Raw genomic sequence first — 72,089 nt, forward strand, 5'->3', positions numbered from 1 at the left:
TGGGTATGTCAATATTTTCTAACATGATAGAACAGAATAGGAATTTATTTTTGCAGCAATGTACTTAATAAGGAACAAAATACTCTTGAATTGAACTTGCTGTTACATATGCGGACTTTAATGACCAATTTGTATACAGCAAGTGCTCACAGACAAAACCGCAATTATGACCGAACAAAATGCTCTTTGGAGTTATTTGAATATTGCCCAGATGATAGAGGGAGAACTCCTTTTCCCTTTGTCTAGATTCTTTCATCTATCTGAGAGAGAAAACAACACTGCTGATGATGTAACATTCATAAGTTCTAAGAGCAGAACGAGGCCATTCGGCTCATCAAATCTACTCCACCATTCAATCATGGCTGATTTATATTTCCTTCTCAACCCCATTCTCCTGCCTTTGCCCCATAGCCCCTGACACCCTTACTAACACAACTCCTAGCAATTAGGAAGGCAAATGATGGCCTTCATTTACACCTATATGAAGCGATTTGAATATAGGTGTAAAGATATCTTGCTGAAATTATATAGGATATTCCCTTCATGTCCCTGAAATGTTGCTTGAACCTGCAGCCTTTTGACTGCTATTGCTGAAAAGGATCAGAATAACCAGGTCTCAACGATCAAGCTGCATCCTTCCAAATCCTAACCCTCTTGGTTTAGCAATTCTTTTTTTTCTGCCCAGCTCTTCCTCCTCCAAATATTTTCTCCTTTTCCTTGTTCCTAATGTCTTTCCCAAACTTTGACATAAATATCAGGGTTACTTCTCTCCGTCCAAGCTAAGTGCTTCCCGTGCTTCCCCCCCCCCCTCCCCACCCCCTTCCCTCCACCACCACACCTTCCCCCACCCATCTCCATCCTGCTGCCTTTCCTTTAAACTGCACGTCAAATGCATAGGCAGGGCCTCAACACAAAACACAAAACGTTGACCATTCCTTTCCTACTAAAGTTGCTATCTGATCTGCTGTCTTCCTCCAGTATCCAGTTTTTTTCTCTACAGATTCCAGTATCTAGAGTCATCTTGTGCCTGCAATTTTCTAATCTTAACATTTTAAATTTCACTTTTTAACAATGCTTCCTGCCATCTCTTCCCTGCAATCTTTTAACTCAGCATGTGTATAATATATGTATGTAAGCAGGGAGAGAGAAAAAATGTTGGCTGGGAAAACCAACAAACAAGTATTCTGACATGTACATTAGAAAGCTTTAGCATAACTTCTGAAGAATTCTTATGCCCTGTATACTATATAATTGCAACAGTCTGCTTTTCCTGCCCCACCATGATTTCAGACTGAAATGAATAAAGCAACAGCCTCAGGCAATTTATTTCCTTTGTTGTTTGCTTATGGTCATGATTTTTTTTCAACAAAGATTCAGAAGAAATATAGGTTTAGGTTTACTATTGCCACATGTTACAAGGTACAGTAAAAAGCTTTGTGCTTGTTACCTCATTGAATCAGATAATACAATACATAGATACAAACAAGCTGAACTCAAGTACAATAGGTAGAGTGAAGAGAAACATTGTATAGAGTATAGATTGCAACATTGTAGCACACCTGTTCCAGAGATAAAGTCTAATATCCGCAATAGGGTAGTGGTGAATTGGACAGCATCATAGCTAATGGAAGGACCATTCAGAAGCATGATAATATAGGGGAAGAACCTGTTCTTGAGTCCAGTGGTATGCATTTTCATGCTTCATCTGTACCTTCTGCCCAACGGGAGCAGGGAGGAGAAGCGATGCCGTGGATGGGACAAGTTTTTGATTACGTAGGCTGCTTTTCCAAAGCAGCATGAAATCTAGAAGGAATCGATGGTGGCGAATCTAATCTGTGTGATCCACAACTCTCTGCAATTAATCGCCGTCTCGGGGAGAGCTGTTTTCAATCCAAGCTCGGATTTACACCACCAAATTATATTCTCCAAATCAATCCATTACTTATTCAGTTTCCTATTCACCTCTCCACCTGAAGTCCTTGCATCATGACATCTGAGCAGGACACAACACCAATGATGATCTGGTGAAAAAAGCCTCATAACTTGACACAGCCAACTTTAGCTGCTTCAGCAGTCTATGTCTCCATCCTTGATGACTTTCATGATGCTCGCTCCCTCATTGCTTCACACCCAACTCATCTCAATTGTTTCTCCATCTTATTTAGATGCTACACCATTGCGACGGTGTTCTTCAATTTCCTTGTGTACAACACCAACACTTGGCCCCATCTTTAAATTGCTTTACTGCCCCTAAGTTGTGCTATTTGCAATACGATGAAAGGGTGACATAATTCCATTATGCTCCAATGACTTTCAGACAACCCAAAGATCCATGGTCATGGCTCCCTGAATATGGCAACGTAAGTAGATAGAGTGGTAATGAAGGCATATGGTATGATATAAAGCTGGCCTTCATCAGTCAGGCACGATGTCAGGAAGAGTCAGGGAGTTTAAGAGTCAGGAAGTCTTTTTGCAACTTTCAAACTTTGCCTAGACTGCATTTGGATTATGTGTGCAGTTCTGGTTGCCCCATTTCGGGAAGGATGTGAAGGATTTGGGAAGGATGCAGAAGAGGTTTATCAAAATGCTGCCTGAATTAGGGGGTATTGCCGATAAGGAGTGGTTGGATAAAACTTGGATTGATTTTTCAGGAGCACTGGAGGTTGAGGGGAGACCTGATAGAAATATATAAAGTTATGAAAAGCATGGATAGGGTAGACAGTCTGAAGCTTTTTCCCAAGGTGGAACTGTGATTTACCTGAGGACATGGCTTTAAGGTAGTGAGGAATTGAGAAGACAGTTCAAAGGAGATGTGTGGGACAATTTATTTTTTACACAGAGTACCAGAGGTCATAGCTTCAGAATTAATGGATGATCTTTTAGGAAGGAGATGAGGACAAATTTATTTAGTCAGAGGGTGGTGAATCTGTGGAATTATTTGCCACTGATGGCTGTGGAAGCCAAGTCAGTGGATATTTTTAAGGCAGAGCTACAGTAGATAGGTTTTTGATTAGTACAGGTGTCAGAGGTTATGGGGAGAATGGGGTTAGGAGGGAGAGATATATGCCATGATTGAATGGCAGAGTAGACTTGATGGGCCATATGGCCTAATTCTACTATTCCTTATGACCTTATTAGCTAACTAATTTGTAAGTGGACAAATGTTCCCTAACTATTTTAGTGTCAATTTATTTCATATGACAACATATTTAGGTTATGTTCTTAATAGCCATGGCTCAATGTCTTTCCATTCATATCAGAATTTAAGAGTGTGATGCTTCTTGTTTTCCTCCACTTATCACGTATACTGATTAAGCATTGATACGTGGCTGTCTACTTTAACCAACAATTGGCATTATTAGTGATGTTATCTAATGCAATGACTAAAAGGACATCCGTTGTAGAGACAGCTGTCAGCAGTCAAGTGGGGAATAAATTCAAAGAGAAAAGGTAGGCAATGAGTTTACAGATGATGTAATTATCTGCCAAAATGTAACTGTGTGACTGCAGACACAGTGACACAGCTTGGCAAAGTGTATTCATGTAGAATAATAGGTAGCTGGGAGTAAGTTTAAAAATAAAGCAGCTGCAATCCATTTGAGGTATGCAGGAGGTCTTCTGATGCTAAAGTAAAGGAATGGAATCAAAAATTGATTTATACCTTTACCATCATGTTAGAATCATGAAATTGCTCTAGGGTATTTGTTTTTATTTTTAAAATATGATTACTCTTTCAAGAAATTGATTTATTGTACAGTCAACAATTCAATAAGATTGTTTTACAAAATATTTCCTTTTTAATATAATTTATATTTTGGAGAACGCTAATCTCTTTGTTTCACTGTTCTGTTTTGAGGAGAAAAAGCATGAGGCAAGCATGTTTTATTTTCTTCAGTCACGAAGGCAGAGTTATGAGTCAGTTCTTATTGCCCCGGTATCTAATTCAATGCATTGGTCTTTTGGAATCTGGTTTTGAACACCAATAGAGTCTATTACAGTCTGGGATTACTAACCAGAAACCTTGGATGCAGCAGGAGGTACACGATCTACTAAGGACCAGATCTCGGTCATTCATGTCTGGCGATACAGAGTTGTATAAAAGAAGTCCAGGTACAATCATAAGAAGCCCATTGACAATACAAAAATATAGTTTTGGTCGAAATTGGATGGACATTTGACAGCCGTGGCAGGACTTGCATGCTATCACTTCCTACAAGTAGCTCAAGTGACAGCGATGCATCATATCCAGACAAGTTTAATGTTTGCTTTGATAGGGAGAGCATTGAAATGCCTTCTCTGGGCCACCACAGCCCCCTCTGTCCCTCTGCAATTGGAACCTTGATGTCCTCATCGGCAGATGTCAATCAGTATGAATTGACAACAACACCTCCTCCTTGATGACCATCAGCACAGGAGCACCTCAAGGCGTTGTGCTCGGTCGCCTGTTCTGCTTCCACTAACCGCATGACTCTAAGGCCAGACACCATGACAATGCTATCTTTATATTCGCTAACAATATCACCATTGTTGGCCCCATGATGAGTAGGAATACAGAAGGGAGATTGATAAGCTGATTGAATGGTGGCAAAACAACAATCATGCTTTCAACATCAGCAAGGTGGGAGCTGATTGTTGACTGCAGCAAGGAAAAGCCAAGGATCCATGAACCTGTTCTCATCGATATGATGGCAGTGGAGAGAGTCAACATTCCTGGGGGTCAAGAATACCCTTGTAAACCTCTGCAGTGGAGACCAAACTGACTGTTTGCATCATGGCCTGGTTTGATCATTCGAACAACCAGGAACGAAGGAGACAGCAGAAAATGATGGACATTGCTTGGACAACTCCTTCCCAACAACCATCAGGCTCTTGATAAACACTGCACAACCCTACCTCAGAAGCAATCTTTCATAAACTGTTTTAGATTGCACTACATACTTCAGTATTGTGCTGTTATGGTGTGTGTACCTAATATTACTGATTAATCAATTGCATTTCATGGTTGGTGTATATTTATTTGTGTTATTCCATTCATGGGCATATAGCAAGTAAGAATTTAACTGCCCTGTTCCCTGTGTATATGATTCTTTGATTCCTCATCCTCATCAACATCTCCGCAACATTTGACATCACAGAAAATAGGTGCAGTAGTAGGCCATTCAGCCCTTTGAACCAGCACTGCCATTCAATATGATCATTGCTGATCATCCAAAATCAGTACCCCGTTCTTGTTTGTTCCCCATATCCCTTGATTCCGTTCGCCTTAACACCTATCTAACTCGCTCTTGAATACATCCAGTGAATTGGCCTCCACTGTGTTCTGTGACAGAGATTTCCACAACTCTCTGGGGGAAAAAACCCATATACTCATCATGCCCACCATCATTCTCCAATGGTGCCCAGTTCAATGGACTTGACCTCATTTCCGTTTATATGAATATATCAAATCATGGTCAGAGTGTATCCAGCAATTGTTTCAGTTCTTGCCCGTGAATGCAGAATCAGCCATGTTTTATTAAACATTCCAACTCCTGACTACCGCCACCGCCATCACAAATGTCTTTCATTTCTGAGCAACTCCAGTGTGTGGAAGCTCAATAGGGGTTTAGGAAATTGTGTTAGCTTGATTGGGAGATGTTGGAGGGAGGGAGGGAGAGAGCAGCTTTGTATGGTTGCAGCGAGCTTACCACGTGCACCGGGTTCTCTCTGCACCCTTAGTGCAGGTAAAACCTTGCCCATGGCTCAGCAGGAAAATGAGAAGGGAAGCAACCTCCCTCTCCCACCCCTCAATCAGGCCAACACTTGAAACAATCTGGCATTCCACCCATTTTCCTTGCATTTACACCCGGACAAATAAGCATTCACTGAGGTAAGGCATGCGAGTTGGACTGGTCCCTACTTCACCTTCCGGCAGTGTAACCATCGCAGACAACCAGGTTAAATATTTCACTGCTGTGAGCAGTTACTGCATACATTAGTCTGCCTCAATGGTCCTACAAAAACACACTGACTACATTTCATTATTTGTGACCTACTTTGGGATATTCTGTAGACGTCAATGGAATAATAGAAGAGCAAGTACTTTCCTTTTGTCTAGTGTTCTTGCTTTTTCTCCACTCTCTAACCTTTCGGCTACATTTTGATGATGGTCATGTTTTCGTAAGTTTTAATGTGGCTCAATACTCTCCCCTGTAAGTTAGTATGTCGTGAGTACTCCTTTCTCTCCAGCCTGTGAACAGATGATATTAAATGTTTATTGTAGTCTTGAGGCAGGTTGTGTTACTGGGATGTTAAAGTAAGATTTGGTGGAGCACACGTTAAAAGTCCCACAGCAATATTTTTTTTTTAAACGCAAGATTAGTTTAGTCTAGCAATATAGTGTGGAAACAGGCCCTTCAGCCCACCAAGTCCACACTGACCAGCGATCCCCGTACACTAACACTACATACACTACATACACTAGGAACAATTTACAATTATACCAAGTGAATTAGCCTATAAAACATGTACATCGTTGCATGTCCTGATCAACATTTATCAACAACACCAAATTTAGATTACCTATTAATTTACCTCACTCATTGCAGATATTGATCATAGAATCTTATTGTGTTTAATCTGCTTCGTCTGCATTTCAAAAGAGAAATGGGTATCCTATTTCCTGGGTATGACGCAGTCATTAACCTTGAAAGGTGAATTTAAATTTCGGCTCACTCTTGGGCAAAATGAAAGTTGTTTTTATTTCAGACCACCTTTGTTAGTTTGGTAGTTGAAACGTGTAGGGGATGTGCAGTTTGCCCACTGAACCTGCACCAGTAATGAGTGTAGCAGCCGTTTTAATTTGCTTCTTGCAGATTGAAACGTGCTCTGGCAAAGTTCCAGCTTTATTCTAGGCACAGCAAGGCTCTGCAAAGCACAACCATCATAAAGGCTGCTTTTTATTTTTGAAATGCAAAAATGTCAATGTTAAATCATTTGATGTTTTCCACTCAACTGTGAACATTCAGAGGGAGGGGTTTGGCAATAGGAAACACTTTTGATGAAGGCCACTCTCTCGGGGGATCCTTCTGCTGCAGGTGAAGAGCTATCCTTTTGCTACAAGCAGCTGGATCAACCAGGACAGATGACAGTCCTTGTGGAGTTGGTTGTACGTAGAAAGATTAGTGGCCATGTCCAGGCTTGCTATTCATGAATCACTTTCTCGGTTAGTGTGCTGACCGTTTTTTTTAAAAAAGTACATTGCCATGACTTCTCAATGATATTGCCAGCGTTGCCACTTTAAGAAAGGGGGTGCAGTAATTCCCTAGTGGGGTGTACTACATAAGTCACGGAGGATAAAACTAAAACTTGAATAGGGACGGGACATTAGCCAGGAATAGATATCAACCGCAAGGCTGGGCAACCAAAGAACATGAATTTAATTGGCAAAGAGCCATGTTTGATGAGGAAAGTTTCTTGCATAAGTTGATATGATCTGGCATGCACAGCCTGAAAATGTTGTGGCAGCTGATTCAATTAGAACTTTCAGAGAAAGTTGGGTATGCATTTGAAATGTAAAGTACTGGAGAGTCACGCAAAGAGTAAAGCTAATGAGGCAAGCACAATGGTACGAATGTCCTACTTCTGTTTTAAACAAGAGTTTGATTCCAACCAGCAATTTGCATATGGGAACAGCTCAACACAAAAAATCTTTCAACCCTCTAACTCTGATCATTCCCAAATTCATTAAAACCTCCAACCTCCCAATTTAGTTTAGTGTCACTATCATCTGATCCCTTCTTGTCCCGAAAGAAATAAGTCATTTGATAATTGAAGACAGTTTCATCTCGGCTACTGCCCTGAGGATCTCTTATAGCAGCATCCTGGGATTGATTAGCCTCCAACAGCTGCAGTCATCTCATGTCCCGAATGTGACTTCATCCAGGGGAATGTTTCTCCAAGATGTTCATTGACTTTGGTCTATACATGGGTTCTTCAATGTGATGCTTGGTCAAATGGCACCCTGGTATCAAGCACAATCACTGGCCCTTATCTGTAGGCTTTGTTTTTATGCATGTTTTTTTAAGGTTGTGACACATTTCCAATCTTCCTTCATGGCTTCTGTCCGAAACATATTCTGTTTCAATTGGCACATTCGTCTAAGATTTGGTCTGGAGAGAACATTAGTGACACTAAGTCACATTTTCATCTCCAGCATTGCGTGACTGCTATCTCTCATCCCTAACCACTCTCCACATCCGGTCTGAGTTAGTATGAGCAAAGCCTCATACATCTCTATGCTTCTCCGCAGATAACTATTCCGACATACTTTAGAGTGTCCTCTCCACCTCTCCTCTATATTCTTAAGGATATCTAAAAACCTTTCTGCCCACATCTCAATGGGCATCTACTCCAGTTTGTCCATCATCTCTTGCTAGTGGTCTACTTCATGTCCTTATTAAACAACATCTCAAATTTATAGTTCCCAATCAGTTTTCAATCCTGCCATGGTCTTCCTTTTAACTCTACTGCCCGCTAGTCTTGCCAACATCTCGATGTTATTCCTTAGATCATGCCTTTTGACACCTTTATTGATGATAGTCAGGACCCTAATCTTTTGAATATGTGCCTTCAACAAGTGCTGGAATAACTTGGTGAGTTAGGCAGTATCTCTGGGGAACATAAATAGGCTGTTTCGTGATGGACGCTTCTTCTGGTCCCTGGTTAGAGACCGACTTCGGGAGCTCCAAGCACGCGGGGGCTTCGATCGCCCCGACGTGGGAGCATCGATCACCGCCTGCGGGAGTATCAATCCCCCTGACTGTGGGAGAAAAGGAGGAAAAGATGATAAGACTTTAGTGCCTTCCATCACAGTGGGGAATGGGGAGGGGCTGCTGTGGTGGATCTTTATACCAAATTTTATGCAGTTGTGTGCTTTGTTGCATTTTTTGGTATGACTGTATGGCAAACCAAATTTCTCGTATGTTGCAAAACATACTTGGCTAATAAATTACGATTATGATTATGATTCATAGTGCAGAATATAGTGTAACAGCATTATAGTATTACAGTTACAGAGAAAATGTAAATTTAAAAAAGTGCAAGGTCCACAATGAGGTAGATTGGGAGGTTGGCACTACACCCTAGCTTGTGGAGGATAGTTTAGCGTTCGACAACAGCAAGGAAGAAACATTTCCTAAATCTTGTGGCAGCTGCTTGGAAGCTTTTGTACCTTCTCTCAGATGGGAAAGGGGAGAGGAGGGAGTGACTGTGCTCTAAATAGTCCTTGATTACAATGGCTTTTTTTGCAATTTAAGTGTAGATGGAGTTGATGGAGTGTGAGGGGGGGAAGATGATGTGAGGGTGGGAAAGGGCTGGATAATGTCAAACTTTGCTGCCAAACAGTACAATACACTTTGGTGTTTTATAAAACAAGATTAAATGTACAATATAAATGCAAGCTAATGATGATGGATGTTTTTATTGGGCCAAGTCTACAATGAGGATAGGAACTACGTAATTTAGCAAAGGCCAAACTTGATATTGTTAAGGATGTTATACCGAATAAGTATCATTTGGTATTGTTAAAGGTATTATACCGAATAAGAATCATTTTATAGCTCTGCTGCCAGGCATCGTGCATCCCTTTGTTAATTTCAGTGAGCATGCAGCCATTATTCGACCAGGTTGAATTTAGCCAGTTCTTTATGTGAATAACATTCCTGGACAATTTGCGACCTTAGTGAGTAGATGTCTATGTTGTACCTGTATTAGAACACCTTGGTTAGGGCTGAGGATAGGTCAGGAGCACGAATATTTGGTAGTATAACTAGGACCTTGTCTGGGCCCTGTGTTGTTTCTATCCAGTTCTGTTCAGCTGATCCTTGAATGAAATTGTCTGTCATGATGCCACTATTGGTTATAAGCATTTTTGGACCAGACTGAAGATTGTTGTATGTACCTCAGTCTTGTTTCCACTAGATTATGTTATCATTTGGAATGCAACTATTTACATATTCTTCTTTCCCAGTTAATGGTTCCACTGTTTTACTCAAGCTTACTCTGGCAGGGATGTCCTCCAAGACATGGTCAGATCCTTAAAGGTTTACTAATCAACCTTTGGTGATTTGCATTGACCCCCTACCAGGGAACAGTCTGCATCCTTCATGTTTTTTGGTGCTGCTTCCAATTGCTGACCAACATGGAGTAGTACTGATTCGCCAGCTGTAGGAAGACTGCAAATGATAATTTGCAGGAAAGAAAAACAGATGAGGCAATACATAAATGCTCCTGCAGTTGTAAACTTGTTAAATCTCCAATCCTTATAGTGGATGCATGTTTTTTTTAATGGGATTTGCCCACAATAAACCTTTGGAGATTAAAAATCATGAAATTTTATAAGCCGCTGGAGGTTTTGAAGCACATCATTAAAAGTTATAAAGCTAAAGCAAATCCAAGTATGTTAAAGGAAGTGAAATATAACAGATGTTTCTGACTGAAACCGATTTGAAAAACAATAAATGAGCCATCTGGTTTAAACTGAAAAACAAAGGGGCACCCTCATTGATGCTAGTGTGCCATAGAATCTTAAATACTCAAGGGGGGAATGTAAAACGGCTAAGAGGTATAAACCAAGGAATTAATAGTAGAGAATTACATAGAATTACAAAGAATGACATAAAATTACAAAGACTTAAGACATTTGCCTTCCATCACAGTGAGGAGGTGCCTGGTGAACTCACTGTGGTGGATGTTAATTTGTGTTTATTGTGTGTTTTTGTCATTTTTACTATATGTAGGACTGCAACGCAACAAAATTACGTTCAGACCGCAAGGTCTGTATGACAATAAAGGCTACTTTGACTTTGACTGAATAGACTGGATATGAATAGAAAGACATGGAGAGTGTCACATTCTTAAAATATGTTTAGGAAAAACATTATCAGTAGATAGCAAGGGTGGTGGGGTCTGCAATGTCTCTTCATAAGGAAGAGTATACAGATGCTCATCTTCACAGTGGGGTAATTTTATTTTTGGGGTAGTGGGAAGGACTCTCTTGTACATTTTGTTTCCTTTGTTATATGTTTTTGTAAAACAGCATCTGCAGTTCTGTGTTTCCATCACTTCTTCCTACTCCTTTGTCCCTGAACCAGGGAACCTGTTGTCATCAAACTCTTATCCAGGTTTTTCTTTTCCATTATTAATTTTCGGCATCAAGAGTTGTGAAATGTGAAGCGGGGATCAGAGTTGACCCGTCCCCAATACCTAAGTAGTAGATTAACTTTCATGTTTCATCAGTTTTTGTGAAACTGCAGAAAACGCTACAGGGGGAAAAAAAATCAAAATTTCAGCTTTAGTTTCAAAACAATCAATCTTAATGTTAGATGAGGATGAAGGAGAAGGAGCTAATACTTGCAACCATCCATGCAAAAAATACCTCATTTTATTAATGGTTTTCTCCAACCTGTACATATGAACCAAATATATTTGACCTTGAGTACATATTTTAAAAGCCAGTCCAGCTCGTGTAGCAGAGATTCTTTTTTTTTCTTTTGAATGGTATTCTTTTTATTTTCATTTATGGGATAAAAGAGTTAATCTTTGATGATTACAGTCAATGATTCCAGCTCATCATGTGGGGTGATGCACATGTATTATGTTGCATGAGACACTGAATGATGGTTTTGCTTGAGATTTAGACTTTGCCATCTGGTGCGTCTTTCGGAAACAATGAAACTATGTTCTGAACTATGTTCTGAAGATAGACACAAAAAAAACTGGCGTAACTCAACGAGTCGGGCAGAATCTCTGGAGAAAAGGAATGGGTGATGTTTTGCATCGAGACCCTTCTTCAGAGTACAGGATACAGTCTTACTCCAGTTTATTGTATCTATTTTTCGGTTAAAACCAGCACCTGCAGTTCCTTCCTATACATATGTTCTGAACTTGTTGAAACTTGTAATGGAAAGTTTCCTAATCTAAGGTAAGACATTCTTGCCATAGAGGGAGTACAGAGAAGGTTCACCAGACTGATTCCTGGGATGGCAGGACTTTCATATGAAGACTGGATAGACTCGGCTTGTACACACTAGAATTTAGAAGATTAAGGGGGATCTTATAGAAACTTACAAAATTCTTAAGGGGTTGGACAGGCTAGATGCAGGAAGATTATTCCCGATGTTGGGGAAGTCCAGAACTAGGGGTCACAATTTAAGGATAAGAGGGAAGGCATTTAGGACCGAGATGAGAAAATCATTTTTTACACAGAGAGTGGTGAATCTGTGCAATTCTCTGCCACAGGAAGTAGTTGAGGCCAGTTCATTGGCTATATTTAAGAGGGAGTTAGATGTGGCCCCTGTGGCTAAAGGGATCAGGGGGTATGGAGAGAAGGCAGGGATGGGATACTGAGTTGGATGATCAGCCATGATCATATTGAATGGCGGTGCAGGCTTGAAGGGCCGAATGGCCTTCTCCTGCACCTAGTTTCTATGTTTCTATGTTTCTATGTTTCTAAATAACTTGTTTGCATTGGTGGTGTGAGTGATGTGTTGGAACATGAGTTTCCATTTTGCAATGGTATACTTTGTGCCCCCAATGTCTCCGAGATGCCCAATTTGGAGTTGCCAGATCTGTTTTGGTGCTATCCCATGCAGCACAAATTTAGAACCACACCACTATATTCTGCCACTACCTTTCATCAGCTAGTTGAATTTGTGCTCACAATGAAGGACTTTTCATTCCACTCCCTTCCATTCAAAGGTGCAATTGACATAAATCTGAAAAATGACTCTCTCTTTATAGGATAAGCCAAATGGCCGGAGCTTCAGCCTCATCAGGTCCTCTTTCTTCATCGTGGCTTTCTCCATTTACGTTGCATCTGATGTGTCACTGAATATTCTATCATACATCAACAGGGGTACGGTAGAGAGCATACTGACTGGTTGCATCAAAGCCTGGTTCAACAACATGAATGTCCAGGAACAAAGAAGGGCACAAAAGGTGGTGGACATTGCACGGTCTATCATGGGTATTGATCTTCCTACCATCCACGGAATCTACAGGAGACTGCCTTAAAAAAGAAAACTGATATCATCAGACCCACACCACCTTGGCCACACTCTCGCAGAATAAGGTACAGGATCCTGAAAACCATGACAACCAGATTCAGGAACAGCTTCTTCCCAGCAACTATCAAGTTTTTGAACCACGCTTTACAACCCTAACCCAACCCTACCTCAGCAACGATCTACCATGGACTTTATTTTCATTGCACCTTTTTCATAATTTTTTACTACTATGGACTAGTTACTGATTATTAGCTTTTTTATTATTGATTTGTGCGCTATTATGTTAATAGACTAGTAAGCCTGCAACAAGTAAAAATTTGTAGGATAGAATGCTGGTTTAATTCGAAGGTAGGCACAAAATGCTGGAGTAACTCAGCGGAATAGGCAGCATCTCTGGAGAGAAGGAGTAGGTGGAGGAGGACATCGAGGAGCTCGCAGTCTCGGGTAGAGACTGATGTTGGGAAGCTCCAAGTCGCAGAAGGTTTGACCAGCTCCGAACCGGGGTCCGATCGCATGACGCGGGTAGCTGAGATCGCCGTGATGCGGAGGGATCGACTGCTGGCTGTGGGAGCAACGATCACCCCAACAACGGTAGGCCCGAGTGCCCCGACTGGGGGAGAACAAAGAAGGGAAGATTTAACTTTTTATGCCTTCCATCACAGTGAGGACTGTGGGGGAGTCACTGTGGTGGATGTTCATTTAAAAAATGTATTTGCTGTCTTTATTGGTATGACTGTATGGCAACTCAAATTCTTCATATGTCGCAAAACATACTTTGCTAATAAAGTACTATTATGATGATGATTATTATTATGATTATGATTATTATCATTCTTCAGACTGATCTGTTTCGGACTGAGACCCTTCTTCAGACTGATGAAAGGTCTTGGCCCGAAACGTCACCTATTCCAGAGTTGCTGCCTGTCCCAGTTTGTGCTGACAAGTAAAGATTTCATTGTTCCGAGTATATTTGAAAATTAAAAGCTCTTGACTCTGGATATGGTTACTTGGGCTTATGAAACGGAATTGTACTATGGAAAGAAATGTGTTTGGACCCACATTTTGAATCTTTTTTTTGAGGAATTGCAAATGTGACTCAATCAGCATTCTAATCTAGAATTGCCGATTTCCCATTTTGAACAATCCAGTTGACTGGATAACCCTGATCCATCATCAGGATGGGCCCAATCACCATCCCCAACACCAAGCAGATTTCGAAAAGATCACCAGCTGTTGGTTGCTGATGTGAATTTCTTGCTTTTTAAGACTGGCAGAAGAAAAGCGTCCAGAGAAGAGAAGGGCAGGTGTTGAAAGAATTTGTTCTGACATGCCTGTGGGGAGCCAGCAAATCTCTCTACAGCATTCACCACAAGTGGTGATCTGTTTTCACATTAAACTTTTCTGAAAACATTTGTTAACCCATACTGGGCCAGGTCTTTGCTCAGCTATGGGGAAAATACATGATAGCCATGACCAGTTTTATATTTCACAACAGAAAGAACAATGACTGAAATAACAACCAGGAGAGTTCTGCAGCATGCTGACATCCCTCTCTCACCCAACGTTATATCAGTGGCACAAGCATAAACTCTACTCGACTCTACTCGTAATCAATGGACCATTGTGGGCTCCACCTTTCCTCGATCTTCGTTACTGTTTAGCATATTTTTAATTCATTTGTTCTATATCTCTGTCTATCTCTCGTTTCCCTTTTCCCTGACTTTCAGTCTCGAAGGGTCTCGATCCAAAGCATCACCTATTCCTTTTCTCCAGAGATGTAACCTGACCAGCTGTGACCCCAGCCTTTTGTGTCCATCATTGGTTTAAACCAACACAGCAGTTCCTTCCTACATATGACCTTCACCTGATCTGGATTATGTAATAAAATTATAGTTTTCTTTCAGCACAGTCCATAGAAAAACACACTTAACAATTAACATATTTAATGAGTCTGACGTCTGAGTCGGAGTCTGAAGAAGGGTTTCGGCCCGAAACGTTGCCTATTTCCTTTGCTCCATAGAAGCTGCTGCACCCGCTGAGTTTCTCCAGCTTTTTTGTGTACCAACATATTTAATGAGTTTGGTGTGTGGGTAAGAGAAGAAGGGGAGTTGCTTTATTGGTTAAGTAGAGCATCTCAGCAGTCGTCAGAGATAACATTACTGAGGAATTACCCTGTAAAACCTTGGGTGGAGCTAAGAAATAAAAAAGAGATGATCACTTTTTTGGGATTGTACTGTTGGCCCCAAATAGTCAATGGAAACAAATATCCCTGAAGATTGCAGACAGTTGAAAGACTAATAGAAACAAAGAAAAAAGTGCAAGAGTAGGCCATTCGGCCCATCGAGCCAGCACCGCTGTCATTGTAGGGGTTTGTCATTGCAGAGGATTTTTAATTTCCTAATATAGACTGGGACTGCACTATTGCCAAGGGTTTAGATGGGGTTGAATTTGTCAAGTGTGTTTGGGAACATTTCCTCCAGTAATATATACACAGTTCTATAAGGGAAGAGGGTTAAGCTTAAATTATTCTCAAGAACTAAGGCAGGGCAAGTGACTAAGGGTATTCAGAAAGTGAGTACTTTGGGACCAGCCATTGCAGTTCTACTAGTTTTTAAATGGTCATAGAATTGCACAGGGCTGGTCCTCAAGTTAAAGATCCAAACTAGGACAAGGCCAACTATGAGAGGAACATGCAAAGGTTGATTGCAATAGCTGGTTGGCGAGCAAAGGAACATCCAGAAAGTGGAAGGTTTTTAAAAGTGAGATGGCGAGAGTTCAAGTTTTGCATGTTTTAGTAAGAGTGAAGGGCCAGGCAGGCAGGAATAAGAACCCTGGATGACGAGAGAAATTGAAGCTCTGGTCGGCAAAAAGGAGGTCTGGTTCAGATATAGACAGCTGGGATCAAGTGTATCTCTGGTGAAGTTTAGGGGATACTTAAGAAGGAAATCTGGAGGGTAGATACGATTATGGAGAATTTAAAGAGATTTTATAGCCACAGTAAAGGAAAAAAGGTAACTGATAAGAGAATTGGGCTCCTCAGAAACCAAAATGATCATCCATGTATGAGGCTGCAGGAGATAGGGAAGTTCTCAATGAATGTTACTCCGATTTTTACAATCGGGAAAGACATAAAGACTAGGGAATTTGGAAAAGTCAATTGTTATGTCTTTAAGGTAGACTGTATTACAGTCAAGGAGGTGCTGGATGTCTGAAAACATGTGAAGTTAGATAAATCTCTGGGCCTGATCAGAAATATCCAAGGACATTGTGAGAGGTAGCTTAGAAATTGCAGGAACCTTGGCTGAGATACACCAATCATTGTTAGGTACAGGTGAGATGCCAGAAGAATGGAGAGCAGCTAACTTTGTGCCACTATTTAAGAAGGGCTGCAAAGAAATACCAGGAAACTATAGGTCAGTGAGTCCAAATTCCGTTTTAGGCCAGTTACTGGAGAGGATTTGGAGGGATAATATTTATGTGCATTTGGAAAGACTGGGGTTGATTTGTGATAATCTGCATGGTTTAGTGCAAGGAAGAATGTGTCTCATGAGTTTGATTAATTTTTTGAAGAAGTAATCAAGGTTGATGAGGGAAAGGTCATAGACATAGTCTACATGGGGTTCAGCAAAACCTTTGATGAGGTTCCTTATTGGAAAGCGGGTGGTGGGTCTACGAAACAATCTGCCAGAAAATGTAGTTGAGGCAGGTACAGTAACAACATTAAAACGTCGTTTGGACAGGTACATAGATAGGAACGGTTAAGAGGGATATGGGTCATATGGGATTAGCTTAGACAGGGGAGCAGACAATTTTGAGTCTGAAGAAGGGTCTCGACCTGAAACGTCACCTCCCTCTCTCCGGAGATGCAGCCTGTCCCGCTGAGTTAAGGGGCTGTCCCACTGCGGCGACCTAATCTGTGAGTTTAGAAGAGTTTGCCCTCGATTCGAACTCGCAGCATGGTCGACACATGGTCCTATGAGGTCACTGGAACTCTCATTCATGCTTGAGGGAAGTTCCCGCGTACTCGCGGCCTCAGCTAGGTCGCGGAAAATGTTCAGCATGTTGAAAATTTTCCTGAGTAAAACTTTGTCGGCATGGTTCATTTTAACTCTTAGTGCAGTGGAGTGGGTCGCTATTTAGTTACAGGCAGTCGAGGGCAGCCGTTGGTAATCTCTATCGCTGACCGGACATTTTAATTGGCTCATTGGAGTTTTCAGGACCAAGGAAAACCGACCGGTAGGTTAAATGCCCGCTAAACTTTATTACACGTTGTCTGACTTCTTAAAAGTGTCTCTACTCTTTCTCCTCCCCCTGCCCTCGCTTCTCTCCCCTTCTCTCCCCTTCTCTCCCCTCTTCTCTCTCTCCCCTCTTCTCTCCCCCCCCCCCCCCCCCCGCACTCTCTAAAGGACTTACCGTACACTGTGCAGCCGTCTTTTACATTCCTCTTCATCACGAGTGTAAATTTCAGACAGCGCTCCCCCGCTTTCCCTGGCCCCTGCCTTTGCGTTGTGTTTGTGTGTGTGGTCGGTCGATCCAGCTCGTGGTTTCATTGCTGATGGCTGATTCAGCTCGAGGTTTACCAGGCGAGTGCTCTCGAGCTTGAAGGTCGAAGACACTCTTCTGAACTCGCAGATTAGGTCGCCGCAGTGGGACAGCCCCTTTACGGCACGGACTAGAAGGGTCGAGATGGCCTGTTTCTGTGCTGTAATTGTTATATGGTTACTCCAGCATTTTGTGTCTAGCTTAGACAGGGGACCTAGGTCAGCATGAACAAGTTGGGCCACAAGGCTGTTTCCGTGCAGTATGACTATGGCTCTTCTACCAAATTTAATATGGGTCATTGATAGTTTCAAAATGACTGTTCAGACACTGTGGGGTTGGTTGTGCTTCACAGACACCAGATAAAGCGAGGTATGGAGATAATGATACTCAACAGGATGACTGTGAAACTAGTACAAAGACTATGGTGGGGGATGGATGGATGGAGAGAGAGGGGATGCAAGGATTACTTGAAGTTAGAGAAATCAATATTCATACCGCTGGGCTTCTGCTGCTGCTGAAGGTGATGGATGTCATGGGATCAACACACTAAAGTTGCAACCCAGCACATGACTCTCATACCTACTGGATATCACTTGCCAATAAGGAACACAACATGTGCATTTACTTGATTTGTTCAGATGAGGTCAGAATGATTACAAAATTGCACTCTCAAATAGATATATGACTGCGCAGATGATGACTAAGTGGATGACTAACTGTTTTCTAAATCACTGAGCTACACAGACTAGAATATCTTGAGTTCTATATCTGGCCTGTGTTTGGTTAACTGATCTTAGCTAGACCAAGAATTGAGTCATTACAGTTATACAGGAGGATAAAATCAATATTCCTGTTCTTGATCATTATTTATAAATACTGCTATAAAGTGCAACTGCGTGGATATGCCTTTACGTCAGGCCTTGTGATAACCTTCACAGGAAGGTAACCTGCAAACATTCCTGGATTAATCTCTCACACAAATAGTTGCTCGGACAATGTACAATTCCTGGCTGTATCTGATGAACAGAACACATCAGAATCCTGTATGGAGTTTGTACGTTCTCCCCATGACCTGTGTGGGTTTTCTCTAGGATCTCCGGTTTCCTCCCACACTCCATAGAAGTACAGGTTTGTTGGTTAACTGGCATTGATAAAATAGCAGAAAAATTGACCCGAGTGTGTGGGATAGTGTTAGTGTGCGGTAATCGCTGATCGGCGCAGACTCGGTGCACCAAACGGTCTGTTTCCACGCCATTCCTCTAAACTAAACTAAACTAAACCCCTATTTGGGCCTCCAAAAGAAGTATGTAAAACAGCAGGAAATCTGGAGAAAACAAATTGCATCATCTCCTTTTTATTTCTTCGCTTCCTCTGCACCCACCAACCCTGCGCTTGTGAAATGAGCCACTCAAGATTACATAATTCTTTTTTTTTTTTTGGGGAAGGTCAGAAGCGAAGTTAGCCCCCAGTGAGCTCCCAAGATGCAAAAAAATATTTGAGCTAATAAAGAACTGTCGTCAGACTCGGCTTAATTTTCCCCATATGGATAATGAGGATGTCCAAATGCTGATTTATTTCCACACCACTCTCCTGCATCACTTTGGAAAATGACATGTAGCTGCATGAGGTTGTGTAATGGCAGTCATTTGCTGACTTAAACTACTTACATTGAATCTAGTGATGAAAAGCACCAGAAGGAATGGATATAAACCTTGAACAAGGTCATTATTTTGGACCTGAATATTCAAAAGCTCAATTTTAATTTCAAAAATTAGAACATTGTGCCTTTTGGACAAAACAACAAATTTTGCACCTTATTTTTTGAATATAATTTTGAACCTTTTGTTTGGAATAGTTGTAAATGTATAAAGACACACCGTTCCAAAAAAAAATATGGATAAAACTAAAAGATAAATCATTTAACCATCACAGGCATACTTAAACATTTTTAAAGCACTTGCTCTGTCTTTTGGTAATACAGTATTTAAACATTTTCTAGTCACTGTGACAGCTGGGGAATTAAATTTCAGATAGTTAAAAGAAGATCTGGAATCAGAAGCTAGTATCGGTAACGACTACAAACAAAACAGATTGGCATTAAAACCCATTTGGTTCATCAATGTCATTTGAGGAAAGAAAACTCTATTTCTCTTTTGCTTATTTAAGATGTTCCTTGAAATCTATCTAAATGACAAAGATCCCATACATCTCCTAAGATGTTAGTCTGATGGTGCTTCTGTGGAGTGATTTGGTACATCGTTGCCGCTTCATCTGGGAGTGTCTTCCGAATATATTCTATTACGTATTACGAGGAGTGTTTAGTCATGATTGAGTACATTCATTTGTCAGCAAATACCGCTAAAAATATTCAGCAATTCAGCAGCACCAATCTGACTCATGAGTTTGATTTGCAGCCCAAAATGTTATTTCTGGATAAGGTGAGCAAGTGAAATCATTTGTTCAATAATACCAGTGGTTTGTTTTCTTATTTGAAGTAAAGTTTGCAGGATGACTTATTTTTCCCACTTGATGTCAAGTTTGCATGATGCACTTGATTGAATCTGTTGACCAATATAAGGGCTCGTTCTTATAGGGTGATATTACGTCATCTCTTGAAGCCAATGACACTTTTAAATGCCGCCCTCCCACCACAGCTATCTAATATAACTTGGGATTCATTTATTAGAATCACATAGCAGAAAGATCAATGAAGCAAAAGTCGATTGTATTGAATGGAAAGTGGTACGTTGGCATCATGATTGGCCTGGTGAAAGAAAGAAAAGGGTAATTGGAGTTATAGTAACCAGAGTTTTAGTAACTGGAGGCCTGTTTGCACTCGAGTTCCAGAGAGCTTTGTGATAGATTCACGATTTTCAGGGTGTATCTGAATGATATGGCTCGTCCTGGGCTTGTTTGGAGAAAAGGAATAGGTAACGTTTCGGGTCGAGACCCTTCTCCAGAGATGTTGCCTGATCCGCTGAGTTACTGCAGCATTTTGTGTGCATCCCTGTTCATGACTGTTGCTCGGCTTTCGCCAGCACCGAGGGGGTTAACTGACAGCCACTGGATAAGGCGAGAGGTGCAGCGGATGGTCCCCGGCCCATCGGGGAACGGGTTCCTCAGGAGTTGGAGCTGGAATTAGCGCTTCTTCTCCACGCTGGATGTAAACCTGGGGCCGCCACTACTCCAGCCTGGTGTCCCGTCTGTCCAGGGCTGTTGGTTAACCCGGTGAGACAGGCAGAGTTGAGCTGGAGTTAGCGCTTCTTCTCCACGCAGGCTGTAAGCCTGGGGCCGCCATTACTCCGGGCCGGTGTCCCGTCTGTCCAGGGTCACCCCGGACATCTCCAGTCGCCCCTGACAGGAATGGGACATTCATGAGGGGACGGGGACGGTCCAGTAGCAATTCAACAGCGCTTGCAGTGCCGGAGACCCGCGTTCGATCCTGACTACGGATGAAACGCAGGTCAGTATACACGCAGCAGCTAAGCTGCCATGAATGTTTATCTTGAGTGACCTATGACCTGGGCATGTGCAGTTGAAATACCAAACTCACTTATTAAGGATGAGACTTACCCTGGTCACTCTTGCTTCTGCCATCAGGCAAGAGGTATAGAGGTTGCAAACTGCATTCCTCCAGAATCAGGGACAGTTTCTTCCCAGGCGTTATCAGGCAACCGAGCCATCCTATCACCAAATAGAGAGTGGTCCAAATTTACCATCTACCTCATTGGAGACCCTTGGACTATCTTTAATCTGATTTTTATCTTACACTGGACGTTATTCCCTTTACCCTGTATCTTTAAAACTATGGATGGCTTGATCATAATCATATATAGTCTTTTCACTGACTGGATAGCATGCAACAAAACAGCTTTTCACTGTGCACGTGACAATAATAAACTAAACTATGTAGATTATAAAGGGGCCTCGTCGTCAAAGATTCCAAAGGTGGCAGACTGATTAATTGTGAGGAAGAGATAGGGTACAGAATGGCAAATCAGATTCAATCTAGACAGGTGTGAGGCAACAATAAGAAAAAGAATACACAAAAAATATTAGGAAATTAAGAAATGGAAGGAAATTGGAATACATATCTACAGTTATCTGAATGCAGCAGGACAGAGAAATAAGGTAGTTATGAAAGCTTTATGAAAACCTGCCTTTATTGGGAGAAGAATAGAACATGAGAAGAGGTAGATTGTACTAGAACTATCCAAAAGATAAGAATCCCTAGTTAACGCAGAGTGCATTTTTCTCAAAAGCATAATCTAGGAAGGATGTGATAGCATTAGAGAAGGTGCAGGGTCAGCGCTGGAGAATTATAGGGGACATTATAGAGGTTAGGGTTGTTTCTTTGAAATAAAAGAGAATGAGGAGAAATTTATTTAATTGAAGTCAAAAAGGAAGGACTAATTTCCCTTAGAATGCAGGTCGACAACGAGAAGGCATGTGTTGACGTTAATTGGAAGGAGGATGAGAGAGAAGTTGGGTAAGAATGATCTCACTTGCTGAGTGATGGGAGAATGGAACTCTGTTCAAAAGGGAGGTAAACTTAGAAATCCTCAGAACATTTAAAAAAGTACCTTGATGAGACTCCCACGGTCACTCCTTCTTCTCCCCCCTTCCATCAGGTAAAAGGTATGATTCAGATCATACGTGAATCATAAAAAATTATCAGATTCATCTTCAGATTCAGGAAATGTTTTTCCCAGCTGTTATCAGGCAACTGAACCGTCCTCTCGCCAGCTAGAGAGCGTGGTCCTGATCTCCCATTTACCTCATTGGAGACCTTCAAACTATCTTCAATCAGACTTTATTGGATTTATCTTGTACTAACCATTAGACCCTTTATCCTGCATCTGTACACTGTGGACGGTTTGATTGTAATAGTGTATAGTCTTTTCACTGACTGGATAGCACACAACGAAAGCTTGTCACTGTACACTGTCAGTATGCGTACCAATAATAAACTAAACTAAACTGAACTATTTGAACGTACACAAAAATGCTGGAGAATCTCAGCGGGTGCAGCAGCATCTATGGAGCGAAGGAAATAGACGATGTTTCTGGCTGAAACCCTTCTTCAGACTGACCTTCAGTCTGAAGAAGGGTTTCGGCCCGAAACGTCGCCTATTTCCTTCGCTCCATAGATGCTGCTGCACCCGCTGAGTTTCTCCAGCATTTTTGTGTACCTTCGATCTTCCAGCATCTGAAGTTCCTTCTTGAACTATTTGAAGACCTGGTACCTGGACCAAGAGCAAGCTGTTGAATTTATCTAAATATTGTCAGTTGACACACACAGGATGAGCTGAAAGACTCCTTTCCCTGCCGTGAAACTATGTTTCACCAACTAACCACGTTAAATTCAGCCTTAGTGTCAGGTCAGCCTTACAGGTCCTAGAAACCTATTTCTGTCACTATAGAAGAGGAGCATGAGCAAAGAGCTTGAGTCAGCTCTCACTACATGCCCTTTAATGTGAAAAAGCACAATGGTACAGCAGGTGGAGTTGCTACCTCACAATGCCGGGTCTGGTCCTGACCTTAAGGGCCTGTCCCACTTGGCGACTTTTTAGGCGACTACCGGCATCATTGAATGACGTATCAGGTCATCGAAAAATACGCGGCAGTGACGCGGCGTGATGACGTACTGACGTGCAATGTTTTTTCAAATGTCACAACATGTTTTTTTGTCGCCGCTGGATTTTGAAATGTTCTAAATCTTTTGGCGACACTGATATGACGCCGGCAGTTGCCGAACAAATAACCAAGTGGGACAGGCCCTTAAGAACTCTCCGTGTAGAGTCTACACATTCTTCCAGTGACCATGTTGGTTTCCTCCCATATCTCAAAAACATGTGGGTTTGTATGTTAACTGGTCTCTGTAAATTGCCCCTAGTGTGCAAGGGGTGAATGCAAAAATGGGATAACATAGAGCTGTTGTGACTGGGTGATCGATGGCCGGCATGGGCTGAAAGGCCAGTTTCCATGCTGTATCTTTCAATCTACCAATGTATAACCCCTCACATGGTATATAAAATGCAATTGCATCTGTGTGAGGACGATTCTGCAGGCAACTTTACTTAACCATCTGCCAGATGCTTATTATATGAATCTCGAGAAGCTTACTCTCTGGAAGAAACACAAATGGAAACGTCGGTCAAGGTTAGGATTGGGCCTGCCAGCTGGCAGCTGAGTGCTTGAGTATGATTATTACTATTGTTCCAACATGTCCTCTCACTGACTCACTGAATTACTGATACCATACCATTTCCCGCAATTGATTGAGAGTGTGTGTCACCGCAGTGATGAATGTTAATGTTATGTGAGAACATTGCGGGTATGTCAAAAGGATGTGTAGGAAGGAACTGCAGATGCTGGTTTAAATCGAAGGTTGACACAAAATGCTGAAGTAACTCAGTGGGACAGGCAGCATCGCTGGAGAGAAGGAATGGGTAACGTTTCGGGTCAAGACCCTTCTTCAGACTATGTCAGGGGTGGGGGCGGGACAAAGATAGAATGTAGTCGGAGACAGTAAGACTAACTATGTTAGCAATCTCTTAATCTTTTTATTTTGTCCCACAATTGGCCCGCTGATTACTTCCTACAGTGGTCACTTGATGGCTGGTTTGGTCCCGCCGTTAACCAGCTGATTGTTTGCTGCTGGCTCGCTATTGATCTGTTGATCGCTCTGTTTAGTTCCATTTATAATAGCCAGGTTATGGCCTTTTTAATAGTTACCACAATCATCAGTGCAACTTATAACTACCTCAATGGAAAAGTATGGTGGTAAATTAGCTGTCTTTTCTAAAATTATGCTGAAGCCAATCTTGGCACCCTGTAATGTGCATTATTCCCCATGCAAAGTAAGATTCACATTATTGTGGCATTTTTCAAGACATCCTGAGACCAACGGTGTACTTTTTCAAGTGAGCATGTAAAGAGTGTGGCACCTTTTTTATGCACAGCAAGCTGTATGATGATGATTCGATAATCTATTTTATTGATGGAAAGATGATAATTGTGCAGATAAACCAGGAATATGTAGGAAAGAACTGCAGCTGCTGGTTTATACCAAAGGTAGACACAAAGTGCTGGAGTAATTCAACGGGTCAAGGTATCATCTGTGGTTGACGTTTCAGGTCGGAACCCATCTTCAGACTGAAAGTAGAGGGGGGGAAGGGGCAATAATCCCCAAAAGGGGGGAACCAGGAATATTCCCTACTCTTCTTGAAGAGGTGCAATGGAATTTTTCAACTGAGTGCGTAAATGAAAGAATAATGTTGCATCGAAAGGGGATCTATGGCTAGCCTGGCATTCCCTCAGCACTGCACTGGAATGCCGGCCTTGGTTTAAGTGCTCAATCCACTGGGCTCTCGCCAATCATGGCTATCATTGCTTCACATCTGACATTGGAAGACTACACACCAAGTTAGATGGTGCGTGGTGCCATTGCAGAAGCTGCACTGCAATAAGTTAAAGGCCTGTCCCACTTACGTGTCCTTGGCATGCAAATTACGCGACTCGTGGTCGTGTTGAGGTGCACGTGCATCATATGGCTGCGCGGGGCCGGTCCCACTGAGAAGCGTGGAGGGGTATGTAGTTGTGCGCGACATCGCGCGGGGATCCAAAATTTTTGTAGCGAACACAATGTCCGCGTGCCAACAGCCTGTTGCATAACTGATGACCAGAGTGGGACAGGCCCAAGACCCTGGCGCGACGCAACGTCTCACCTCCAACCGCAGAAGAAGCAGGCAAACAATCGGCCTGGGACTCACGGCCTTTGCAGTCCAGATCCGCCCCCACTTCTACTCCCAGAGCTGGACCAAGAAAATTGGAGTTATAAACAAAAGGCAGGAGTAACTCAGCGGGACCGGCAGCATCTCTGGAGAGAAGCAATGGGTGACGTTTCAGGTCAAAGACCCTTCTTTTCAGACTGAAGAAGAGTCTCGACCCGAAACATCACCCATTGCTTCTCTCCAGAGATGCTGCCGATCCCGCTGAGTTACTCCAGCTTTGTGTCCATCTTCAAATGACGTCACACGCTCCAGACGGCTGTGCGTACGCATTAAATCGTGCGCAACCTTCGCCGGACCGTCGCTCCTCAACGTGACCACGAGGTTGTGTAATTTGCATGCCGAGGACACGTAAGTGGGACAGGCCCTTTACAGTAGCTCCCGAAAAATGTGTGATTGAATATTTAAGTTGATGATGAAGTTTCTGCCACTTAAAAAGAAAGGAAAGTTTTGTGTCCCTTGTGCTGATATACCATGACCTAATTCCCATTTAAGACCGCTCGCCTGATGCGTATAATGAATCTGGATGTCGCTAAATCAAGTTTACTTTCAGTAGATCCGGGGACCTAAGTTAGGTAGGAAAACTGAAATTCTCTCAGGAAGAGCAGGAAATTCTCCAAGGAAGAGCCTACTATGCCAGAAAGCTGTCAAATGCTGAAGCAAGCTTTCAAATTAATTTCATTGACAGCTACTGCTTTGCCTGTGGCCCTATGTGCGACAGGTGCAATCCATTTCCAGGCACCTTAGGGCGATTATAGAGGCATTGTACAATCAACTATGTCCACCTGAACATCCAAGGTGATTGATGCACTAACCAGGGGGCTGGCAAATGATCCATTTTTTCCTGAACTCCAGTATGTTGCGTTTGTGCAAGTGTTCTGAAACGTTCATCATATCCAATGGTGAGTGTTAATTTTTCTTGGCAATTCAAAACGCAGACGTAATCTTTCAATGGGCACCAGACACAAGTTCACATATGACTATTATTTTTAATTACATTTTTGCACCTGGCTTATCTGAATACATGCTTATTTGAACATATGGGCCAGCACAGTGGTGCAACAGTGGAGTTGTTGCCTCACAGCGCTAGACGCGGGTTTGATCCTGACTGTGGGTACTGTCTGTACGGAGTTTGTACGTTCTCCCTGTAACCACATCGGTTTAACCTGGGTGCTCTGGTTCCACTCCCACATTCCAAAGACATTCAGATTTGTAGGTTCATTTTTAGTTTAGTTTAGAAATACAGCACGGAAACAGGCTCTTCGGCCCAACGAGTTCACACCAACCAGTGAACCTCGCATATTGAGACTACCCTACGCGCACTAGGGACATTTATTTACAATTTTATTAAGCCAATTAACCTACAAACCTACCTACGTCTTTGGAATGTGGGAGGAAACCGAAGGTCTCGGAGAAAACCCATGCAGGACACAGGAAGCACCTACAAACTCCTTACAGACAGCACCCATAGCCAGAATCAAACATAGAAACATAGAAATTAGGTGCAGGAGTAGGCCATTCGGCCCTTCGAGCCTGCACCGCCATTCAATATGATCATGGCTGATCATCCAACTCAGTATCCCGTACCTGCCTTCTCTCCATACCCCCTGATCCCCTTAGCCACAAGGACCACATCTAACTCCCTCTTAAATATAGCCAATGAACTGGCCTCAACTACCCTCTGTGGCAGAGAGTTCCAGAGATTCACCACTCTCTGTGTGAAAAAAGTTCTTCTCATCTCGGTTTTAAAGGATTTCCCCTTTATCCTTAAGCTGTGACCCCTGGTCCTGGACTTCCCCAACATCGGGAACAATCTTCCTGCATCTAGCCTGTCCAACCCCGTAAGAATTTTGTAAGTTTCTATAAGAAGATCCCCTCTCAATCTCCTAAATTCTAGAGAGTATAAACCAAGTCTATCCAGTCTTTCTTCATAAGACAGTCCTGACATCCCAGGAATCAGTCTGGTGAACCGTCTCTGCACTCCCTCTATGGCAATAATGTCCTTCCTCAGATTTGGAGACCAAAACTGTACGCAATACTCCAGGTGTGGTCTCACCAAGACCCTGTACAACTGCAGTAGAACCTCTCTGCTCCTATACTCAAATCCTTTTGCAATGAAAGCTAACATACCATTCGCTTTCTTTACTGCCTGCTGCACCTGCATGCCTACCTTCAATGACTGGTGTACCATGACACCCAGGTCTCGCTGCATCTCCCCCTTTCCCAATCGGCCTCCATTTAGATAATAGTCTGAATCGGCCACCATTTAGATAATAGTCTAAAACATGGGTCTCTGGCGCTGTAAGGCTGTAGCTCTACTGCTGACTTGGTTTCAGTGAAATTGTAACATTTTCCCTGGTGTGTGTAGGTTAGTGTATGGGGTGATTGTTGGTAGGCGCGGACTCAGTGGGCCGACAGGCCTGTATCTCTAAAGTCTAAAGTCAACCTGCAAGGCCAATATTTAGATCAGTTTCAGGTTGAGCTAAAAGATGAAGAAGTTGCCTGTTTTATACCATAATAAAAACAGTTACCCAATCGGTCTTTTATCGTTCTGTTGTCTGAGGTAGTTGGCTAGTTGTGAGAATGTAACCTCATTGACTTAATGTCATTGGTTATTAGTTTATTATTTATCAAATTAATCTAGACACAGTGAAAAACTTTGTGAGAAATCATACCGTACAGAAGTATGTCAAAGTAATGGAAGAGAGAAAGAGAAACTGAGTGCATAATATAATGTTTAGCTGCAGAGAAAGTGAGCTAGAAAATGTGCATGGGCCACGAAGGTGGTGAGAAATCAGGAATTTATTCCAAGCATATGAGAGATTGGCCCAAATTGCCTGGAGGCAGTGGGGCGCTTCTTCTCTTCAACCAGCAGCCTATTAAACACTACACCCTCCAAATATGCTCCAAACTACATAGATGGGGGCATTATATTTTGACTTTGCACTATTATCGTTTGTTTATCTGTTTATTGCTGAACCTTTTTTGTTGCTTAAGGTTTTTACAGAGTACTATGTTTCCATATCTATTCTGCTGCTGAAAGTAAGAATTCTATTGTTCTGTTTCAGGGCATATGAAAATAAAACACTTTTGACTCTTGGCTTGTCTATCTCCTTCCTGGACTCTGTCTTGAGGTCATTTAAGATCTGGCCCTTCATGTTGGTGTCATCTGCAAGCATGTGAAAGGTGTTAGAACAGAATCTGACAGCACAGTCTTAAGTCTGTTGGGAGTATAATAAAGTCATGACGGGCATCATTGTTGAGAATTATAGTGGAGGAGGTGTTGTTGCCTCTCTTTATCAATTGTAGTCTGTGGTTCAGGAAGTCAAGGATCTATGTTAGAGGGGGATGATGAATCCAAGGTCCAGAAGTTTGGAGATGAGTTTGGATTGAAGTCAGAGCTATAGTCAATAAATAGGAGTCTGTTGTAGACGGCCATGTTATCAAAATGCCCCACAGAAAGGTGTAGGGCCAGCGAGATGTTGTTTGCATGTACCTGTTGGGGTGGTGGGTAAATTGCAGTGGATCAAGGCTGGTTGTGAGGTTGAAGCTGATGTGCACCATGACCAGCCACTAGAAGCATTTCTTGATGCTGGATGTTAGAGCCAGCGTAATGGTCATTGAGGCACGACAACTTGCTTTTCTTTTATACCAGGCCGATAATGAACTTCTTAAAGCAGATGGGAACATAGAATGGAGTTGGGAGAGATTAAATATGTTCACAATATTCCTGTCAGCGAGTCCACGCAGGCTCTGAGGACACATCTGCGGAATCCACGCGGGCCCATTTCTTTCCGTGGGTTCACTCTTAGGACTGTAATCTGACATCTGTGACAGTGACCGTCGGTACAGGTGCATACGGGGTCCATGGCAATGTTCCACCAACCTGTTCAAAACTAGCATAGAGTTCATTTGGCCCATTGGGTAGGGTTGCATTGTTGACACCAATTCTGCCTGACTTCGCTTTGTAGCCCTTGCCACAATCTGCTGTGGTTATCCTGATGGGATGGATATTGTCTCTTGGCATCTCTGATGGCTTTATGAAGGCAGTAGCTAGATTTCCTGTACATGTGGGGTCACACTGCGGCACGGTGGTGCAGCGGTAGAGTGCCTTATAGTGCTTGTTACACTGGAGACTCAGGTTTAATCCCGACTATGGTTGCTGTCTGTACAGAGGTTATATGTTCTCCAGTGACCGCATGGGTTTTCTCCGAGATCTTTAGTTCTGATCCCACACTCCAAAGACGCACAGTTTTGTAGGTTAATTAGCTTGGTATCAATGTAAATGGTCCCGAGTATGTGTAGGATAGTGTTAATGTGCAGGGTTTGCTGGTCAGTGCGGACTCAGTGGGCCGAAGGACCTGTTTCCACGCTATATCTCTAAACTAAACTAAACCTGACTTGACCACCACAAATCTGGACTTAATAGGGAACGGATACCACATGTTCATCACTAGTTTCCAGTTGGGTTGATGTCTTTGACATGGAGTCCTCTGCAAATTTACTTTGGCAATGTAATTGTTGGTGCAATTGAGACATCAGTAGGAGAAACTACCCAAAATGCACCAAGATTCCCACTGTGTCATTGGCAATGTATTTACAACCATGGAAATTGCCATCTGTGATGTGAACTATGCAAATGTCTAATTTCAGTCAAAGAAATACTGTTCACCAAGGGCATGGCTTAAATCACAGCACTTGTATGGTTTTGCATATCTGGTGAGCTGAATGAAACTCTACTGGAAATTGAACAATTAGGGCTCATCCAGATTTGCCTAGCCTCTCCATTTAAACTCCCCCCATGACCATTTTAGAATTATTGCTCTAGAATGGAGCAGGAACCTGTGGTACGATAAGCATTCGCCGATGTTTTCAGTCCAATTTCAAAATGATCAAACAATGCTGAAACCAGTAACATGATGCAAAACTTCTCTCTGTGCTCCATTCTGACAGAGGGAGATGGATATGCAGGGAATGGTGGGATGTGGGTCATGCAGAGGTGGATGAGATTCGCTTTTCTTTGGCATCATGTCCAGCACAGACATTGTGGGCTGGAGTGCCTGTTCCTACGCTGTACTGTTCTACGGTCTATGTTCTAGTTCCATAAAGTTCTCTCAGTGTATATGTTTTATTTTAGTTAAACGTTTCTCTTCCTTCTTTGCAAAGAGGCATAAATACACAATTTGAATCGTGATTCCTTCTTGGAACTAGAAAGCATTTGAATTGAAGCAAAAAAAACTGTGCAGTAAGGGAGAAGATATTTGCAATAGTGTGTGTGAATCATTTATTAGTTGCATCTCAATAGACACCAAGCCTATAAATAATACTGTGTGTCAATCTAGCTGTGATGTGAACAAACCTTAGTGCTCACATGGGAACCAAAGCTCCAAAGGCTGGTCCATATGCAAGATCCGACAACCTTTCGTGAAAGGCTTGTGACTATGGTGAATTGAAAGTGCAACTTACAAACGTGGGATAAAAGCAAAATATAATATTCTACATATGGTGCTCATAATATGGTTCATCTACCTACTTGGGAGAAACCATAGAGAAGTTAGGTAATCACATTGTTAAACGCTGCTGTCCAGCCTGCAAACATAGAGGGCCTGTCCCACTTACGTGTCCTTGGCACGCAAACTACCCGACCTCGTGGTCGCGTTGAGCCGCAACGGTCCCGCGAAGGTCCCGCGCGAATTCATGCGTCCGCACAGCCGTCTGGAACATGTGACATCATTTGAAAGAAGGGTCTCGACCCGAAACATCACCCATTGCTTTTCTCCAGAGATGCTGCCGTTCCCGCTGAGTTACTCCAGCATTTTGTGTCTATCTTCAATTTTCTTGGCCCCACTCTGGGAGTAGAAGTGGGGGCGGATCCGGACCACAATGGCCGTGAGCCCCAGGCCGAGTTCGACGATCGCTTGCCTGTTTCTTCTGCTGTTGCAGGTGAGACGTTGCGTCGCGCCAGGGTCTGGGGCTTGTCCCACTTTCACCATCAGTTACGCGACAGTCCGTTGGTGCGCGAAGATTTCGTTCGCTACAAAAATGTTGGTGCCCCGGGCGATGTGGCGCACAACTACATACCCGTCCGCTCTTCTCAGTGGGACCGGCTCTGCGCGGCCATACGATGCCCGTGCGCCTCAACATGACCACGAGGTCATGTAATTTGTGTGCCAAGGACACGTAAGTGGGACAGGCCCTTGTTAAAATTCCCCTTGGCCATCAATGTAGCTCTCCATTCTACTCCCAATCTGATCTTTGATCTCTTACATTGTTCCAATGAAGTTCAATGTGTGCTCGAGCAATGGCACCTTCACTTCTATCCAGCCTATCTTTTGAATCTTAATTTTGAACTCAAAAGTTTCAGGTCATCTGTAGAAACAAAGAACTGCAGATGCTGTTTTATACCAAAGATGGACACAAAGTGCTGGAGAAACTCAGTGACCCAGGCAGCATCTCTGGAAAAATGGATGGGTGACATTGAAGAAGGGTCCTGACCTGAAATGTCACCCAACCCTTTCCTCCAGGGATGCTGCCTCCCCCGTTGAGTTACTCCAGCATTTTGTGTCTGTCTTTAGTTTCAGGTAATCATCCATTCCAGTCTAGTAACTTGCATTTCAACTCATTTTTTGATTTCTTCCACATCTTCTGGTAATTCAGATTAAATTCACTCCTCTACTCCTCCCACAGACAAAATCTCCCTCTTGTATTTGAGCCCAGCACCACTATCTCCATGTGCCATCCTATCTCTCTGCACCCTCTTCCTACTAAAGACCTTCCTTTTTTTTGTTCCCTTCATTCCAATATCTTTGCAACTTAAAACTAGTTTCATTTTGAGCTTTTCCAGTTTTGATGGAAGTCCTGAAGTGTTCATTCTGTTTCTTTCACCAGCTGTGCTGTTAGTTCCTGCTGAGCATTTCCAAAATGTTCTCTTCATTTCAGATTCCCTTCATCAGCAACATTTTTGCCATTGGATGGGGTAAAATGGGTCTGGGAGGCAATTTACGGAGAACAGCTCCTGCCATCCATTGTATCTGGAATCTTATATGGAGAAATGTATCTAACCTGAAAGGAAATAAGTATTATGTTCTTGCTAGGAAAGACTTGCATGTATTTATCTTGAAATCTCAGCAAACCTCAGCCAGTGCATTGCTCCCAATACACTTTCACTGTTGCTGAATAATTTTGGACAAGAAATCTAATAAATGATTTTGGTTGTGTGTTACGTTGGTTTAAAATTTTTTAATGGGGTTTAAATTCTGGTAATGAAAACAAAATCTCCTGCCATTAAAAATAAGCATGAATAGTTTGATGGCCTAATTATTTCATTAATGTTGTTCTCGAAAGCAAACCTGCGTTCCTACCCATTCTGCTAATAAACTTGAGTTCTGACTGCCTTTTGAATCTGTCGAATAGATCACTCATTTTTGTCAGTGTCTCTCTAAATATTCCAGAATTTAGGAAGAACATGCAGCCTTCCCATGAATATACCAAGTATAAATGAAGAAATAGTGTGTGGACAGTGTTAGACGTCGGAAAGACCAATAGGCAACAGTAAGGCAGACAACTATTTCTGATGCTTGATGGATAAGCGTTAACTGAAACATGAGAAGAATGCCCCTCTGCTGAATTTACTTTAGAGGTACAGCACAGAAACAGGCCCTTTGACCAACTGAGTCCGTGCCGACCAGCGATCACCCCGTACACTAACACTATCCTACATACTAGGGACAATTTACAATTTTCCGAAGCCAATTAATCTACAATCCTGTACATCTTTGTCGTGTGGGAGGAAACCAGGAAAGCCATAGGGTCATAGGGAGAACGTACTAATTTTGTACGGACAGCACCCGTAGTCTGGATCGAACCCGGGTCTCTGGCGCTGTAAGGCAGCAACTGTACCACTGTACCACTGTTACATCCACATGAATCCAATGCCTCAGCTTAGAGCTCATTGAAAAGAGAAACTCCTTAAAAGAAATCCCAGCTGAAATTTGGATCTCTTTCAAAATAAGTAGTTTTGTATTGGTATTGATGCAGTTGCTGTAACCAGCAAAGAGTGGCACGGTGGCATAGCACTAGAGTTGCCAAAGGGCCTGTTTCCATGCTGTATCTCTGTCCCTAAACTAAACTAAACTACATAGTGTGGAGACATCCCTTGCTTTCAAATTGCCTGACAACTGCCTTCTGTGAAGGCAAGACCCAGAGGAGGAAGCCAAAGTTAATCATCCGCTTCGGGCTGAAGATGTTTGCTTGGACATTTTATTTTCATGTACTGGTATCCAAGGGATGTTCATAGAGCCTCTTCATCCCATTTGTTGTTTAATTGTCCATTGCTATTGAAACTTGGATGTTGCACAATTGCAGAGTTTGGAGCTGAGAGTGCGTTCACTTTTATTCCGTCTAGAGCAAGCTGCTCAGAGTGCATGTCCTCTTCCTCTGTTGCAGGTCTGCGACTGTTGTTTATGTACTGCCACAGCTGTTCCTGGCAAAATCCCATATCACTGAGGCAGGGTTGAAAAACGTTTTCACCCAGAGAGTTGTGAATCTTTGGAGTTCTCTGCCTCAGATGACAGTGGAGGCCAATTCTATGGATGCTTTCAAGAGAGAGTTAGATAGAGCTCTTAAAGATTGCAGTCAAGAGATGTGGTGAGAAGGCAGGAATGGGGTACTGACTGTGGATGATCAGCCATGATCACATTAAATGGCGGTGCTGGCTCGAGGGGCCGAATGGCCTACTCCTGCACCTATTGTCTATTGTCTATCCTCTGACTTGACAGTCATGCAGTGTGGAACCGACCTTTCCTCCTGCAGTCTACGCCTGCCGTCCAGCAGTCATCAACACCCATCTCATTTCCGTTAGTTTAGAGATACAGCGTGGAAACAGGCCTTTCGGCCCTCCGGATCTGTGCCTACCAGCAGTCACCCCATACACTAACGCCATCCTACACACTAGTGGCAATTTACAATTTTTATGGAGCATTTGGAGAAAGCCCACACGATCCCAGGGAGAGACAGCACTCATGGTCAAGATAGAATCCGGGTCTCTGGTGGCTGTAAGGCAGCAACTCTCCCACTGCGCCACTGAACCACCGTTATCTGTGGGTTTGTCCCACAATGGTATACAAGGAAGTTGAGTTACACGGTGTACAGAGCTCCTGGTGACTTTGACTTGACAGAAGCCAAACCAAAATTGAGGTAGGCAGGCCATGAGGTGACAATTAACAGTGCCATTTCAAGAGTTGTGTTTTTAGTTCATACTAAACCCGTTGGGTCCCAGCATCACACGGGAGGGCTGGTCACCAACGCAATATTCCACCTATCCACCAATTCCAATATTGCTCGCCAGTGGGGTGGCAGTCTGTTGCGCTGGTATGGGTGTTGTGGGCCAAAGGTACTGGTTTCCAGAGGGCGAGTATAGACATTGTGGGCCGAATGGATTTTTGGGGTGGCATCCAACTGTTGCAACGATTTTAAAATCCAAGCCGAGGCAAACAATTGGGCTGCAGCCACCCGACAACCAAAAGTTCATTTTGTGAACACAAACTTGTTAAAAAGTCGAGGCAAACAATTGGGCTGCAGCCACTTTGCTGCTGCGTCGAGGGGACTCACCGTGGAGTAGACGTGCGTTCAGTGTTATTCACAGCTCAGAGAGCCATGACCCTCTCACTTCCTGGGTCCGGCAGAGACTGAGTGAGGCACTACACCTCCGGGTTTTATAGTCCTTCCCCCTGCCGCCAGCAGGGGCAGCAGAGAGAATGGGGATTTTATTTAAACATTAATATCTCTCTGATTTTTCAACGATGGGAAAAATCCTCTGGTCCCGGAAGGTGGAGGGGGGCTATGAGCGAGGTATCCAAAAATGACAGCCGTTGGTGGCGGCGTTCTCTCAGAAATCGCAGCAGCCAAAAGCGGTCAAGATCAGACTTTTAGTAATATAGATTATTTTTGGGTTAGGACAGAGTAAAGTTTAGAGACTAACATCACCATTTGAGATGGGAAAAAGAAAATCAGTCTGATGAAAAGTCTCAACCCAAAACCTCACATATCCATGTTCTTCCGAGATGCTGCCTGACCCATTGATTTGCTCAAGCATTTTGTGTATCAACCAGCATATGCAGTTCTTTGTTTTTACAATATTTTTGTACTGGTCAGGTCCATCTGTGTATGGTAAGGAGTGAATGGCTCATTCACTGCAGCTTGTAGTCATCTCCACATTTCTAAACTTTCTGTAATTTGTTTTATACTCCCAATTTCATTGAGCAGCATTTTTTGGAGCACTTTATGAATTCAGCTGATGGGCATTGTGATTGTGAGGGGCACAGAAAAGAGTTTATGCCGCTTAATTTTATGACTCCGGTTTGATTTGTGTGGAGGGAGGGGGTGAGGGTCGGGGGATATATATTCTTCAGTTTCTTACCTTGCCTGAGATGCAATTATTTTCCGGATCGCATCTCCGGTCACTCTGCGGCCTACCATCGATGGTGCTGGAGGCCTCCTCGGACTGACCTTGAGCCCCACCGCAGGGAGTGGACTAAACATCGGAGCCGATCCCTTGCCTGGGATCGCTCCAACCGCGACCTACGGACTTTACATCGAGATCGCGCAGTCTCGGGAGAAGCTAGTCAGGAGCTCCTACGATGCAGCGGTTCGACCAGCCCCGACCCGCGGTCCGATTGCCGGCGCGGGGTAGCTGACATCCCCCCAACACAGGAGCTGATCGCCCCGATGCAGAGGGCCCAAACGCTACGGGAATCAAGATCATCCCAAGGCCCCCGACAGTGGGAGAACAATGAAGGGAAGAGATTTGAACTTTTTTTTCGCCTTCCTTCACAGTGAGGAATGTGGAGGAGTCAATGTGATGGATGTTTATGTTAAAATGTGTTTTGTGTGTTACGTTGCTTTTTATTTGTATGAGTGACTTGGCAAATGAAATTCCTTGTATGTTGCAAAACATACTTGGCTAATAAAGTATTATTGTGATTGTGATTGTGAAATTCATTCCCATGGTGTTTGGCTAGACGAAACACTGATAGTCCACTGAGCCACTCCTGGTGATGGGCTTTGAAGTTCTTCCAAAGCCCATACCTTTGATACCTTTCATGTTTCTTCCTAGCAGATGAAAGGTGATCCGACGCGACTGACTTAAATACTTAATCTTCTCACAAGGGAAGTGTGCTGCCAATTGAGCCAAACTAACTAAGGAGGGCCAATTACCTCAACATTGCAATTGGTCTCAGGACTGTTAATTACTCCAGACTGCAGGATGTACTGGGTCGGTGCCTGCTCTCCTCCACTGCCAGAGATAATAAACAAGAGGGCTGTCTTCAGTAGGGGGCCCCCTTCAGACACGTCACACCACAGGATGAATTCACTCGGCAGTAGAGTTGCTGCCTTCCAGCGCCAGAGACCCGGGTTCGATCCTGACTACGGGCGCTGTCTGTACGGAGTTTGTACGTTCTCCCTGTGACCATGGGGGTTTTCTATGCCTGCTCCGGTTTCCTCCTACACTCCAAAGATGTACAGGTTTGTGGATTAATTGGCATTGGTAAAAATTGAAAAATGTCCCCAGTGTGTAGGCTGCTGGTGTATGGGGGTGTTCGCTGGTAAGCATGGACTCATTGGCCTGAAGGGCCTGTTTCCTCACTGTATCTCTAAAGTAAATTCTAAAGTCTAAAGATATTATTCGAGAAGTGTGGTTAGGTCCAGGGTGTGACTGTGGAGAGAGTGCCATGTCTCAGAAGCTAGAAATGGGGCAATCGGGGTCTAGAAGGAGATATGGGAGAGAGTGCAATGGTAGAAAATCCAATGATTGCTTGGAAGGATTGATTAGTATGGCAATCATTGGATAGTTCATGGGTGGCATGTTACCCGAGGACCATTAGCTTGACAAGTGCAAGGGTGGAGACAGAGCAGTGTGGAAGCTCCATTGGGAACCAATAAAGAACTGCATTGAAATGGGAATATCTAACTTTGGTTGTAACTTGCTCTGGAAGAACCACTGCAAAATTCACCTGTTGGTTTTGTGAGCACCCAATATAGGCACTGTTTGGAACAACATGACTTAATTTTGCAGCAATGGTCTGAAGTACATTGCACTGGCATATCTGTAATTAAATGCACATCTAATATATAAATCATTACAAATTTGATGTTTTCCAAATAACTTCTTTCCACAAATTCTGCAACCAACGCTGCTTCCAGAGTCACTCAAGGAAAATCCACAAGGCTGCAATATTGTCTGCAACTTCTCGGTTCCCTCCAAAGGTAGTCTACTCTCCCATTATGGGAGAGTATTGAGCACAAAAGATGGAACACCATGATGCTGCCATTGGTAAGACCATCCTTGGATTATTGTATACAGTTCTCGTTGCCCAGCTATAGGATGGATGTCATGATGTTGGAAGGAGTGCAAAAGAGATTCACCAGCATATTGCCTGTAAACATAGAACCATAGAAAATAGGTGCAGGAGTAGGCCATTCAGCCCTTCGAGCCTGCACCACCATTCAATATGATCATGGCTGATCATCCTGTACTTGAGTTACAGGGAGAAGTTGAATAGGCTGGGACTTTTTCTTAGGCACATAAGGCTGAGAGCTGATCTTCGTCAGGTGCAAAAGATCATGAGGAGAATGGATAAAGGGAACACTCTGTCTTTTTTGCAGTTGGAGGATTAAAAACTGAATGGCATAGGCTTAAGGTGAGAGGGAATTAGCCCAATATGCCAACATGGTCAGCATGGACAAGGTAGGCCGATGGGACTGTTTCTGTGCTGTACTGACTACCATGCTTTGGGAAGTTCATGCAAGCCCACAGCATAAGTCACTCAGGAAAGAAACCATGAGGTTGAGTGTGGAATGTGATATGACTTTGATACATTCTTGAATCAGATACTATCATTTGTTGTGAGTTAACCTTCAAAAAAGATGTTTTGTTCACAATTCATCCACCTCATTTTATTTGCTTGTGCAAGCAGCTTCATAAAATAAATCTACAAGTACCAACATGGTGGTGCAGCGTCAGAGACCTGGGTTTGATCCTGACTGCAGGTGCCGTCTGAGTGGCGTTTGTATACTCTCCCTGTGACCACTTAAATCCACAGTTCAGCACATTGTACATTCTGCATGGGTTTTCTCCGGGTGCTCGGATTTCCTCCCACATTCCAAGATGTGCAGATTTGTAGGTTAATTGGCTTCTGTAAATTGTCCCTAGTGTGTAGGATGGAACTACTGTATGGACTTTATGGACCGAAGCCCCTGTTTCCACCCTGGATCTCTGAATCTAAAACTAAAAGTATTATTCATGAACTGGAAGGACTTCTGTTCCATGAACATGCCAATACCATGCAAATCAGAAAGGATTTCCATGCACAAGGTTTCCTACACAATGCGCACAAGGTTTCCTTCCATCATCCTACACAATGCGCACAAGGAGTAATGCAGCAGGTCAGGCACCATCTCTGGAGAACGTGGATAGGTGACAGTTTGGGTTGCAAGTGATTTCCTTGCTCATAATAACGTTGAGCTGCTGACTGCTTAAAAATGGAATACCTTGAGGAACAACCAATGATGCCCGGAAAGGCATAAATATACATTGTGAGTGGACAAGCCATCAAAATCCTGGAGAGTTACTTTAGTTCAATTAAAAGCCACTCATCATACTAATTAATGGTATCTAAAGTGCTGCCCTTCAGTGAATGAGGAAGAGAAGGAGGATGCACGGGATGCAACCATATTGAGCTATTTTAGAAACATAGGTGCTGGTGTAGGCCATTCGGGCCTTTGAGCCAGCATTGTCATTCAATATGAACATGGCTGATCATCTAAAATCAGTACCCTGTTCCTGCTTTTTCCCCATATCCCTTGATTCCTTTAGCCCTAAGAGCTAAATCTAACCCTATTGAAAACATCCAAATAATTGGCTTCCACTGCCTCCACTGAATTCCACAGATTCACAACTCTCTGGGTGAAAAAGATTTTCCACATCTCAGTCCTAAATCATAATCATAACAGTAGTTTATTAGCCAAGTATGTTTTGAAACATATGAGGAATTTGATTTGCCATACAGGCATACCAATAAAGAGCACCAAAACCCCCAAATAAAATTTTAACATCAACATCCACCACAGCAACTGCCCCACATTCCTCACTGTGATGGATGGTTAAAAAAGTTTACTCTTCTTTCATTCTTTGTTCTCCCGCGGTCGGGGCACTCGAACCTTCCGTTGTCAGGGCGATCAAGCGCCCGCATCAGGGGGATCTCAGCTCCTCCGCGCCGGACGATCGATCCCTGGGTCTTAGAGCTTCCCAACATCAATCTCTACCCGAGACTTCGAGCTCCTCGATGTTGGAGTCCGCAGGCCGCGGTTGGAGCTTCGATCCCAGGCAAGGGATCGCAGGCTCCAATGGCAAGTCCACGGCCCTGGGGCTCAGTTTCAAAGTCAGTTTCGAGCAAGGCCGCCAGCTCCATGATGTTAGGCCACAGAGCAACCGGAGATACGATTCAAGGTAAGAGATTGAAAAAAGTTTCCCCGATCCCCTCCGCTAACCCCCATATAAAACAAACCAGAGAACATTAACACATACTTTTAAAACACCCTAAAAATAACAAAAAAGACGAAAAGACAGACAGACTGGTGGCGAGGCTGCCATCGCTGACGGCGCCACCCGTGAAATGGCCTACCCCTTATTTTTATGACCCCCTAATACTTATGACCAGGACCAGATTGATCTCAGATTTATTCAGGCTTTTTCAGTTCAAATATCTGACATCCAGAAGTCAAGCACTCTTCCCCAACCAACTAACCCCATCCATTGACAGAAGCATCAACTACAAACTACAGAGTGATACGTAAATCACACATGGGTAATCCAAGGACCTACTAAGCGTGGGTAGGTACGTGGTTGGCATAAGGCACGTGACAATGACTCTGAGATGTATTCATTATCCTGTTATAAGTCTTGGGTGTCAGGTTAAATGTCCTAAGGGAGATTTGCTCCTAAATTAGAGCTGTCAAGGTAGGCATGTTTTACGCTTAATATTATGCACATAATAATTTCTCGCTTGCTACTGTCTTCAAGTTTACTTGAGTGAATGCACTTTTCTAGTGGCTGGATCATGCGTAATTCTGTCTCAAAGTAGCTGGGAGGTTTCTGTCTTACCGCTGCTGATAGTCTTACTCTGGTTACCTCTTTCATGGCTGACTTTTCTGCAGGTGTAAGTATAGTCATAACTGAAGGATGCCTTCCCTAGCTCTCTGCCTCGACTGCAGTCTGTCTGACTTTTATTTAATTTTTGATTCTAGATTTATTATTTTTTAGCAGTGTCTATGTGGGGGGGGGGGGGGACTTTTTACCGGCTCTTCCCTGTACGGGACCCCGACTTTTTCCCTGTCGGGTCCCCGTTGTCGTTGGGCCTAACATCATGGAACCGGTGGCGGCCTCCAACCGGTGTGGAGCACAGTCTTTGGGTGATTAACCAGTGAAAGTTTTCATGATGTGACCCTCAGTGCACTTGGCAATGTAGCTGGTTACAGTCTCTGCGTACTCCTCGATGTTGATGAGGTCATCATAGGATGCTGGCTCAGGAAGCAATCCTGCAGTGCCGAGGCTGCTCCCTCTGGCCAGACCCTGGTGTGTTTTTCTCTCCGCTCTGACTTGTTTTTGGAGGTCTGTAGGCTGGTGTTAAAAACACTGAAATGTGGTCAGAGTGGCCCAGGTGAGGGCGTGGGGCTGCCTGCTGGGGTGTTGGGGCTCGCCATTGCGGCAGGGCTCCCAGTGCTTCGTTGGCTGGCCGACATTTCGGAGCAGCGGGGAGAGCTATGTAGCGTTGGCGCAGGCCTCCACCTCGGCTCTTACCAGAGCTAGCTGCCTCTCTGTGACCCGAATGACTTCGCAACTTCAGCGGGCTCCGTGGAGCCATGCAGTGCAGGCCCGGTGTCCTGAGAAGACGCAGTTCGTCGACAGGAACATTAGAGAGGAGAAGCTCACAGGTCCCTGGTGCTGTTAGAGCGTGACCTCTTTTCGGAGCCTCCGTAAGCAGCCAGCAACATTGGAGCCGGCGGCGGCCTCCAAACCCACCAGAATTGCTGCGGGGTGGCCGACTTCGGACTCAGAGCTGTGGTGGCGCGGCCTGCGAACATCGTCCGGCTGCGGCGTGGCTTAAACGGCCGTGGGACTTAGCTCCCCAACGCCCGCCGGGGGCTTTAACATCATGAGCCCCAGTCCCCCCAATGCTGCAGTTGGACTGCTGGACCGCGGGAGAAGAACAAAGGGAAGAGATAAGACTTTTGCCTTCCATCACAGTGAGGAGGTGTTGGAGATTCACTGTGATGGATGTTTGTGTAAATTGTGTTAAGTGTGTGTCTTGGGGTTTTTTTTTTTTGTAATGTCAAGATTGTAGGAATGAAATTTTGTTCAAACCTTGTCTGTTTGAATGACAATAAAAGGCATTCTATTCAATCCAGTGTGGTGCTCCCCTTAAAGAGGGAACGGATAGACCTTTGAGTGAGAATAAAAGCACCTGTTGAAGAAACGACTGGAGAATATTGACCAAATGTGTCCTCGATGAAGAGCAATTATATCACCTCAGGCAAAGAACAAATGTCAATGGTGGTTGGCCTCGTGGTAGTGTGAGGAACTAGATGTAGATGTGTCTAGCTGGGAAGACAAGATGGTGAGAAGAATGATGGAGTAAAGCATATTTAAGTAGGTGGATTGGAGGAACGGGAGTAACATACTTGAGGATTTGGACTGGAGTCTCAGTGTACTTATTGTAACTGGTGTGATAAAATCACTGAACCACTTTTCACAGAATCAAAGATAGCAGGAACAAGAAACCACAGTTGCTGGGATCTTGAGCAAGAAAAACTTAAAATGGTGGAGTAACTCATCAGGTCAGGCAGCATCTCTGAATGACATGGATATGAAATATTATGCACCATACATAAACTGCCTAAGGCATCAAAGCAATAGTCTTGACCTGAAATGTCGCCAAAGATGGCAGCCCTGCTCGTAATGGCGCTGGTGGTAGGCTTCTGATGTTCCTGCAGATCAATAAAGCCCCAGCATAACGTGCAGCAAGTTGCCACTGATGCTGGGACCCACCTCTCTTCCTGCAATTCCTTTCAAAAGAGTTCCCAATGTATAGAGTGTGTAGAAAGGAACTGCAGATGCTGGTTTAGAAATGTCCTGATTCGAAACGTTACCCATCCTTTTTCCCCAGATGTGCCGCTTGGCCCGCTGAGTTACTCCAGCACTTTGTGTCTATTTGTGCTTTGAAAAGAGTTTTGTTTGAAAAAGAGGAACAGACATTGTCACTACAGTACCTGTGTTCAATTTAATTGTTTAGAAAACCTGGAGAATGAGAACGATTATGCGTTTAAGGGTTTTTGTCTTGGTTAAAAACCAACTGAATTTCACCTGTTCTGAGCCAGCATAAGAATGACGGGCCAAATGGCCTCCTCTATGATTCTGTGAGATGTGTGGCACCGGAAAGTTTTAAGTTCCAAATGAGTTTCCAAGCACTGATCTTAACATCAGATCTCAACTTCCACCCCCACCACCTCAAATGGTTCATGTAATTGCACGAAAGGTTACCGAAAATTATAATTGTGAATGCACAATCAATTTATGTAATGATTGCCCTAACAATTACTGTGGAAGAGACTTGTAGTTTAGTGAGGGCCAAGAATGTTGCTGTCCTCCACAATTACCCCAAAGTGCCATTTCAGTGTAAGAGTGTTCATCCTGTGTCATCATGTTTTACAGAAAGTCCTTAAATCTCAGAGGCATGATACCATCCTCAGCTTGGCAGGCTGCCTCAGCCAGATTATGTTCAAAGGCATGTGGAACGTTGTTTATGAGTGTGAGAAGCAATAACAGAATGAGTCACTCTTCACGGGTGAGGAGGTAACACAGCTGATGCCTCAGACTGCTGCGATTAACTTTAAGGAGCCAAAGGTTTGAAGATCCTTAAATACCCAGTTGGGGACCTGACTGGGGTGGGGGTGGCTTTCTATGTTTTTGTTGGTATGGGGTAGTAGTTGATGGAGTGGGGATGGTGAAGGCTTATTATTTAGTCGGTGGCTAATAATTGGTTTGGTTCCATTCTTTAGTTTTAGTTTTTTAGTTTAGTTTAGAGATACGGCGCGGAAACAAACCCGTTAGCCCACCGGGTCCGTGCCGACTGCACATTAGCACTATCCTACACACACTCGAGACAATTTTTACATTTACCAAGCCAATTAACCTACAAACCTGTATGTCTTTGGGGCCTGCGAGGAAACCGAAGATCTCGGAGAAAACCCACACAGGTCACGGGGAGAACGTACAAACTCCGTACAGATCGAACCCGGATCTCCAGCGCTGCAAGCGAAGTAAAGCAGCAACTCTACCACTGCACCATTGTGCCGCCCTTCTGGAAGAGGTAAACTTCCCAGGGTAATCTTGTTGGATCTAAACGATGCACTCATGCTCTTTGTCCTTAATTTTACCTTATTTAGAGATACAGCATGGAAAAAGGCCCCTCAACCCAGCAGGTCCACGCCAATCATCAATCACCTGTTGACATTAGTTTTGTGTTATCCCGCTTTCGCATCCACTCCCTACACACTAAAGGCTATTTGCAGAGGCCAATTAACCTACAAACCCCCATGTCTTTGGGATGTGGGAGAACCCCCAGAGATAACCCATGCAGTCACAGAGAGAATGCACAAACTCCACACACTATCACTTTAGACTTTAGAGATACAAAGCAGAAACAGGACCTTCGACCTACCGAGTCTACGCTGACCAGCAATCACCCTGTACACTAGCACTATTCTACACACTAGGGGCAATGTTATAATTGTACCAAAGCCAATTAACCTACAAACCTGTCCACCTTTGGAGTGTGGGAAGAAACTGGAGAGCCCGTAGAAAACCCACGCGGTCACAGGGAGAACATACAAACACCATACAGACGGCACCCATGGTCAGGATCAAACTCGGGTCTCCAGTGCTGTGAGGCAACAGCTCTACCAAGAGTACCACTGTGCTACCCTTTAATTATGAGATCACTATTAGTGCCTTGTTTGTAATCCAGGTTGCCCAGTCATAGGAAGGATGTCATTAAGCTGGAAAGAGTGCAGAATAATTTCACCAGAATGTTACGAGAATTTGAGAACTTCAGTTATAAAGAGACACTGGATCGGCTGGGACTTTTCTCCCGAAAGAATAGGGGGCTGCGGGGTAGGTATATAAAATCATGAGGGTGTAAATAAAATGGACAGCCACATTAAATAAGATGGACGTTTTCCCAGGGTAAGGGAGTCTAAAACTAGAGGACTTAGATTGAAGGTGAAGAGGATAAATATTTAAAAGGGACCTGAGGGGCAACTTTTTCTGCACAGAGGGGGGCGGATACAATTACAATGTTTGAAAGATACTTGGACAGAGCATAGGTAGAAATGTTTAGAGGGCTATTGAACAAATGTAGTCAAATGGGACTGGTTTGGAAAGACCTCTGATCAGCATGGCCAAATATGGCCAAAGGGTCTGTTTCCATGCTGTATGACAAGTTAAATGGGTATCAATAATAATCATTAAATAACATTTAATAGTCTCCCCTTTCACTTTAAAAGTAAATTTAAAATTGCATTGAATACTCTAAATTAAAAACACTTAAATATAAATTGAAATGTGAAAACTAAAAAAAAAACTTAAACTGAACATTTTTAATTAAGGTCAGTAACTGGATTAAAGTGAATGTAGTTATTCTTCTGCATTCATGGAATTCTTTCAAACATGTGCAGGAAAAATCATTTAATTATCCTGAACAATGTGAATCAACATCATAAGAGCAAATTATCACTTTGTAACTTAATTGTTATTTATGGATCTAAGTAGAAATTTGCTGCTGTGTCCTAACACTAACTAACACTAAAACAAACGTAACTGGCTGTAAAGCAAAGAAATGTATCAAGCCTCTCATTTCAGTGTGTTCTGTAGTCATAGAGGTTAGTACACCAGAACCTGAGCTCCAGCATATTTCCCACTTCTTTGCTTCAATGTGCAAACACTGAAGTGAGAAGAGCATTCACAGTCCGAAGAAGGGTCCCAACCCAAATTTTGTTCCCTATCCAGAGAAGCTACCTGACCCGCTGAGTTACTCCAGCACTGTACTGTTATCAGTGTTGGTAGATGGAGGTGGGTGGGTGGATAGCAGTTAACTATGGATTCCCCCATCACAGCTCAGGCTGGCCAGTGGGTATTTGAGCGTAATCTTTGCCTGGTATGTGGCTAGAATGTGGAACTTGGCAGCTGCTCTGCTGAATAACAGAGGTACATGTAAGGGCAGCGGGCAGGAGATGGATGTAGAAGGGGACCCATTCTAGAATTTGGTGAACAGAATGGAGCATAAACTACTGCTCAGAATCGTTGGAATAACTGACCTTTCTCCGCACTGTACTTTCTATGTAATTTTCAATGTGATCTGCAACGTATCGCCAAGTAAAACATTTGGCCTGGCATGCATAATAATAATAATAATGTTTATTTATATAGCACTTTTCAACAAAACCAGTATTTGAACCAAAGTGCTTTACAGAGATTGAATAAATTAATTGAACAGATAAAATGTCAATAAATCCATACAAAACAAAAAAGAGAAAAAAGAAAAAAAGACACAGAACAGTACACTATAGAAATCAACATGAAACGTTCCCCCCACAGCAGAATTCACTGTGAGGGAAGGCACTAAAAATATCCAGTTCTCCCCCTTATAGTCCACCCGAGGTCGGGGTCTATATGTGGCCTCCTCAGCCAACTCGATGTTCTCAGGCCCTCTGCCGCGAAGCTGGATCATCGGCGTCGGGTGAACATTCTTCAGCGGCCTGGACTGAAGCGGCCGCTTCCTCCCTGAAGACTGCAATGTCCAAAGTTCTCAGGCCGCGCTGGCCGGACCTCTGACACTGGCGAACTCGGACACCAGGCCCTGCGGTGTTGAAATCCAGTGCCGCCCGCCCGCGGCTGGACGCTCTGCTCGCAGCTCAGCGATGTTGCAGCAGTCGGCTGTGCCCCGGAGCTTACTGGAAGGCGACACGGTAAGGCGCCCGCTCCATGTTGGTGTCCCAGCACTGCACCCCCCCCCCCCGGAAAGAAATCCCTCCAGCCCCCAGCTCGATGGTAGGCCGCACAGAGAGGACGAAGAAGCGGTTCGGAAGAAAACTGCATCTCCGACCATGTAGGACTGGACTAAAACAGTTTTCCCCCTTCCCCCCCCCCCCCCCCCCCACCACCATAAAGAAGACTTCCAATGAACAATTTTCATGGAGAGCACTAAAAATAAAAATAAAAAAGGGAGAAAGGACGGACTGCAGGAGGAGCAGCCATACACAACGGCGCATCACCCCCGCAGTCCGCCATCTTTTAAAAGTCATGGGAAAAGTCATTAAAGAAGACTGCATTTTTGCAAAGGCCTCTGTATGAATCACTGCTCCGGTGATTCGTCTTGTAACAGTCAGACATATCCAAGCACAGAACCAAGCAGGTGCCATTATTTATTTTTCAGCATCTGCCTTTGAGTAGAAAGCAGATGGGAAAGAGATGGACTATTCCCAGTAAAGGCGCAGAACTGTCTCAATCTGCAAATGAAACCTACCAGGAATTAGTAGGTTAACCTATGATGAGCATTTGTCAGCACTGGGCCTGTACTCGCTGGAGCTTAGAAGAATGAGGGAGGGACCTAATTGAAACATACAAAATAGTGAAAGGCTTGGATAGAGTGGTGGTGGAGAGGATGTTTCCACTAGTGGGAGAATCTAGGACTAGAGGTCACAGCCACAGAATTAAAGGACGTTCTTTTAGGAAGGAATTTTTTTAGTCAGAGGGTGGTGAATCTGTGGAATTCTTTACCACAGAAGGCTCTGGAGGCCGTGTCAGCGGATATTTTTATGGCAGAGATAGATAGATTTTTGATTAGTACGGCTGTCAGAGGTTATGGGGAAAAGGCAGGAGAATGGGGTTCGGAGGGAGAGATAGTTCAGCCATGATTGAATAGCAGAGTATACTTGATGGGCCAAATGGCCTATTCCTTATGACCTCATGACCTTAATTGACAACGTGGGTGTTTTGAAGTCCAAAGATCCAAAGGTGAATATACAGCATAGAGCATATCTTCATATCTACCTTCATAACTTCTTATCTAATCCGTCCAGCAATGACATTGTTGGTGGTGCAGCCACCTCAGCTCCAGCAGCCTGGGTTCAATCCCAACCTCTGATGCTGTTGATTTGCAGATTGCACCATCTACCTGTAATTGCCTTTGCTTCTCCAGAGTACTCCGGCTTCCTCTCACATCCCTAGGACATGATGATGATAACAAGGTTAATTTGCTTCCATAAATCACACTTGGTGTAGGTGGATGGTGGGAGTACCGCTTGAAAATTAAAAAAACAAGAAGATGATGGATAATTGATACTACTCATATCCCCCCCAAAGACAGGAGACATCTAATGCCACATGTGCACCGCTACATTAGCCTTTGCCACAAAATTAGTTATTTTCAATTCAATTATTTAATCTTGGTCCTTTACGATCTTGCTTTGTCTTTGAAATTAGGTAGTTAAAGCAATTTACAACATTCACATAAATTTCTCCACGTTAATTATTTGGTCACCCATAGCCCAATGGCTGCACTCCTATACCCGAGTGAAAATATTGTCCAGAGATTCCATCGCGTGAGAAAGACTGGAACATGACTTCAGCTATATTTAAGAGGGAGTTGCTATATTTAAGAGAGAGTTAGATGTGGCTCTTATGGCTAAGGGGATCAGAGGGTATGGAGAGAAGGCAGGTACGGGATACTGAGTTGGATGATCAGCCATGATCATATTGAATGGCGGTGCAGGCTCGAAGAGCTGAATGGCCTACTCCTGCACCTAATTTCTATGTTTCTATGTTTCTATCACATGAAAGGTTGCTCTACAATAGAAAAGGGAAGCACAGTGGCACAGCATTAAAGTTGTTACCTTACAGCACCAGAGACCAGAGTTCGATCCTGACTACGGGTGCTGTCTGGATGGAATTTGTGCGTTCTCCCCGTAACCTGCATGGATTTTCCCTGAGTGCTCCAGTTCCCTTCCACAGTCCAAAGACGTGCAGATTTGTAGGTTCATTGGCTTTGGTAAAATTGTAAATTGTCCGTACTGTGTAGGATAGTGCTAATGTGCGGGGATCGCTGGTCGGCGCGATCTCATTGGGCCAAAGAGTCTGTTTCCGCGCTGTATCTCAAAACTAAACTAAGATGAAATTTTAAAATTTTTTACCCTCTGCCCTGACAAGAAGAGAGTCAAATATTCCATGTTATTTTGTTATCTTGGATAATACTCCTGTGCCAAAATCCCATGAGTCAGTATCAGTCAGTATATCTTTATTGTCATTTCCTGAGTACTCACATACCCAGAGGAAACAAAAAAAAGTTGCCCAACCAGTGTCCATTCAATGTGCAGCACAAATAACAAGTAAATAGAAATAAAAATACATGTATCATGAACAAATTAAATTAAACACTCTACTCTCTACTAAACATCAACAGGCGTTCCGATCGACAGCTGCTGCAGTGTGTCCAGGTTGATGGTTGGTGCACGATACTTTGGCAGGGGGCTAAGTCCGTTTATCAGTCTTATAGCCTGCGGGAAGAAGCTGAGGAGCATCCTGCTGGTTTTGCAGCTAATGCTCCTGTACCTCTTCCCAGATGGCAGGATGGAGAATATGTGATGCGATGGTTGGTAAGGGTCTTTGATGATGGAGATGGCTCTGTTGATACATCTCTTCCTGTATATGTCCAGCAAGAAAGGGAGTGGAGCACCAATAATCCTGCTGGCGGTCTTCACAATCCTGTCAAGTTGGTGCCGTTCGTACGCCTTGCAGCTCCCGAACCAGGAAGTGATGCCGTTGGTTAATGTGCTCTCGATTGTCCCCCTATAAAAAGTTCGTAGGTGTGTAGTGGGGAGACCTGCTTTACGTAGTCTTCGGAGAGGCTGTAGTCGCTGCTGGGCTCTCTTGACCAGTGCTGTGGTGTTGGTTGTGGACATCAGGTCATCTGACAGGTGGAGTCCTAGGAACTTCACGCTGCTGACCCTTTCCACATCAGCTCCATCGATGTGCAGAGGTGTATGGTGTTGTTTTCCCGCCCTCCTGAAGTCAACCACCATCTCCTTTGTTTTTCCCACGTTGAGAATGAGGTTCAGTTTAGTTTAGTTTAGTTTAATCACTATATAGTTGCTGCTTGATTATCTACAAATTTGATGCCATGCATTTAACATTACATCAAAATAATTATACTACAAAAAATATATTAACCAGTAGTGAAGCTGTTGTGATATCCAAATGTCAATAAAGTGGGGATAAATGGAGTCTTCAATCTTTCTTGCTACAGGCATTCATTGTGTTCCTCATCCTTATCCTAGTGTCTGGCATATTGAATCTCACCTTAAGTAAACATGTAAATATTTTACTAAACTGCTATGTGGTTCAATGCATAGAGACTATTTACAATGTTTGCTCACATCATGCTGTAAGGCACTGTATAGCAATCAAAACATTTTTTTTAGTTGTTTTAACATGCCATAGCCTGTCCCAGTGCCATTTGCATCTGAGGGAGGAATGTGGGAATGACACAAAGATACTATGAATAAGTAAACAACGTGTGCCTGGAACTTGCCTTGCTTTCTGCTCTTTTCCGGCATATTTTTGGAAAAAGTCTTTAGTTCTGTGCATTCATCTGTAGTTTCCCAAACCAGTGATTTACTTTTCTTTCACCAGTTGGACAAGCGGTATTCTGAATGTGATTTCCTCTACATTGGAGAAACCAATCCTAGATTGCTTTCAAAATGTTGCCTTTCTGTCTGCGTGGTTGACCCTGGGCTTCCAGGTATCATTTAATACTCTGCTCGTTTTGAGTCTTTGATTGTCCTTCCCCCACTCTGTCCCATTGAAGCTCAAGGAACAGCCCCACATTCTCTGCACTGGTACACAACTTTTTTTTCTCTCTGTGGTAATTTCTGATTTCATTTTTACACCACCCTCCAATATATCTTTTGTTACACTTTAATCTTCCTCTTTCAGTCAGCATCTCCACCACTTCTGACAATCACTCCCTCCTTGTCTTCATATTAGCACTGGCTTTCCTCTCATTCCCACAACCTCTCTGAAACTTTAAGAGCGATCTATTTTATCTCTATTTTTTTCCAAATCAGATGAAAAGCCTCTAACCTGAAACTTGTACATTCTGCACACACCCCAGCTGCCCACTGAACATTCCAGCGTTGTCTGCTGTCTTTCCTTTATTTTCTTCTGTGGGATGAGAAACAAAAGCATTAACAATTACACCTCGATGAAGATATGGGTGGCGGGCATCTTAAACTGTATTTTTGTTCTAGCCAAGGTGCGTTAATCATAGGACACTAATGGATGGTCTAAGAGCAGCACTTGATTGTAATGCCTTTCTTATCTTTACTTCATCTTGGATACTTATAGCACAATAACAGGCCCTTCAACCTACCTAATCTGCACCATCCATTGACTTCCCATTTACATTAATTCCATTCTCCAATCCCCCCTCAGATCCTACCAACACACTAAGGACAATTTACCATGACCAATTTTTTTTTTCATTCTACACACCTTTGGTTGTGGGTGGAAACCCATGTGGTCACAGGGAGAACGTGAAAACTCCACACAGACATTCCTCGATATCAGGATTGCCCCCGAGGTCAGGGTTGAACCTTGATGTCTGGGGCTATGAAGCAGTGGTTTTACGAGCCATACCATTGAACTGCCCACTTTTTTGATGAGAGCCACTGAACTGCACAAACGAGTTAAAAAAGGTTAAAGCTGAGCAAACAGGAGAAGATCCTTCTACTCTTTGTGAGGAATAAATAGCTGGCAAACAAAGCACAGAGATATTCTGCTTCTTTCCAATCATCTAAAACTGACAACTCGAAATGAATGTCGGATGTATTGAATAGTTTCGCTTTTCAGTTGTGTCCCAATACCTTCACTTGAAATTTATCCCAAAACCTGCCTTTACATCATCTGCAGCAACTGGTGCATCCCCTCCCTTGGCATTTGGTGTACGGGCATCATAAGCTCAAGGTTTGCACACCAGCTTGCCTATACCTTCTGCAAGGAGCTGCTCAAGGGTTTTAATCTGTTCTGGGCATCAGAGGTTATGGGGAGAAGGCATGAGAATGGGGTTAGGATAGAGAGATAGATCAGCCATGATTGAATGGTGGAGTAGACTTGATGAGCCAAATGGCCTAATTCTGCTCCTATCACTTATGAACATGAGGTGAGTGCAGGCGCAATCAATTTGTAGTTGGGTACCTCTTTCATAGGTGGCTTTGTCAACCTATGATCTGTTTTTTAAGCTTGTCTCTGACTTTTCCCTTTGGCCATTTCGCTGTATTGCACTTACCTCCAATCTAGTTTCCTGGATCTTTTGAGCATTTGTCTCATTTCCTCTCAACTTTTTTCCTCCTGCCATCTTTTAGGAGGCAAACTACCACTTCAAAAGTGAGAGTGAGAGATCTTGATCTGCCTGAATTTACTTTTCAGGTGCACGCAATGAATAATGTTAAAATCAAGAGTGCTCCTTCCTGACAAATTAGTTGGCATAAAACCATTAAATTCCCTTATGATTATACACAAAATTGCCTTCACAGTTTGGTGGATCATGTTACTTGTTAGAGTGTCAAAGGACTAATTGTATTTATCTTACAAAGAACCAGCACCGACACAATAAGCAAATGGACTACTTCTTTGTTGAAAGATTCCTTGATTCAATGAACATTTTTCCTCGGAGACAAAGCTGTCTTGGTAATAATGGTTTTCTGTGAATGTGTGAAAAAAGACAATGCAGCAAGGAACAAACTGTGGCATACATGCTGTCTCTTCCCCTATGCCCGCTCCCTAAGCCAGCTCCTGGGCGAGACCTAGAAATTTAGACACAAATGCTGGAGTAACTCAGCAGGAAAGGCGGCATCTCTGGATAGGAGGAATCGGTGACATTTCAGGGCAAGACCCTTCTTCAGACTGAGAGCAGGGGAGAGGGAGACACAGAGATAAGGAAGTGTAAGGTGTGAAAACAAGACACCAGAGGGGATGCAGATCAAGGAAAATGTAGAATAGATCATTGTTAGCTAGGAGAAGGTGACAACGAAGCATACAGAGGAGGGGAGGAGAGGGATGGGGAGGGACTAAGAAGGGGAGGGATGGGGAGAGAGGGAAAGCAAGGGCTACTTGAAGTTAGAGAAGTCAATATTCATACCACTGGGGTGTCCCCAAAGCAGGTATATGCCCAAAGTTGCTGGGATAGATTCTCCACTCACTTCGTAGTTGTGACCCGATTTCATGGATGATCAACCATTCTTGAGAACGCAATTTCTACTTCCAATGTTTTCAATAAGATGGATTTTTATTGAGACCCAACCCACAAAATGTTCAAGGCAAGATGATCCATCCAGTTTTGTTCTGTTTCTGTTTTAATGTAGTGGTTATGATGCAATTGGAAAATGTGCTCAGCCACATAACAATCAATCACTTTGCTACAAATGTGGACACAGGCCAGAGAAGATAAGGACGGCACATTTCCTCCCTTGGGGGCTTTAGGAAACAGCAGTTTAGTTTTATGGTTATGATTCCGAGGAATAGTTGTAAATTCCGGGTTATTAATTGCATTTATGGTCCACAGTTTCCATGGTGGAATTTAAGCTTGTGTCTGGGTTGGGAGATTGCAACCTTCACGCGGTCCTCCCTGTTTCGACGAATGCAATCAACCTGGTGTGCACAATCAAATAAGATCAAATAGAACAAGTTGTCCTACAACTTTAGGCTGTGAACGCCATAGGCAAGAAGAAGAAGAAGCTTGTGTCTGGCTTGTTAACCTTTGGGTTAGTCTGTAAATTTAAGTACAACATCTCCACAATATTTGAAATATTGCAATTGTCTGCAGAGGAAGTGTAGAAATTACAGGAGGATTTAATAATGGTACTTACAAATATGAAGGGACATAGTTGATAAAGAGACGATTAAAGCAAAGTCCAGAAAGAAGAATTGTGAATATCACAATATACGTTGTTGATAAAGTACCAGATAAATGTATCTGCTACTGAGATAATGAGTGTAGAATACATAAATAGAGCAAAGACTATATTAAAACATAAGAATGTTGCAGGGAAAATAAAATAAACGCATATACAAAATGGGGATTGGAAAGGATTCTGAAGCTGGGATGGTTTGAGTGGCGCAGTCATTTTTTGCAACCCTTATTGCTACTGAAGATAGACACAAAATGCTGGAGTAATTCAGTGGGTCACACAGCATCTCTGGAGAAAAGGAAATGGTGACGTTTTGGGTCGAGACCTTTCTTCAGAATACAGCTTCCTTTTAATTGTGACTAGTTCAAGTGTATACATTGTCATCTACGCACGATGAGAGAGCAAAAGCAGATGATTTTCATATCTTGAATCCAAATAATCAGTGGGACATCACAGCAAAGTTCAGAAAAAATGATGAAGCAGTGACTCAGTTCCATGAATTGATTTCACAGGGAGTTGTATGTTGTTGATTATTGTGGGATTTTCAACGTACATTCTCTCTATTCAGATTCCTCCCTGCTTTGCCTGAGCATGTCGACTGCACACAGGATAAGAAATCCACCGCAATTGTGACAACTGACAAGTTGCTGAGTCATGTAACAGTTTAGACGGTGTTGTGACGTTGATCATAACCAAACCTCACATGACAGCCATTGTTGTGAAAAAGTAATCAGGAGCAGAACCATGGGCAGTTTCTCCCATCTATAACCTGGAAGACTCATTCCCTGTGATAGAGTGGAATCATCTGACAGGAAGCAGCAACTTCCATGGCACACTTGTGCTTCACAGTCAGTGAAGTACTTTTAGGTTCTTGCAATGTGAAGAAGGAAAAACAGCAATTGGTTTATGCACTACAGGTCCACCACTGATTTTCCGACAACTGGTGATTCAGCACCTCCTTTAATCCGGTTAAAATTACGAAATCACACTTGAAATCCAACCCCTCAATCCCTGAGGTCACCCCTAAAATGTGGCGTCTAGGCTGGGTAAAACGGCTGATCTCGTCCTCATCGGGACTTCCACGGCAGATCGGCTGGTCAATTTTGCCCCCTGGGGCTCTGGAACTCCAGCTTGGCTGGAGCCGGCAGATCCGTTCCCATAGCCGACTTCCGAGACCAATTATGCGGGCTGGTGTTTCAGCTCCTTGGCAGCACAGGCGGACTGTTCCCATACCGTTCAATTCCACTGGGTGGCCATGGCCTCGGACAAAATGGATAATTCAGAAAGGCTATGGAACCCAGGGTTCCAGAAAATCAATGTTGGACCTGTACCTCATTGTTTGTGGATTAATAACCAGTTAATTTAAGCGAGACTACTTGGCAGATCAATTTTATTGAGGGCAGAAAGAGAACTTTCACTTTCCTCTGTGTATATGGTCAGTTGAAAATGTTAAGAGGGATCACCCCAACGCCAGTCCTGAAAGCTAAATACAACATTACACTCCTTCAGGTGAACTCCCTCAACATGATCTTTATGTTCCGTTAGCTAATCCAGCACGGAAATGAGATTAACTCAAGGTCCTTTCTATTCTATATAATTTAGTATCTCACAGGTTAAATTCATGGAATGTTTAGTACGACTAATGTATTTCATTTGTAACAATGACAAGTGCGTACAAAATTACCTAGATGTGGCTCAGGATATTAATACTGGGATTGTAGCAAATTAGTATGGAGCTAATTTAATGCAACTTTCGCACTTTGCCGAGAACATAGACAACGTATCTGAATAATGTGGATTTTTTTTCAACAAAGGGTGGTGGGTGTGTGGAACAAGCTGCCTGTGAAGGTAGTTGAGGCAGGTACTATCGCAAGAAACACTTAGATAGGTACATGGATAGGATGGGTTTAGAGGGATATCGGCCAAACGCATGCTGGTGGGACTGGTGTAGATGGGACAGGTTGGCCGGTGTGGGCAAGTTGGGTCAAAGGGTCTGTTTCCATGCTGTAAGATTTTATAAATGCCTGATTTTAACAGTCCATGTCTTCTCACATCCCAACTTGTTATTCGGAACCATGTACAGCCTCAGAGTATCTGCTAGTCGGTTATCGAAGCCTGCAGCAGAATATATTTTACATTTATCAAACATTATACAGTATAAATCTTTCTGAGCCTGGAGTGAACTATAGGCTTCAGACAGTGCACCAACATAGTTCTCATCCAAGCAAGAGAACACATGGCTGGCTGGCTTTGCACAGCATACACTATTGTTCTACAAGCCTGGAAATCACCAGATCACAGGATAAGTAGAGATGAGGACATTGGTCATTCTGTCAGGAACTAAATAATCAATCCCTCACCACCCCCATCTATCAGCCCATTTAGTGAATCAAAAGGGTTTACTTCCCTCGTCACTCTTTTGAATGATATCTGCCTTAAATGTTACCTCCATTGATTTATTTTACATTTCCTAATAAAATAAAACAAAATTATCTCTGTATGCTTCGTTGTCACCTTCTCCTCGCTAACAATGATCTATTCTACATTTTCCTTGATTTGCATCCCCTCTGGTGTCTCGTTTTCACACCTTACACTTCCTTATCTCTGTCTCCCTCGCCCCTGCTCTCAGTCTGAAGAAGGGTCTTGCCCTGAAATGCAGCTATGCTGTGTAAAATGTTGAATGTTTCTATTTGATCTCTGCAACAGCCCCCTCCATTTCTAAAGAGCCCACAATGTATAGAGCATAAAGCAGAGCACAGTGCTGCACAGGAACAGGCCCTTTGGTCCACATAGGAACCCGAGGCATAACCTTTTTATACAATGGTTGGTGGGTATAAGGAACGAGCTGCTGGTGGAGGTTGTTGAGGCAGGTACTATCGCAAAGTTAAAGAAACATTTAGACAGATGCATGGATAGGACAGGTTTAGAGGGATATGGGCCAAATGCAGGCGGGAGGGACGAGTGTGGATGGGATACGTTGGCTGGTGTGGCCAAGTTAGGCTGCAGGGCCTGTTTCCACATTGTAAGATTTTATAACTCGATGACTCTATGTCTATGTCCAACAGGATGTCCTCTGTCTGCATGTGATCCATATCCCCCATTCCTTCCATATACGTGGGCCTATCAAAAAATCTCTTTAATGCCACTATTATATCCACTTCTACCACCACCTCTGGCAATGCAAACGAGGCACTCACCAAACTCCGTATAAAAAACGTTTTCCATGCATCTCCTTTAAAAAAAGTTGTCCCACACATTTCCCCCACTCATCTTAAATCTATGCCATTTGGCACTTCTGCCCTGGGAAAAAGGTCCTGAATGTCTATCCTATCTAGGCCTTTCATAATTTTGCATACTTCTATCAGGTCTCCCCTAAACCTCCAGCAATCCAGAGTAAACAATCCAAGTCTGTCTTACCTCACCTTATAGCTAATATCCTCTGATCCATGCAGCATTCTGGTAAAAGTATTCCACAAAGCTTCACATCCTTTATGTAATGAGGTGACCAGAACTGTACACAGTGTTCAAACCAAATTCTTGAATGAGTCTAGCTAAATAAAGGGTTTGCCTTCTTTTTGCATTGGACATAAACAGAGAGCACACACAAGCTAAAGGACCGTGTTTTATATACTGTAGCACCTGCATTCATCGGCAGTTGAACTCTTCGGAACAGAACCTACGACAATATCACTGACTTGAAATAACCCCATGATAGCAAAGGTGGCCATTTTTTGTTTCTTTTTAAAAGACAAGAAAGAGAGAACGACCAAACCAGATAGTTAGCTTGTTTATCGTCACACATACAGAGATGCTCTGAAATACATATTCAACATGGTATCCAGTCAAATCATGCCTGAAGAAGAGTCTCGACCCAAAACGTCACCCATCCCTTCTCTCCTGTCCCACTGAGTTACTCCAGCCTTCTGTGTCTATCTTTGGTTGAAACCAGCATCTGCAGTTCTTTCCTACACAAATCATGGATAAAATAGATCCTCTTCTGGAACTGCATGCAGAGAGTTGCTGTATTCTATCACCATCTTCCAACTTCTAAATCACTGAAAAAATCCAATCTTGGCCAAAGGTGATATGTAATTTCAAATGTTCTCACTTAAAGGCCCGGTGTCCTGATGACACCAGATTGATGATGCAGGAGTTGGTCTGGCCCAGCGCAATGCCATTGGCTCCTTCCACTGTCACTCTGTGCAGCTGCCACAGACTTTGCTCAATCCACTCGCTCACCCAGCTACTGTAGGGCCTTCCATCAACCATGACCCGCAACCATCATAACTGCACCATCTGTCATCTCCAGCAGCCGCCCCTCCGCTTCCGAGGTTGTGCCGAGGTTGTGAGGTCTCACTATCTAAGGCTTAGTTTAGTTTAGTTCTGAGATACAGCGCAGAAACAGGCTCTTCGGCCCACCAGGTCCGCGCCGACCAGCGATCCCCGCACACTAACACTATCCTACAAACACCAGAGACAATTTTCAATTATACCAAACCAATTAACCTATAAACCGGTACGTTTTTGGCATACGAGAGGAAACCGAAGCACCTGGAGAAAACCCATGCAGGTCACATAGAGAACGTACAAACTCTGTACAGACAGCACCCATAGTCAGGATCGAACCTGGGTCCCTGGTGCTGTAAGGCAGCAACTCCACCTCGATGCCACTGTGCCGACTAATTTACGGAGGGTGCCGCAGGTGAGTTTACAGACCATGCACAGCTGCCGACTTTCCACTTGACCTTTCACTGCCGCCATCTTGGAAGATGTCCTTCATGGAAGGCAGTCAACATTTAACCAAGGTCATGCCACATGATTCACATAGTTCTTACAGGCGTATATGTCGATTATGTCGAATCCGAACATTCAATGCATCACTAAACCGAAGGCTGATAATTGCCAGTGCTCTCCAGTTAACAACCCCTTCCTGGTTGCTGTAACTGGATACTTTTTCCTCCCCTGCCACAGAGTTTATAATCAAAATGAGAAGATCGGTGGTGGGCCACTTCTGTGTTCATTACTCAGTCTGTGGTTTTCTTTGATTTTCGTGTTTCTAAAACCTTTGTTTTAGTTCTGTCAATGACTTCCTGTTAAAATTTGATATGAATCACCAGTCAGGGAATGAAAAAGTTTCAAAGCATACAACCACTTTGATGATAAACCTCTGCTTTGAGATGATGTATTGACTGACAGTGCCTCAAAAAACAACCACTACTTACACTACGGGATAGATTCCAAAACACCGCCAATAAAGGCAAACTATGCACTGTTTGGATTGAAATAAAAAGGAATTTCTTGGAAACATGCCCACCAAACCAGAAACCGCCCACATGGAGCAGGGATCTACCTTTTATCAGAATGGAGACGTGTTTCTAGTTATTTTGAAGTGTTTGTGCGCACAGCGTTACTCCAGTTCAAGGTATTTTTTTACATTTGCTTGTGGGATTTGGACAAGGTTGGCAAGACCAGTATTTACTCTCCTTTGCTACCTGAAGATGTTTCAACCCTGCATTCTTATTCCACCATCCTCAGGCTGACTCCACAGTGCTGCTGGGGAGATAGTTCCAAGGTTTAGACCAGAAAAATGATGAAAGAACATCAATAAACTCCCACCTCTGAATAATGCATTTAGAGGGAATCATGTAAGTTATGTGGCCCAAATGTCTGAACGGTCGTGAGGTATTATTACATGAGTGAGGAGTTGTGATTGGAATTGAAGTTTAGATTTAAGTCTGTCATTGTCATGTGTACTGAGGTACAGTGAAAAGCTTTGTTCTGCATGCTATCCAATCAGATCAGTTAATACCATACCTAAATTAAATTAAATCAAACTCAAGTACAATAAATTGTGCAAAAAGGAAGGTACAGAGTGCAGAATATAGTTCTCAACATTGTTGCTCACCAGTTCCATAGACAAAGTCCAACATCTGTGATGGGGTAGAGGTGAACTGGACAGCATCCTAGCTTGTGGAGGGACCATTCAGAAGCCTGATAACAGAGTGGAAGAAGCTGTTACTGAGTCTGGTGGTGCATTTTAAACTTTCTGTATCTTCTGCTCGATGGGAGCAGGGAGAAGGAGGAATGACTGGGGTGTAAGCCTTTGTGCAAGTGTACTATTAGCAGCAACCATCTTATTTTTCATATTGTGGAAGGACAGGTCATTGATCAAGTACAAAAGAAGGCTGAGCTTAGGACATTGGCCTGTACTGTGTGTCTACCCAATCTATTCCTCTCGTGATTTATTACACTAAGTAATTGGTTTACTCGAGTTCCTCTGGTGTTAAAAACATGAAATTACTCAATGTATGTTTCTAGCAATTCAGACTTGAATTTTAGTCTTCTGACATTTAAAATCATTAATTTTTTATTAACTTTATGCAATAACTTATTCATAATGATTCACCTAAGTAAAACAAATTCTATTTCCTTTTTGCAAAATGTTCATCAGAAATTAAATTACTTTGTTTCGTTTAGCATTCCTCTCTGCATTAAGTTCCATCATCGTGACTTTATCACCATGAATCATTTCCCAAGTTGCTTGCCAACATTATCACAACTGAGATCACATAATGCTGTTGTAACAACAACAAATGCCTGCTTTTACATGGGCCAATGAATCAAAGTTTGACACAGATAGTTTGAGGCAAAAAGATTTGAAATAAGAACTCCTCTTTAGGGACCAGCTGAAGTGAATGTATTAAATTGAAGGCACAGTGTGCCACAGTGGTAGAGTTGCTGCCTTATGCCACTGTCCCACATAGGAAACCTGAACGGAAACCTCTGGAGACTTTGCGCCCCACCCAAGGCTTCCGTGCGGTTCCGGAGGTTGCAGGTGGTTGCCGGAGGTTGCAGGTAATGGAAGCAGGTAGGGAGGACTGACAAAAACCTCCGGGAACCGCACGGAAACCTTGGGTGGGGCGCAAAGTCTCCAGAGGTTTCCGTTCAGGTTTCCTAAGTGGGACAGGGGCATTTCAGTGCTTACAGCACCAGAGACCCGGGTTCAATCCCGACTATGGCTGCTGTCTGTACGTTCTGTCTGTATGTTCTCCCCGTGACCGCATGGGGTTTCTCCAAGATCAACGGACTCCTCCCACATTCCAAAGACATACAGGTTTGTAGGTTAATTGGCTTGGTATAAATGTAAAATTGTCCCTAGTGTGTGTAGAAGAATGTTAATGTGCGGGGATCACTGGTCGGCGCAAGCTCAGTGGGCCAAAGGGGCTGTTTCCATGCTGTATCTCTAAACTAAACTAAACAAAACTAAACCAAACTGAACAAAACTAAAGAAAAAGTTAAAGGAAGGAATTCAAAGTTAAGGACCTAGGCAGCTAAACTGTTGTTGCTGAAGCTGAAGATGACTAAAACTGTGCAGAAGCTTGGGAATAGATATGAAGAACGCCCAACAATCTTTCCATCATCTCTAAAATATAGGAGTGTGATGAAACACTTTCCATTGCCTTGAATTGCTGCTGCTCCAGTAGTTTTCATAGCATCCTAAGCAAAGCAATCCATTTGATCTACACCACATCCAAGTCCCTTTAGATATTCATTCCCTCCGCTGCTAACACATAGTAGCTGCTAGGTGTACAATTGAGAAAGCGTACTGCTATTAGTCATTTAGGCTACTTTGATGGCATCTTCCAAATTCATGGCTTCTGCCACCAAGAAGTGCAAAGACACCAAACAAAAGGAAACAGCATCACCCATAGTTCTCCCTCCATGGCATCCAACATTGCGAGTTTGAAATTTAGCATCAATCCTTCATCTTATTTTAGATCAAAAGGCAGGTGCAACGTGTTAAGACAAGGTGGCACGGTGGCGTAGCGGTAAAGTTACTGTCTTACAGTGTCAGCAACCCAGGTCCGATCCCGACTACGGGTGCTTGTCTATACGGAGTTTGTACATTCTCCCTGTGAACTGCATAGGTTTTTTTCTGAGATCTTCGTTTTCCTCCCACACTCCAAACATGTGCAGGTTTGTAGGTTAATTGACTTGGCATAAATGTAAATGCAGAAGGCCCTGTTTCTGCGCTGTATCTCTAAACAAAATTAAACTAAACAAGAGGAGCAACGTGTTTTGGATGTACTCAGGTTTTAAGGGAGTGTATTGGAGGTGGGGTCAGCACCAAAAGTAATACAATAGTCAAGATCACATGGACTAGGAAGAGGGTGTCAGCAGCTGATATTCTGAAGCAAGGACATGGACAGAGACTCCTAATATTACAAGTATAGAAATCCTGTTAACCCAGATGTTGGGAAGACTTTGCATCCAATAGCTCAGCTTAGGGTCAAATGCAACATCCAGATCAAGAATGGTTTTGCTTAATGTCAGCTTAATATCAGTAGAAAGAGTGGTGTTTGGTGTAGCACTTCAATGCCAGACTATTCAAATATGGAGGAATTGCCTTCAAATCCAAAACTGAATGCGGGAAAGCAGTATTACAAAGACAATCCACAACAATGGATACAGCAGCTTGGTGTGGAAGGGTACCGATAGTTCAAGAGCAATAGTTACAGGAAATTGTATAGCTAAGGGAACAAACAAAATGTTGCTGGAGTCACGGATGTGATTCCAGACGTCAAATGGAGGAATATCACTGAGCAGCTACAGAATATTCTGGAATGGATTGGTCATTGATTCTGGAATGAGCCAGAGGTCATATCCTACATTAGTAACTAGACTAAGTGGGACCTGTTGGGTCCCAGTATCACACGGGAGGCAGGTCCCCCAACGCAATATTCCACCTCTCCACTAATTCCAAGATTGGTGGCCAGTGGGGAGTGGTGGGGGGGGCTTTCTGGAGCACTAGTATGGGTGTTGTCGGCTGAAGGGACTGATTTCCAGAGGGCTAGTGTGGACATTGTGGGCCGAATGGATTCTTGGGCTGGCGGCTCAGTCACTCAAGCCTGTTATGCTGGCAGCTCACTAACTCACGGCTGGTGGGTTGGCGGTTCACTCACGGCTATTACTTGAAATACCATTTCAAGCAGGGTGCAAGGCTGCTAAAGACAGCGAATCACGACCTCTCCATCTTGCAAAGACTGAACCACGCCCACACTTCTGCATTTTATAGTCCCTCCCCCACTCCCACCAGAAGGGGCGTCGCCTTCATGGCGTGATTGACAGTAGAAAGAATCTCAATATCTTTTAAACACTAATAACTCTTTTATTTTTCACCGATGGGAAAAAATCCTCAGCACCTGATGAACGGAGGGGGACTCTGAGTAAGATGACCAAAAATCACAGCCGTACGTGGTAGCTTTCTAAAATCAATATAAAGCGCAAACAGGAAGTGGTCAAGATTAGACTTTTAATTAGATAAAAGGCAAGGCAAATTTAATTAGGCAAGGCAACTTTAATTAGGCAAGGCAACTTTAATTAGGCAACACAGCTTTAACATTTAGGCAACACAGCTTTAGCATTTCCAAACCAAAGGCAACACAGCTTTAGCATTTCCAAACTATATTTTCAAACCACATTAAGGGCACTGGCAGGTCAGTAAAACCACTCACAGTTTAGTAGACATGTGGTCAGTGTTATTCACAGCTCAGACTTAGAGATGTGACCCTCTCACTCCCCCATCTTGCAGAGACTGAGGCATTCAACACTTCCGGGTTTTATAGTCCCTCAGGAAGGGGCGTGGCCTTCAGGAGAGTGAATCTCAACTTTTTTTAAACACTAATAACTCTTTTATTTTTAATTGATGGGAAAACCCCTCTTGCCTGCACATCGGAGGGGGACTCTGAGTAAGATGGCCAAAAATCACAGCTAATTGGCCGTGTTTTTTTCTAAAATCAATATACAGAACAACAGGAAGTGGTCAAGATCAGACTTTTAGTAATATAGATAATCGGCATGTAGAAAAGAGAATGAGGTCCAGGAGGTACATTTTTTAGGAGTTTGGGAAGAAAGGAGTCCATGGAATATTCCTTGCACTGCACAAGAAAACTTATAGAAATAGAAGGATGATACAAATGAACTTGTGGTACTAAAGAGAAGCTTTAGATTTCTTGGACCTATTTTGATGAGTATAGGATCTATCGAGGCCAGCTCGTTTGCACGTCAACATGGCAGGGTCCACTTGAGCAAGGTTGCTAATGTTGTATGGGAAGTGGGGACAGCTTCAAGGTAACTTGACAGGCATGGACGAAGATTCAGAAAGGACAACATCAGAAAGTGAAAGACAGGAAGTTAATTGGAGAGTATAAGATGCACAAAAAACAAGGGTTAGTTTGGTGATACCAAAAGTTCTATCCAGAATGCAAGGAAAGAGGCAAAGGAGACTGAGAACATTAATAGAAGCAAGGAAATATGCTGCTAGAACTATGACAGAAATATGGCATTAACAGGGCCAAAGATGCCAGATTAACAGCTCTGGGTAAGTGTTTTTTCTCCTGAGTTGGAGAGGGAGATGAAGATGATAAAAGAAGGGGGTGAAAGTAGTAAAGTGGTGATTAAGTAGGTGATTAAGCAATTATAGCTTTGAGAAAGGAAGATATGGTGGAAGGATCACCAAATGATGTTATGTGGGTTGAACTGAAAATAAAATAAGAAAAACAATCACACTGTTGGGAATGTACTATAAAGCAAACAGTATGACAAAGACTGAGACAGTCTGATAAATTTCTGACATGCACTAAAGCCATAATAGAGGGTAATTATAATTAACCCGTTATTAATTGGAAAACTCTCATTGCATTAGGTGACTAGTGATATCCAAAACTGCATTCCAGTCAACGTTTTAAATTAAGAACTAGCAAGCAACGAGCTAGTGGATTTAATTTTAAGGAGTGAATCTGGACAGGTAAAGATCAGCAGGTGAGCATTTTGTTGACAGTGATTATACTTTGGAGAGATTTAACATCATAGCGGAAAGGTGCAAAAATAACATATGAGTATGGATTCTAAACTGGAGTATGGCTAGTTTTATTTGACTGACTAGCGATTAGGTAAAAATGGTCCATAAACAGTTACTATAAAGTAAATAAATTGTAATGTTTAAAGATTCCAATAAAAAGGACCAGGATTTCTTTTTAATAAAAAATTAAAATTTGAACTCGCTGAAAACCAAGATGCACAGCGGGGAGGAAAGAGAAACAAATGAGAACCCCATGTAAAACCTAGTACAGCAGATAGTCGGAAAAATTATAAATAGGGAGGAAAAATAATTAAAAAGGAAATTAGATAAGTACAAAGAGGGCATGGAAAATATTGGTGAGAAAAAACAAAGAAATTCCAAGATATTTTTCTAAATATATCAAGAACCTACAAGGACCAAATTGGTAGCATCTGTTTAGTTTAGTTTGATTTAGAGATCCAGCGTGGAAACAGGCCCTTCAGCCGACAAACGATCCCCGCACACTAACGCTATCCTACCCAATTTTACCGAAGCCAATTAACCTACAAACCTGTAAATCGTTGGAGTTTGGAAGAAAGCCGAAACACCTGGAGGAAGCCCACGCGGTCACAGGGAGTATATCCAAACTCCGTACGGACCCATGGTCAGGATCGAACCCGGGTCTCTGGCGCTGTAAAGGGCCTGTCCCACATACGTGTCCTTGGCATGCAAATTACACGATCTCGTGGCCGCATTGAGCCGCGACGGTCCCACAAAGGACGGGCGCGATTCCATGCGTACGCACAGCCGTCTGGAGCGCATGACGTCATTTGAAGATGGACACAAAACTGAAGTAACTCAGCGGGATCGGCAGCATTTCTGGAGAGAAGCAATGGGTGACGTTTTGCTTCTTCAGTCTGAAAAGAAGGGTCTTGACCCGAAACGTCATCCATTTCTTCTCTCCAGAGATGCTGCCGGTCCTGCTGAGTTACTCCTGCATTTTGTGTCTATCTTAAATTTTCTTGGCCCCGCTCTGGGAGTAAAAGTGGGGGCGGATCCGGACCGCAACGGCCGTGAGCGCCAGGCCGAGTTCGACGATCGTTTGCCTGCTTCTGCTACTGTTGAAGGTGAGACGTTGCGTCGCGTCAAGGTCTTGGGCCTGTCCCACTTTGGCTGTCAGTTCCGTGACAGGCCGTTGGCGCGCGAAGATTTAGTTGGCTACAAAAATTTTGGAGCCCCGTGTGATGTCGCCCACAACTACATACCCCTCCGCGCTTCTAAGTGGGACCGGCCCCACGCGGCCATACGATGCCCGTGTGCCTCAACGCGACAACAAGGTTGCGTTATTTGCGTGCCAAGGACACGTAAGTGGGACAGGCCCTTAAGGCAGCAACTCAACCACTGCTCTCCCTGTGTAGAGAGAGGATGGGTTAAGATCCTTAATACGTTTTATGGCAACAAAAGTGCAATCTTTATTCAGTAAGGGCAGCAGGGTTAAGCCAGATAGTTATAGTTCAGTTATCTTAGGATCAGAGGTCAGGGAATTGTTGGAAGAAATTTGGAAGACCAGGGTTAATCCACACTTGGAAAGCTCGGGATTGATCAGAGATAGTCAGCACAGTTTATATTGTGGGAGATCCTATCAAACTAAGTTAATTGAGATGTTGTGAAGAAGTCGCTAAATATATTGATGAGGGCAATGTGGTTTACAGGGACTTTGGCAAGGTCCAATGCGGAAAACTTGCCCAAGATGTTAGAGCCCACGATATTCAAGGCAACTTCCTGTTTGTTCTATATATTAACAACTTGAATGTTAATTTTGGAGGTATGATCAGTAAGTTTGAGGATAACACAAAATAGGCGTAGTGAGAAGGGTAATCTCAGTTACAGAATAATATTGATCAACTGGTAATCTGATTGAGGCAATGATAGGTAGGATTAATCCTGATAAGTGTGAGATGATGTATTTTGAGTGGTCTAATAACAGTAGGACATGTCCTATGAATAGAAGAGCCCAGGGTGTACTGAGGGGCAAAGAGATCTTGGTTTACTAGTCCAAAGATCCGAAAGGTGGACAGGGTGTTGAAGAAGACAGGCACAATGCTTGCCTTTTTCTTTTTAGCAAGGACAGTGAATATAAGAGCATGGAGATATTGGAACAATTTTATTAAACAATGGTTTGGCAGCAGCCATAATATTTTGTGCTGTTCTTGAGGAGACTTGATAGGTTGGATTTGTATTCCTTGGAGCTGAACAGGCTGAGGGACAACGGGGTAGAGATGGATACATTTAGATAAGGTGGATAGCGAGATAAAATTCTAAAATGGATTAAGTTCTTTTTTTTAATCATCGTTACACACAATACCCCAGAATGAAGAAGCGAAAACAAGTGTTTAGAAATTTTTGCAAAGTAATTAAAAATAAATAACTGAAATATCACATTTACATAGCTATTCAGACCCTTTGCGATGACACTCTAAATTGAGCTTAGGTGCATCCTGTTTCCATTGATTATCCTTGAGGTTTCTACAACTTGATTGGAGTCCACCAGTGGTAAATTAAATTGATTGGACATGATTTGGAAAGGCACACACCTGTCTATATAAGGCCTCACAGTTGACTGTGCATGTCAGAGCAAAAACCAAGGCATGAAGATGAAGGAATTGTCGGTAGACCTCCGAGACAGGATTATGTCGAGACACAAATATGGGGAAGGATATAAGACAATGTCTGCAGCATTGCAGGTCCTGAAGACCACAGTCTCCTCTGTCATTCTTAAATGGAAGAACTTTGGAGCCACCAGGACTCTTCATAGAGCTGGCCACCCGGCCAAACTGAGCAATAAGGGGAGAAGGGCCTTGGTCAACAAGAACCCAATAGTCACTCTGACAGAGCTCCAGAGTTCATCTGTGGAGATAGGAGAACCTTCCGGAAGGACAAGTATATCTGTGGCACTCCACCAATCAGGACTTTACCATAAAGTGGCCAGACGCCACTCCTCAGTAAAAGGCACACGACAGCCACTTGGAGTTTTCCAAAGGGGCTATTTTCTCTGGTGCTCTGGTCTGATGAAACCAAAATTGAACTCTTTGGCCTGAATGCCAATCATCACACCTAGAAGAAACCAGGTACTGTTCATCACCTGGCCACTACCATACGTATGCTGAAGCATGGTGGTGGCAGCACCATGCTGTGGGGATGTTTTTCAGTGGCAGGAACTGGGAGATTAGTTGGGATCGAGGGAAAGATGAACAGAGCAAAGTACGGAAAGATCCTTGATGAAAACCTGCTCCAGAGCATTCTGGGCCTCAGACTGGGCCAGAGGTTCACCTTCCAACAGAACAATGACCCTATACACACAGCCAAGACAACGCAGGAGTGGCTTAGTGACAAGTCTGTGAATGTCCTAGAGTGGCCCAGCCAGAACCCGGACTTGAACCCGATCGAACATTTCTGGAGGGACATTTCTTGAAAATAGCTGTGCATCAATGCTCCCCATCCAACCTGACAGAGCTTGAGAGGATCTGCAGAGAAGAATGGGAGAAATTACCCAAATACAGGTAAGCCAAGCTTGTAGCGTCATACCCAAGAAGACTTGGGGCTGTAATCGCTGCCAAAGGTGCCTCAACAAAGTATTGAATAAAGGGTTTAAATACTTATGTAAATGTGATATTTCAGTTATTTATTTTTAAATACTTTTCAAAAAGTTCTAAACATCTGTTTTTACTTGTTTATTGTGGGGTATTGTGTGTAGATTGTTGATAATTAAAAAAAAATTATTTAATAGAATTTAATCAATTTTAGAATAAGGCTGTAACGTAACAAAATGTTATTGCCAGTGGTCTGAATTCTTTCTGAATCCACTGTAGATAAGATAACATGGACGTGGTGGGCCGATGGGCCTCTATATCTGCCTTGTGTGTCTCTGACTCCAGCTTTCAAATTAGTTAAAATAAATAGTTTGAAAACCAAATATAACATTGATGCTTCAGAGATTCACTCCCAATCCTTACTGGAGTTTAGTGTTGTATAATTATTAAATTATTAAAAATCTATTTTAGATCATTAACCAAGATAACAATGAACAGATTGATAACATAATGTATTCTACCCACTGAGGTCTAGCACCACTGCCACTGTGTGTTTCATTCCTCTCACCCCCACTCCCTGCCTCCAGCATCAATGGAATAAAAATTGTCAGAAGCACTGTCATTGGCAGTAATTTCATCCTGGTGCTTGCAAAGCAATATAAATTACTTTGAGATTCATCTTCATGGTATATGATACCATTGAATGTCCTTGTTAAATTTACTGCTTGTATTCCCTCCTGAGTTTATAATATCCCCAGCATCATTGTCTGAACGCCTCAATTAATTTGTAACCTGCTAATTGCTGTTAGTTATTTATTATTCTACATCTAACCATTCTCGGTACCTTGATTAAATTGCTGATTTATAATCATCCCCAGATATTTCTCCATTTGCACATAAAGTATTCATAGCTATATTATTGCCAGATATCCACGATTGTTTTATTTGATGTATTTTAATATAGTAACTATTATTAGCTTCAAAATATTTTAAAAAATTACAAGATGTGCTTATTCGATAGTGTTCCAAACCACTGTTATGCAAACTGTTTAATAAGGTAGATTCTGTCATTTTGACGCATAAGCTCAAACTAAGAATTACTGCTTGAACAAAATCCAACACATAATTTTGCAATCTTAAATTGGGCTAAGCACAAAGTGTTGGAGTAGCTCAACAGATCAGGTAGCATCTGCGGAGGGAACAGATGGGTGATGTTTTAGGTTAGGACCCTTCTTCAGGCTGATTGCAGTGGGAGGAGAAAGCTGGAAAAGAGAAGAGGGCAGGACATAGCAAGGCAAATGATAGGTAGATAAGGCTGAGGGGGGTTTTGATTTAAGGGGTGGACAAAGGCTGGAGATGAAAAGGAGACAAAAGGGTTTCAGATGAGGAAGAATGAAATGTAAAAATATGAAGCCGCAGGTGGGAGAATGGGGGGAACAATGTTCAAAATGTTGGGTTGTAAGCTACTCAAGCAAAATATGTAGTGTTGCTTCTCCTCACTCTGGTAAAGGAGGAGGCCAAGGACAAAAAAGAAGGAGAGTTAAAATGTTTAGCAACCGAGTGATCCAGCAGGTCTCAGCAGACCGACTACAAATGTTTGGCAAAATGGTGCCAGGTCTATGCTTGTTCTTGCCAATGTGAAGGAGGCCACAAATGAAGCACTGATTGCAGTAGATGAGGCTGGAGGAGGTGCATGTGAACCTCTGTCTCACTTGGAAAGGATGCTGGAGTCCCTGGATGGAGGAGAGGGAGGAGGTGTAGGGACAGGTTGCACATCTCCTGTGGTTACAGGGAAAGTACCTGGGGAGGGAGTGGTTTGGGTGGAAGGTGATGAGTAATTGTGGAGGGAGCGGTCTCTACTTGGTCCCTCGGCTTTCCAGCTGATGTATGTTCTGCCGGACCACGAGACAACCTTCTTCATGATCTACGACTCCTACAGTTTCCATGTTGTCTGCAAAATTGCTAATCATACCATTTACATTCTCATCCGTGTCATTTATATAAATTACAAACAAAGAACCCAGCACTGATCCCTGTGGTATACTGCAAAAAACTGTTCAAGGAATTCAGTGGGTCAGGTGACATTGGTGAAGAGAAATGGACAGCTGACATTTTGGGTCAGGACCTTTCCTCAGACATCTGAGCCTTCCCAACTACATTGAAAAGTCTGCAAGCAGATCCTCTTGGCAGGCTGTACATCTTTGCTTGTTAATGGTCCCCTCAATAGAGTCAAGTTCTCGGTTTTGGTTACCCTGCTATTGGAAAGATGTTGTTTAGCTGGAAAGAATGCAGAGAATATATGAGGATGTAGCCAGGGCTTGGGGGCCTGAGCTGTAGGGATAGGTTGGGCATCTTGATATTCATGGGCAAGTTGGGCCGAATGGCCTGTTTCCTTGCTGAATGACTACGAGTCCTGCTCACCCATGAACAGGTCCCCTTGGAACATTGAGGAGGCAGCTGAGTTCGAGAAAACTTTGCTGCCAGTACTGCAGGGTATCTCTAACTTGTTGAGCTTTTTGAGGTGGTGCTTGAAGATATTGGGAGAATATTTTCTCATTAATGCAGTAACAATGTGGGGTTCACATAAACCTGTGTGTGGTGATCATTCCAAATGTCCTTCTGAAGAGCTAGACTATGATCATCAAGAACACCAATGCCCCAACCTTTGAATAAAGGTGACAGGTGATTAATTTTGGATATCTCAAGCAGGTATCAACCTGAAGGTTTAAATATCGTTAATCACTAAAAGATATAAAATAATACCTCTTCCGTATATTATATAGCCACACAGAGATCGTCAAAGGTCCTCCTACACATATCTTCCCTTAATATGGGAAATCTGTTTGTTAGTGCTGTTGCTGTTCAATTGAAAAAATAAATCTACCACACAACAGAATGTACCAGTCACTGGTTTGATGCATCTGATACATATTGACTCCTACTGCAAAGATTTCATGTGGGAGCCTTGATGAAGAAAACGGAGACATAAAAGTTGAGAATCACTCTCACTGCCATTCTCTCTGCTGGTCAATATGCAGCAGATGACACTGTTCTGCAACTGTGCACCTGACAAACCAAGCATGCCTTCTGGCATTGCCAGGTGACCATGCCTGGGCTTACAGTGGCAGTCACTTGGTTAATGGCCCTCCCATCGAGCTCGGGGAAAAACGCTGAATGTAATCACAACTTTCCATTCAATTACAACAATCGTATATGGAGTAGCCCAGCTGTTTTAAGGAAAAATAACTTGGCAATAAGGATACCACAGAATGGCCTTGCTTAGCCTTTTCCATGTGGCCAGCATTTTCCATCAAACCTGCAGCATGCAACTCGGGAAATGAAGCGGTACACAGGAAGAAAATGGTACACATACCCTGGTATACATTGATGGAGAAGATGTAGGGATGGTTGAAATCTTTAAATTCCTAGGATTAAATATCACCAGCAACTTGTCTTGGACCATCTATATCAAGGCAAGGACCAAGAAAGCACACCAATGCCTCTACTTCCTTGGAAGCCTTAAGAAGTTCAGCATGTCCCCAACAATTCTCACTGACTTCTACAGATGCGCCATAGAAAGCATGTTATCGGGACACATCACAGCTTGGTTTTGGAACAGCTCCATACAAGACCACAAGAAGTTGCAGAGATTTGTGGACACACCCTGGACCATCACACAAACCAACCTCCCTTCCATTGACTCAATTTACCCTTCATGCTGCCTCGGTAAGACCGGCAGCATAATCAAGAAGAAGTCTCACCCCGGTCACTCCCTTTTCTCCACTCTCCCATCAGGCAAGAGGTACAGAAGTATGAAAATGTACGCCTCCAGATTTAGGGGCAGTTTCTTCCCAGCTGTTATCAGGCAACTGATGCATCCCATCAAACACGAGAGCTACTTTTTAGCTCATTGAAGATCCTCGGACTATCTTTAATCAGATTTTACTGGACTTTAACTTGCACTAAATGTTATTCCCTATATCATGTATCTGTGCACTTTGGATGGTTCAACTGTAATCATGTATAGTCTTTCTGTTGACTGGTTGGCATGGAACTGTGGCTTTTCACTGTACCTCGATACAAATGACAATTTACTAATAAACATATTGTTTGGTACCTGGCTTTGGTATCTCTTGCATATTTCACATTGTAGAAATCAATTGCAAATGCTCCTTATTTGGTTGCAAAACTTACTCTTTGA

Source organism: Leucoraja erinacea, chromosome 14 (assembly GCF_028641065.1).
Source record: "Leucoraja erinacea ecotype New England chromosome 14, Leri_hhj_1, whole genome shotgun sequence".
Taxonomy (NCBI): Eukaryota; Metazoa; Chordata; class Chondrichthyes; order Rajiformes; family Rajidae; genus Leucoraja; species Leucoraja erinaceus.